At 42.8% G+C, this 70418-nt stretch overlaps 7 protein-coding genes across 9 annotated transcripts; 2 read left to right on the top strand and 5 right to left on the bottom strand.

Moving 5' to 3' along the window:
- Window positions 1-130: 130 nt before the first annotated feature.
- Window positions 131-3863, bottom strand: LOC147852894 (P-loop containing nucleoside triphosphate hydrolases superfamily protein). Its single transcript, XM_087333387.1, has 7 exons — window positions 3490-3863; window positions 2421-2567; window positions 2025-2099; window positions 1719-1909; window positions 1431-1599; window positions 729-1130; window positions 131-634 (listed from the first exon to the last, which is right to left on the bottom strand). The coding sequence occupies exons 1-7, from the start codon at window positions 3790-3792 to the stop codon at window positions 497-499; spliced, it is 1425 nt and encodes a 474-aa protein (XP_087189513.1). The 5' UTR covers window positions 3793-3863; the 3' UTR covers window positions 131-496.
- Window positions 3864-5685: 1822 nt separating this feature from the next.
- LOC147852893 (putative alkaline/neutral invertase F) lies at window positions 5686-10253 on the bottom strand. Its single transcript, XM_087333651.1, has 5 exons — window positions 9687-10253; window positions 8808-9577; window positions 7610-8041; window positions 6630-7188; window positions 5686-6267 (listed from the first exon to the last, which is right to left on the bottom strand). The coding sequence occupies exons 2-5, from the start codon at window positions 9462-9464 to the stop codon at window positions 5978-5980; spliced, it is 1938 nt and encodes a 645-aa protein (XP_087189777.1). The 5' UTR covers window positions 9465-9577; window positions 9687-10253; the 3' UTR covers window positions 5686-5977.
- Window positions 10254-15556: 5303 nt separating this feature from the next.
- On the top strand, window positions 15557-17810 carry LOC147852892 (linamarin synthase 2-like). Its single transcript, XM_087333652.1, has 2 exons — window positions 15557-16457; window positions 16638-17810. The coding sequence occupies exons 1-2, from the start codon at window positions 15812-15814 to the stop codon at window positions 17615-17617; spliced, it is 1626 nt and encodes a 541-aa protein (XP_087189778.1). The 5' UTR covers window positions 15557-15811; the 3' UTR covers window positions 17618-17810.
- Window positions 17811-20289: 2479 nt separating this feature from the next.
- LOC147852891 (pentatricopeptide repeat-containing protein At3g26782, mitochondrial-like) lies at window positions 20290-23711 on the bottom strand. The gene is made up of 2 exons (XM_087333390.1): window positions 21499-23711; window positions 20290-21432 (listed from the first exon to the last, which is right to left on the bottom strand). The coding sequence occupies exons 1-2, from the start codon at window positions 23522-23524 to the stop codon at window positions 21173-21175; spliced, it is 2286 nt and encodes a 761-aa protein (XP_087189516.1). The 5' UTR covers window positions 23525-23711; the 3' UTR covers window positions 20290-21172.
- An 857-nt stretch (window positions 23712-24568) lies between these two features.
- On the top strand, window positions 24569-26941 carry LOC147852890 (pentatricopeptide repeat-containing protein At5g27110-like). Its single transcript, XM_087333619.1, has one exon. It carries the CDS (start codon window positions 24611-24613, stop codon window positions 26663-26665), a length of 2055 nt encoding a protein of 684 aa, XP_087189745.1. The 5' UTR covers window positions 24569-24610; the 3' UTR covers window positions 26666-26941.
- Window positions 26942-27676: 735 nt separating this feature from the next.
- On the bottom strand, window positions 27677-29929 carry LOC147852889 (protein yippee-like). Of its 3 annotated transcripts, none has more exons than XM_087332781.1 (6): window positions 29837-29929; window positions 29081-29223; window positions 28713-28756; window positions 28513-28621; window positions 28154-28209; window positions 27677-28066 (listed from the first exon to the last, which is right to left on the bottom strand). In XM_087332781.1, the coding sequence occupies exons 2-6, from the start codon at window positions 29174-29176 to the stop codon at window positions 27982-27984; spliced, it is 390 nt and encodes a 129-aa protein (XP_087188907.1). In that variant the 5' UTR covers window positions 29177-29223; window positions 29837-29929; the 3' UTR covers window positions 27677-27981. The 3 variants fall into 3 exon arrangements, with proteins under 3 accessions (XP_087188907.1, XP_087188909.1, XP_087188908.1); XM_087332783.1 differs by having other exon boundaries at window positions 29878-29896; XM_087332782.1 differs by lacking the exon at window positions 29837-29929 and adding an exon at window positions 29586-29750.
- Window positions 29930-30894: 965 nt separating this feature from the next.
- FTSH12 (FTSH protease 12) lies at window positions 30895-40601 on the bottom strand. Its single transcript, XM_087333057.1, has 19 exons — window positions 40009-40601; window positions 38868-39043; window positions 37662-37915; window positions 37317-37576; window positions 37129-37206; window positions 36821-37048; window positions 36595-36735; window positions 35564-35734; window positions 35370-35482; window positions 35051-35267; window positions 34898-34969; window positions 34702-34821; window positions 34230-34346; window positions 33968-34144; window positions 32997-33116; window positions 32847-32921; window positions 31986-32093; window positions 31745-31828; window positions 30895-31484 (listed from the first exon to the last, which is right to left on the bottom strand). Exons 1-19 carry the CDS (start codon window positions 40522-40524, stop codon window positions 31410-31412), a joined length of 3102 nt encoding a protein of 1033 aa, XP_087189183.1. The 5' UTR covers window positions 40525-40601; the 3' UTR covers window positions 30895-31409.
- Between the last annotated feature and the right edge of the window lie 29817 nt (window positions 40602-70418).

Genomic DNA, 70418 nt, shown 5'->3' with positions numbered 1-70418 from the left:
AAGTTTGGGAAGGCAAGAAAGCCCTTCTTGATTTTCTTTTCTTGCTGTAGTTACACATGAAATTAGGGTTCAGTATCAACATTCCAGTAAATGGCTAAGGATGCTGGATACTTGTAGGTTTGCACAAGAGGATGTCAAGTTATTTATAGTAAAATTTGCAAATATGTTGTAACATTGTCTTATTACATTCCCAGCACATGGGCCAACATTCTTCCATATTCTTGCTTCTATAATTTAAGACTTGTTTAAGTTCACTTTCATTAGTACCTTAATGGAGTTATTTTAGCCGCAGACATCCTTTTTGCATAGGAGGGGTTGTCTCATATGAATACAATGTTTGAATGGTGGCTGTTTATTACATTATATCACTATTGCTTATCAACAATTATACAGCAGCACACAATATTGGGTACTGACTGAATTCATCAGCTATTGAAATAGATCTTACAGTGTTTCCGAACCATGGCAAATGATTTCCCTTTTCAACTTCTCAATCTTATTTAGGCTTCATTGTTACAATCAGACTTTTATCCTCAAATTTAGCGCCCGCAACCTTTCCACGCAAGGCTGTTGGCAACTGAATTACTCGTCTTTGATCTCCAACTTCAATCAGCAATGCTGAGCCGCCTCTCCACTGCAACACCAGTTAAAGAAAATACACCATTATCTCCTTCCTCATATTTATAAGAAATTAAATAGAAGGTTATTAATAACTTATGGGAACTTACTTGGGATAATTTGATCTCGGTCTTATCGAAACCCGGAAGGAGAAAAGCAACTTTTTTCTCTTGTATGTTGAATTCTACTGGTGATGGAATACCGCCTCCATGATCTTTCTCTAGAAGCAACTTTGTCTCATTAGTCATGGTGGAAATCAATGTGCTCCAGTTAACGTCTGGTTCAAGAGGAAAGAATGGCAGACTGCTGAGAATGAGAGGTGAAAACTTTTCTTTCACATAACTCATCTCTCTGGATGTAGTATCTGCATAGAAACCACCAGTCACTCTTATACCGGCTTGCATTGCGCAACCCCAATAACGCATCGCAGCTCTGATAGAAAGGTCGTTACACGGATCCATCACTAAATAGCAAGAAAACTGTTTCGGATCGGTGAATGTCTCCGAAATCCTCTGCAAACTCACATACAAAGAACACTAATTAGGTAAACAATCACATACAAAAACTGTGCATAGAAGCAACCAGAACTCAATAAAAATCGCACACAAAGAACCACAATTAAAAAACTGATCGTATTCAAAAAACCATATTCAATAAATGATCACATACAAGGAACCCTACATCAGTAAACAATCACGTATAAGGAGCAGTAGTTCAGAGAACAAACCACATACTAAGAACCATAATTCAGTAAAGAATAACACACAAAGGATCAAATAATGATGGTACATAAAGGAGAAAAGAAAAATCACCTCCAGAACTTTGTCGGCACCATCCCATAGTTCTGCAATACTCCTTCCACTGGTATCTGAACCACTTTCTTGCATCAGAGAGGTTTCTAAGAGGCGCAATATTGATGGAGCCGTGACCCTTCCAGTGTCTGTCTTTTCGGCTAAGTCTTTCACACGCTGCAAATACCATCTAAGATTCAAAATCAGAAATTTTAGATATGAATAATCAACCAAACTCAGAAATGTATGCATTCTCATATATAAGAGAAAAAAGGTTCCCCACTAATGTCTATCATGTGAAATTCCTACCTTGTCTTTTCTGCTGCCCCGAGAAGTCGAAGTGTTTCTTCACTACTTAAGCCATCATAGACAACCACATCATATACTTTCGTTTTCTTGCTTCTAAGACTTTCACCTGCAAACCCAATTAGTCTTTCCATTGCTCCAAGTGCCAGAATGCCATCCATACCAGGAAGGACACTAAGTTCCTCACCCACTACCTGCATCATTTCTTACATCATAATTATCCATAATTTAAGCTATTTCTATCTGAATTACAAAACAATTTTTACAATTTTACAACAAAAGGGAAACACATCTAGAATCAGTGACAACCTCCTCTAACGCTCCTTGGCTGAAATTCAGCTTAGCGTCTGCCTTCTTCAACTGCGTTAAGGGATCAAGGAGGAGCTGTGGAAATTTAAGAACTTAAGGTCAGCATCGGTATAAAGTGAGATGACAAAGAAACGGCAAAACATCCAAATTACCCGTGTTTTTTCTTTCCTTTTTCCCCAAATGTTCCTAATCTTTGTTATTCCCTTGAGATTATAAGTGCTATCTAAACAACAATATGGTCCTCAATTATATGTACGGTTTGACAAATCATATAGGCAATTCATCCTCTTCCTCTCTTTTGAGGGTTGGCCAAGGGCATTTGGGAAAATAAAGAAAAACACAGTGTATTCAAGAGATTTTCTCTAAATAAAATCAAGAGTAGATGAGCTTTTTAACCTTAGTTGATTCGAGCCGCAAAACATCTAGTGCTCCCTCACTGAATGTGGTGGGTGCATTTCCTATCTTGCAGCCCAACAGATAATCTGCAGAGGGATCTTGAGAGTGTAACACTAAACAAGTGTCCATCCCAGCCTTTGCATAATGCTGCATAATGATTAAAAAGACATATCTATATGTTAAAGTGTTCCATCATCATTCTGTCCTTATAATATGCAACATAAATTAAAAGTTAGGGTTCCTTGATCCTTGTTAACCTGCAAAATGCATATGCAATGAGCAATATTTCCTGAAGGGTACCCTGATGATGTGCTAATAGTTCTTTGGCATCAACCAATCCTTTTGCACAACATGCATCTGAGCTTTGATGCATTATGCATCAAATTTTAGGTTTTTATCAGCATCATGAATCCTTGTTAATATACAAGATGTATACGCAGTGAGCATCATTCAAAACAGCACCCTGATGTAAGGTGTTCCTTGGGCATCGACATCGCGCAATCCTTATTATGCAATAAGCATAATGCATCAAACGGCATATGCATGTTAGAATTTATTGACATCACGCCATCCATCTCAGCACACAAAATGCATTTGTGATACACAGATAGTAATTTGTCATGTATGCAAGAGGATTTCCAAAGCTCATAGCCTAACGTTGTCAACCTGTATCTCTTTTCTTATCATATGCACAGATTACTCTGATTGTCCCACACACAAGTAACTGGAAATAAGACAAGTATATATTTTGGATTGTACATTTCCTATACAATTTTGCATCATAATAACTTCGTATATCAAATGCCTATATAGATCTAGAAATGTCTACACTCTACACAATTATCCTCCCGTGGGAAGACAACAAGATGCTGCGAAAAATAAAAAGGAAACAGATACCTCATGCAAATTAGAAGTTTTATTCTTTTCTTCTGACCAAACAATCTTTTCAGATTGTAACAAGTATCATTGGTATCAGACTTAGTTATTCCTCGAATTTGTACAGTGATTCAAACAAGGCATCATTCAGTAAAAAGATTTGCAGAAGCATAAGGGAGAATGAGAAACAGACCTGAGCTGCAAGAAGAGAAGCGATGGTTTTTCCAGATCCTCCTTTGCCGAGGAAAGTGACTAATTTCGTCTTCCCTTTCCGCTCTTGCGACTTCTGTTGTTCAGAGACGATTCGGACCACATTGGATGGGCGTTGTTGTAGGTGGTTCCCGCAGGAGTGGGGAGGCGGAAGGAGATGATGATGATGATGATGCGATGGAGTTGAATAACAAGAAGAGGAAGAAAGAGAAGGCGAAGGTGAAGGTGAAGGAGGAGGAGGAGGAGCACTGAAGCAGAAACGAGGTTGGAGCTGCAGGGCGGCCATAGCCTAAGAAAGACTACAGCTTCCGCAGACTGATTTTGACCATCACCATTAATCTCTCTCTCTCTCTCTCTCTCTCTCTCTCTCTCTCTCTCTCTCTGTTTCTGTCTCTGTCTCTCTTATATACATACAGTCTTACAGACACATATATCCATTTACCACACACACACACACTCTCTCTCTCTCTCTCTCTCTCTCACACACACACACGCACACTCTCTCCCTCTCTCTCTCTCTCTTACACACACACACACATAGTCACTCACTCACTCTCTCACTCTCCCTCTCTCACACACATAGACTCTCACTCTCTCTCTCTCTCTCTCTCTCTCTCTCTCTCTCTCTCCTCACACACACACACACACAACACATTCAGATTCGGGCCCGGCCCCGGCCCCGGCATTGGCTTTGTGAATGAGCATCTGAGCCTCCACACTCGAGTGAGTGCTCTATCCGCGGCCATGGAACTCTCGCTGTAGAATTCTTTACTCGCCCTCGGCTCTCGGCACGCATCTGCGTTATCATGTCCCTTTTTTTTCATCCACCATCCGATCCTCGATTCTCGTCTCTCGGCTCGCATGCATTTCGATCTTCTTTTCTGTTGTTGTTGCCGCTTTTTTTCCCCCTTTCGTTTCCCCATGATGCGCCCTGGATGTGTGTCCGTTGGAACCTCCAAATATGTCTTTCACTCGTAGCCACCACCGTTTGCAAGCAAATGTTAATCCTTAAACTTCATTGACCTGGACTCTTTGTTGGGTAAACATTTGCTTCAGGAGAATAGAAAAAGGCCATTACTTGCCAAGCCAAGTTGGAGTCTTCATTTGATGGCAATGTCCCCTTTGTCGGTCCTTTTTCCACATATAGTTGCACTGTTGCACACATATTGCGGGATATGAGTATTGTTGTATGGAGCTTTAGTAAACCATGACAATCTTTACTATCACAATGCACCATCTTCTTCCATTTGTTGACTCATATGTCCATTACTAAATTGACCATTTGGGATGGCAATGGATCTTGGTGGGGAAGATGACATCCTACATTTATTGCTGAACCTTTGGTAGTATTTCTTTGCTTTATTCTTGAATGCTCTACAACAAACTAGGAGATCTGGAATAAGGTGTCCCCTAGAAAACACACACTAAATGCATAAATTTGACTTCATACATATTCTATGGATTTTTATTAAAAGAACTTAATGACAATGCTTAATTACATCATTTGACACTATTCAATACCTCAAGGATTCATCTAACACAACTTGATATGAGACAAGACACACAAAAATAAAACATGATGAGGCTAGAGTAAGGAAACAAGAACTTAGAACTCGAGGGCAAACATGCCTTGTGTTGTGAAGACCAAGGGGGTTGTAGAAACAATCATCATCCAAATTCTAGTATCCAACAACATTGAAGCCAAATTCCCCTAGTAATACATGTGCATAACAAATTTTGCAAAAGCTTAGTTACTTGAGTAATCTCAATAATAAAACAATCATCATCCAAATTCTAGCATCCAACAACATTGAAGCCAAATTCCCCTAGTAATACATGTGCATAACAAATTTTGCAAAAGCTTAGTTACTTGAGTAATCTCAATAATAAAACAATCATCATCCAAATTCTAGCATCCAACAACATTGAAGCCAAATTCCCCTAGTAATACATGTGCATAACAAATTTTGCAAAAGCTTAGTTACTTGAGTAATCTCACACGCACACAACAAGTTCAATACCATCCCAATAATAGTAGCATTGCATCCAATTTTCGTAATCACCTATAGAGTCACTTCAATGCTTCTACAATGTCACATTGTCCGTAAAACATACGCGGAAATTTGGGCACTTGTAAACTATAGTAAAGATGTGCTTGTTCAATTGTTAAAACATGAAATCATGACATATGTGACATCGCTCTTTGATTAAATGGGAAACAGATTTGTACAAGTATAAATGGGATTTTTTTCAACTAAACCAGAACTCAGATGAAACAATGTTCTTTGGCTATGTTGTACTTTGAAGAGCAAGATGTTGAGAGAGATCTATCTAAGAATGTCTTTCTTACCATAAAAAGGACACACGGGCTACAACACCTAGGACGGTAGTTTTCCTTTACATACCTATGATGTTGCGATGGCAATGATAAACTCTTATATGATGTTGTTGGTTGTGAGTATAGGTGTGATCTAGAATGATGTAGATCTAACGAGGGTGGGTTTTATCTTCTTGTCCTCCTCCAAAGCGATCATACCCAAGTGAGATGGATCTTCAAGCATCATCTTCGCCACAAGATAGCCGGCGATTGACCATGTTTGCATCTTGCGCGCTTGTTTTCCTATAAACCGGCCTTGTTTCCCATCATAGTACTCAGGCCAATGATCATTAGAAAGCCTTTGTTCTGCAATCTCAATCGCTCTTCTTGCCATCTGTGGTCTCCCGGTTTTTATGCAAGCTGCTGTGAACAACCAAAGAAGAACTACAAAAACACAACAAAGCCAAAATCCATCAGAAATTGTATTGTGAAAACAGAAAATTTAAAATTTTATAAAGAACTTTGGATTATGCATGCCACAAAAATCACTCCAGGAAAAATACATACATCTATCTTTTTATCTTTAGTAGTTAACCATCCAAAAGATAATGAGCAATAAGAAAAATCTCAAGAAAATCACCATCTACAATTTCACCCAAAAGAATTTGCTACATTTCAATAATCCTTGCAATAAAGGATGCTTATGACGCAACGATGAGAAGATAATTTTTACATCAGAATTTCATTCCACACCCCAAATACACACACACCCCGTTTAAAGATACATGATTTCATCGTAAATTCACCTGGCCATGAACCTCCATTATGATAGCTCCAACGTGTGTTTTTTGGATCACAACCCGTGATGATTCTCCATTCATGATTCTCTAATGCAGGATATGCAACCTTGAGAGGCATTTCTCCAACAAGATCTTGCCATCTTTCTTCAAATAGATCCATAATTGCAGCTTCCTGTGTTGGAGTAGCTAGAGATGACAAAATCGCTACGCAATTACCTAAACAAAACCACCTAAAGTCCATGCAAGCAGGACTGACATTTCCAATGAAATAACCACCTTCAGTAGGCATGAAATCGAAAACCCAATCTGGAATGGAATCAGGGATTACGTTGAACTTATTCACAGCAGTATGAGAGTATTCCTCTGTCTTGTATCTGTAAATATTGTTCAATTGTTCAAAATCAAGCCAATAGTACTCTCTCATGTGGAAACTCAATGCATGAAGGCGTTTGTCGATGCGTTCGATAAATTCTTTACCACCTGCCTCGGGTTTGAGAAGGACACGAGCACATCGAAGAGCTAGGAAAAAGAGGGTTTGTATCTCAACTGGGTAACCATAGATTCCCTACATATCATGAACATGGAAGTTCCTTACAACATTCCTCTTTGTCTCATGAAATCATAATATAAAAATTTGAGGATATATGCACATTTTATGCTTTGCTGCAAACAGCAAAGTCATCAGTTAGGTTTTCAGGATGCCTTTCATAAATATGAAAATTTTGCTTAAAATTGATGTGAAAAAACTAATGTCAGAAGATTCGAAATTTCTTTTTTACTCTTAAGAAATTTCTTAACTTCCATCGATAATCTCTTGATGTTTTTAGAAAGTCATAAGAGATTTAAAACTTCTAAAGAATAAGTCAAAAGACATCGGCACATTTTTAACACAGATTAGGAACTTCTAGAGGACTCTGAGATATTCTGAGCAAGATCTTCATGCCATGACAAAGACTTAAGGAGATAACAATGGTGATCAAACATACCATTCTCCGGTCAACCATACAACAACCATCTGCACATAGAAGAGTTGGAAATGTATCAAACCCCTCTGAGAGGCACAAGGATAGTATTAGCCGCATGCCACGTTGGAAATCAGGCATATCTGCTAGCGCATGATTGCCAGTGGATTTGGTGTAGGCTCGAAGAAGGATTATCCACCAAAAACCCGAGTCAACTGGGGCCACCCTACCAATAGCACTCTCTCCAAAATCAGCAACCATAGTATCAGTTTTACGATTCACGTCATGAAGAACTTTGAAACTGGCTGGCATGGCCCCATCACCAAGGGTAAAATTGTCGATTCTTTTTGTCAATGCTTGTAGCCTAAGGGTTTTGATCAGGAAATTCTTGACGATTTCTGGCTCTCCATTCATTAGGAATGCCAAAGCACTAGGAAAGAAATCCCGCACAAATACCTACAATAAGTGCAATTCAATTAGATGCACAAGTAAAATGCCCTATTAGAAGCTTGATTTCTTATGGTATAGGCTATGCCTCCTATATAGAGGGGCCCATCAATAGCAAACACAAATCACACATGTTACATCTGCCACTTCTAGCATCGGCAAAATTTTACAGATCAATGTTTGAAGAGAAACACAAGTTTGTTCAATATACAATTGCAATATTTGGAAACTTCTGTTACATTTTGAAATTTAAGTTACAATTAATACCTCCATATTTTGAGAAAACATGCTTTACAGTAAAAACCTTCACACCTGGCGATGTAATCTGTTAAAGACAATTTCAAGAAATTTAGATGAAGGTTTAATACCATTTAGGGGCAATGTTTTATTTGTTTTCGATAAGTTAGTGGCAATGCTTAAATTTGAAACCCATTTTGGGTTTCCAGAGGTATTTTCATTGAATGGATCCAAAAAATTTAAGAATTGCAACAAAGAAGCTCGTCTAAAAGAACTATCCTAGGTTGCGAAAACTGTATTCTATAAAAGATTTGAGGTTCCATAGTCAAAATTTAAACTTCTTACTTGCCAATTTGAATTAATCTGAGGGTCTATATTAGAATTTGGTAATATGCTTGAATATAAAATTTGAGGGTCTGTATTCCAATTTGAACATCATGATCGATTGCAGTCAAGAAGTTTCATGTGAATTAATCTATAGATCATAACAATATCAAAAAACAAAAGCACTAATGAAGTTTCAACAATGCAATTATACCTGATTATAGTTGAGTGAATCTTCGGTGGGGTCGAGTGCAGCTATGGTGCCAACAGGCATCCCTCGGAAGTAGACCAAAGACCTTTTGAGAGCCTCCCATGCATCAAACAACATGGGGTGAAGAAATGTTGTACCAGATCGTGGCGTACTTGCGATCGACCTATTGAAAGAAGGAGATGGCATTAATCCATTATGTTGAATATCCAAAACATCTGAAAATTTATTCCCTCTTGACCGAGACGATAATCCTCCAACATTGTTGGACTCATTAACAAGTGTCTTCTCTTCACAAGATCGGTGTGTACTGAATTGAGTCAATAGTCTTGGCTTTGTCACATTAATAGAAGACTCTACTGGCTGTTTATTTGAGTTTGGATCTGATGTCTGCCCATTTTGATCTTGTATGATACTACTGGAAGCATCATTAATGTTTGGAAATCCTTGCTGGAGAACATCGTCTTTGATAAACGCTTTATCTTCACACGATAATCCAGATGATGATGTGTTTAGATTCGGAAGACCACGTGGTTTTGAAGGCTCTATTAGATTTGGCTTCAAATTATATACATCTGGAAGCTCATTTTCTGAGCATATGTTGGTATATTCCATTAAAGAATCAGATTGCGCTTTACGAGTGAGAAGACCATTTGAATGCATTTTTTCGTCCTCGGATCGATTCAGGGGGCAATAAATTGTCAAAGGAAAACCTCGACCAAATAGATATTATGAAGAATTAGAGTACTCTCACCTTTAACTTGCAACTTGTTTTTCTGACAAAAAAATATTATGTTTCCCATCAATCAAACAAAGAAATTAAATCCTTTTAGAATTTTACGCTAATATATACAAGATAAAAATCTGTGGAATTCATCAGCATACAATTTCAGATATATCCATCTCTATTGAGAATGATTTCCAGCAAACAGAAAAATGGCAATATGTATATATCTTTATCAATGAAAAGAAAAATTATGAAACATTTTCTGCTGTAAAAGATCAAACCTCTTTCCATCAATGAAAGATAACAAGCAGTTAATGATGGGACATTTACATTTCAGCTGTTACGCATTAAGATGGAATGTATGCCCATCTTAATGTGAAAGAGGAAGCTGGAGGATTATCAATATATGAATCAATCCACCGATATTTATAAATAGAGGAAAATATAAGCAACCATCAACATGGTGAAAAAGAAAATCGATGCAGCAACATTGCAGCTATTGTAAATCAAGAAGGGGAAAAGTAAGCTGAGTACTTCCACCAACAGATTCACCTTAATGTTTTGAGTTATGTATTAACTAAGACTCTATCAAGCATTTCCATCGACAGTAAATCTATTATAATAGAGCTGAAAATCAGAAACATGCAGCACCTCAGGTATGATAAACATTGAGAGATTCCATCAGAAAACTAATAAGTAGAGGCGACATGTCGCAGAATAGGAAGAGATCAACTATTATTCCAATCGTATTAAAGAAGAGATAAAATTGACAAGAAAAAAGGGGGGGGGGGGAGGTGGGGAGAACGGTGTCCAATGTATTAATTACGACAAGAATACTCACAGAAGCGTTGGAGGAGGGAAAGAAACGGCCTCGTAAATTCTGAAAGGCTGAATCTGTTGAGTTGTGATTTCGACTGGTGTAGGATTTTTTTGCAGACTAAAGGATGAGAAAATCGGGGGCGGGGGAATGGCACTAAGTTAACTAGTTTAGTACCGAAAACTGAAGAAGACGATGACGGTCATGGCTATGGCTATGGCGGTGCGCTGCTCTGCTCTGTTCTGCATGCGTCTTCTCAATAACGCAGAAAAAAATTCCATTGTTATTTTTGTATTATATTTATTTACACATAGAAATACCCCTGCCTTCAACAAGATTTCCATGTAATTCCAAAAAGTACCCCTACCCTCCCTTTTCATACGAAATCCTCTTGCATGCTGCTTGTGCCTGAGGCGAGGTTTGTTGGTTCTCTCTTGACCTCTCGGGGGGTCATGGCGTGGGCCTTCAAAAACCCAAAGCTTGATCGGACGATAATACATGTCATATCATCTACCGGTTTTGTTTGTATATTGGATTGCACTCATCGAGGGGGACGAATATGAAATATTAGAGACCGTGACGATGACAGTGATATATCACCCTTTCTTGCACAATAACATGACTTGATGCAAACACATGTTTACAACGATAGAAATTTCCTTTCAAGATTTATTTGGTAGTGTCACTAGCTTGTCACACTTTTCTACTACATACTTCCCATTTCACTTTTAGAGTGTTCACAAGAATGGAGGTCAATTTCACTTTTCTATTGTCAAGGTTGGCTAACTTTTTTCTCAAGGTGTATATTTCACTTCTCGAACCTTGTGCCTAATAAACTACGGGAGAAGATTTAACTTTTGCAATTTGTTTTTCTTTGTAGTTGCATTCATGTTGTCTTCACGGTGGGTTTTATGCAAGGAGACATAGACCTTGGAGTTTCACCCTTTGACAATGAAAGGGCGCAAATACTAAAAAATTGCAATACTTGAAGGCTAGGGGAGTTGGAAGCTTACCCTTCCATTACTAGGTGACAACATGGGTTACATCTCTCAGTGGGTTGTTTCACTTGGTAATTGGAATTTGGCACTTTGTCAAAAAGGAGGCCAAACTCAAGATATGTCCACTTAGGCTAGGGGGTAGCAAGGGATTAAAGAGCCGAAGGGGAAAATGTGTTTCTACATTGATGGCCTACCCATCCTAAAGTGGTTCTCTTTCCTACTTTAGATATCAAAACAATTCATGTATGGGTCTTACACAATGATCTTGCAATAATTGTGATGGATGGAAATCTAAAGGACTTCTAACTCCCAAAATGCCCTTTCTTTCATTTACAACCCATGTCCTCTAATTATATTATTGGAAATACCTCTATTGATTATAGGAAATATGTGTCCCCTAATGAATGATTAACATGTGACACTTTTGTGGGATAATGTAATTTGAATGAATGGATCCAAAGGCTGAAAAGGGGGGGTTTCTATTTTTATTTTTCTTCCCTTTATTCCTCTTTGGATATGGCTTGCATGATGTTGTAAGAGTCCCCTGCTTGTGTAATGTTGGTGACAACTAATTTTGTGTCCTCAATCTCCTTGATGTGCTCAACTACATAATGTACATGATGTTGGTTGACTTGTTTGATTGCTATGGCTAGAGTGTTCATGCTTTGATGCTCGGTGATCCAACTTAGATGATAATGCCCTTTAAAGTTCAATGCACATGGGCCCCAAAGGTTTTGAGGAGTGTGCCTGCAAAGGCAACATAACCACCCTCAAATTCATCTTGGATCTTGCTTACTTCCTCCAAATTGTGGAAGTATGTGATTTTTCCAACCTATTAACCGTGGGTGGACTTAGGAAATGTAATTTCGCATGCTTGATACAACCTTTTTTATTTGTAATAAAAGAGAATTTGATGTGGTCTAAGTGTCTAAAATTTAGTGAGTAGGTGTATGTCCACAACTTCAATCCTCTAGGTCTTCCAATTAACAACAATAGAATCCACATTTGTGTAGATGCTCTTTTTTAAAAATATTCCAATATTGGCATGATCTAGCGAGGGACTTTTGCATGAAATTTGACCAAATATTCGGATGGGAGGTGATAGGACTAGGTTTTTAGGTTATGTGTGCGTGTTAGGTGGGGAGGGGGTGAGTGGATGTATAGAGACCAATCATTTGGTGTCTAGTGGAGCCTTTTTTGTGGTCGACAAAGATGGCCCAACTAGGATGATTGTACTAATGGAAGTATTTACGTGCAAACGGGGGTTCAATAAGCAAGAGTTGGAGCAATGTTAGGATGTGAATAATTGCTTGGAATTTAGGTCTAGGATGGAAATATACTTGTTGTGTTGCTAGGGAACATTTTTCTTCACACTAGATTGTTGTAGGATTAAGCACACCCCTTATAGGCTATTACTAATGAGAACACTGTATAGGTAATAATTCACCACCCACCTCTTACCACATGTCAACCCTTATCCAAACACCATTCTCGTATTGTCCCTCCATCAAGTACGCTCGTGACATCATTGAAATATACCCATGAGCTAATGCACAATCATTCCCCGTGCATGGATTAGCAAGAATATGATGTCAATGACAATAAGTGGTTAGCCAAAGAATGTGTTCGGTTGAGAAAAAAAAACTGTAGGTTTGATGTTGTGGTGTGTATGAACATAGAAAACATTGAAGCTCCTTAGTGCATTATGCTCCCATGAGAGATATTATTAATCACTCATTGTAATAAGGCACTAAAATATCTAGCTATGAGCCAATCCTCATATTATTTCACAAAAGTCACACTTAGGATACATGCTATAAAATGCTTGAAATCACATGATTAGAAATCCCCAACAATACTTATAGATTTAGGTTAAAGTTAACATTATGACATCACTATAATTGTGAAAAGTGCTAGTCCTCCTTATATGATTTGACGAAACTCGCCCTTATGTTACATGTTATAAAATGCTCAAATATCAAATGATTAAAAATTCCTCTAATCCCATCATTTTCTTTTTTCTATTCGCTTATGGCCTTCTAACGTGACCCCTAGACAATCGGGTTGTGTACCCTAGTAGGGAATCAATTTTATGTCTCAACAATAATAATACTAATAGATTTAGGTAAAGTTAACTTTATGACATCACTATAATTGTGACTCTGTGAGTGGCCTTGGAAATATATATCGTAATTGCTCATATTTGGTGTTGGTCCCTTGCCTTCAACAACTAATCGGCCGAGTTTATCTTATCAAGTTGGTGATTTCAATTATGTTTGATCTTTGACTATGAGTGTGTTTGTTGGCCAACCCTAATCATTTTCAAACCTAGTGTTTCCACATGTTGCCCTCATGTGATTCTTAATACAAGTCAGTGTTGCTAAGCGCATTTGAAATTTCTTTTCATAATCCACATATTCATTGCTTATCACTTGTATTTTCAATTCATGATCAACACAAGGGGCATATTGTTGAGGGGTACCATTACATAAAGTGTCTTTTAATTTATTGACAACAAATTATTTTTATGAAAGAAAGAAAATTTCCTAAATGATCCAAGGGGAAGTTTGCATTACGCCAAATGTGCACGTTTAATGTCGGAGCTACAACTAGGGGTATCATTGTATAAAGTGACTTTTTATTTATTAGCAACAAACTATTTCTAACAAAAGAAAGAAAACCTTTATACTTCGGAAAGAGAATTTTATAAAAGGTCAAATGTACTTATTTAATGTAGAAGGTGCAAAAAAAATCGGTTCAAGGAAACTTGTAGCCAACCATCGAAGGATTGGTTGTGACTCGTGAGACAATCCACCAAAATGATGGCAGGATAAGAAAGTGAAAGCGTTAGTTCAATGCCTCTCTTATTTATGAAGAATTGAAACTATCATTGTTATATGGCACAAGTCATGGAATTAATAGGAAGTTGACTCATATGAGTGCAAGTTGCTAGAGGATGAAGAACCACACCACATCTTCAATCCACATTGGTGGGAATCTTTGAGTTTAGAATACAATGGTCTTAGTCACGAGATGATGACCACTTGCTTCATTTATGTTAATTATATTCTAAATATATTGCTTTAACCGTTTTTGTTGTGAACACCCTCTCAATATGTTAACCAATATACCCTTTGATGTCGACGAAAAGAATTTAGCTAGAGATGGTTACATGGGGGGGGGGGGGGGGGGAATAGTGAATTCCTAATAACCAATTCTGAATAAAGGAATATATTGAATATATCTTGATTCTTAACCATGCATATGCTCTTGCCCTTTTTTGAATGTCTTTCGTAGGGAATCTAAACAAACTTTCAGTCTCCACACATGCATTACCACTAGGTTATCAATTGCATTACTTGACATGTCTATTTCCAACTTTATATCAATATGGAAAGATACGTTGTAGACGTAATATGTGACTCGACATCCCCCTTTTCAAGGAGCTCAATAGAATAATGTACCACACATAACCACTTACAATCTTTACCCAAAATGTTTACTCTACTTTTGGTAGTAAGTGTCCTGACAATGTGAAGGGTTATTTGATGGAATGGGCACTCCTCCGTAAATGTATTTATTGCAATGGGTACTTAGAGGACACGAACTTTGAAGCATGTACATTTCCCAAAATGAGGTGCTTCTTTTGTGCACCCTAACCATGACTTGCTTTCTAAAGTTTGATGTTTCGTTGCTTTGCTTTGACAAGATGCTCAGACATCAAAACCCAAGCCAATGCATGTTTCACACTTGAGTATATCTCGCCACCGTCTAGAGCTTGTTTCAAAGCATTAAAGTGGCTCAAAGCCATATTTGGTTGTTGCAAAGGGAGAGAGAAAAACAGATAGAACCACTTGCTTGGGGTGTGGGGCCTTCGGGTTCTAGGGTCGCGGTTCGTCCAATGTTTGCAGTTTAAGAGTAAACTATCGGGATTTCATTCACGCATATGTTGTTTGTGCGGGCCCATTCGTTCCTGTGGGTTTCTTTTTCTTTTTCTTACGGTCCTTTGCTGATCACGTCCATGGAAAAAAATAAAAACAGGACAACATCTTTCAAAACTCTCGAGGAATATTGTCCATCCATCCACGTATGCGCATACGTATATGCTATGACTCATGAGGATGAAGATGTGGAGGGAGAGGCCCATTAATGTATATGTACATACATACATACATACATATATATATAGATTTGGGTGTCCAAGAGGAAGAGAGAGCCCCCCAAGTGGCCTCATCCCAAGTGGCCTGATTGCCAGGTCTTCTTCTTCTTCTTCTTCCAAGTCTTCTTCCTCTTCCTTCCCAAGTCGTGGCCTCCTTCCCAAGTCTTCTTCTTCTTCTTCTTCTTCCTCCTCCTCTTTCTTCTTCTTCTTCTCCAGCAAAACAAAACAGTCATCACACACATAAACACAAATCACGTGCACAACAACACCCCCCCACTCCCTCCCTTTCCAATCCAATTAGCAGCCACCATGTCTGATCTTTCCCCTGTAATCGGTGGCGGCGGAGGGAGCGAATCGGCGGGCTCCGGTCATCCATCCTCGCCTTCCGATAATCCTCCTCCTCCCCGCCAGCCATTGCATTTGGTGATGATACCCTTCCAGGCTCAAGGACACATCAATCCTATGGTAAGTCTAGCCCATGCCCTGGTCTCGCACCACGGCGTGGATGCCGTCTCTATCTTCGCCAATCGCCAACAATACCTGCGGCTGGCCACGGGCTTGGGCTTAGGTGGAAAGGACATCGAAAGCAGCACCACATATAGTCTCTATGATGGGCGGCTCCGCTTCGTGTGGGTCGACGATGGCCGATGGGTGGACAAGGCGGTCCGGCACGACTTCAACTTCATGGGATCCGATGTCATGCAGGCTGTCCAAGATTCCCTTGTGAGAATGGAGGGGGCCATCCGAGAGGCCATCCCGAAGCTGAGCCCGCCCGCCACGGCCGTCATTTCCAGCACTTGCAGCGATTGGGTCCACCGGATGGCACGCGATCTCCGCCTCCCGAGCGTGCTCTTCTGGACTCAGATGGCCGCCGTCTTCTCCATCTTCCGGCACACGAGGACCGCCCTCGTAGCCCGCGGTTTCTTCCCTTATGACCGCCCGCCCAAACCCCAAGGTAAAATACCATCCTCCATCCCAACACACACTCTATCCATGTCTCAAGTTTAACTCATGTGTCAAGTTTAAGTCGTGTCTCAAGTTTGAGTCATGTCTCTAAGTTTAACTCATGTCTCAACACTCAAGTTTTAATGGAAACCCCCAATGTCGGGTTCCCGTCTTTGTTTTGTCTCTTTAGATAGCCTAACCGGAGACGACCATGACAACGTTGTTGACACCTTTTCAGACCTCCCCGGTCTACCCCCCATGGAACGCACTAGCTTCCCGACCATGCTACGAGTAGACGATGTCTCCGACACCTTCTTATCCTTCATGTTACACCAATTCGATGTGTTGCACGAATACACCGCCATCCTCATCAACTCTTATGTAGAGCTCGAAAAGGAAACGTGGGAAGCGTTGCGGCTAGACATAGAACCACGTGTCCCCCTCTCTTTTGTCGGCCCCAGTTGTCCGTATAATTTGCTTCTCGATGGGGACCCAAGTTCAAAGGATGGTGTTCGTGTAGAAGGATCTAGTTTGACCCGAAAGAACTTTGATTGCATCGAATGGCTCAACAAAATGCCCCCTCGCTCCGTCTTATACATCTCTTTCGGAAGTGTCTTTATTCCTCCACTTGAAGACCTTCTTGCCATCTCCACTGCCATCTTAGATTCGAAGCAACCTTTCCTTTGGGTTGTTAGAGAGTGTGTGTCTGCACCTTCCTTATCAGATATCGTGCCTGACAATTTTGTTCAAGACACAATGAACTACGGTCTTATTGTCCCTTGGGCACCTCAATTGCATGTATTGTCACATCCTTCTATAGGTGCCTTTCTTAGCCATTGTGGTTGGAACTCTACACTAGAAAGTATTAGCCTAGGAATCCCCATTATTCCTTACCCAGTTCTCATGGATCAAGTTACAAATGCTAAATTTGTGGTGGACATATGGAAGATTGGAATACGAATTAAAAGCCAAAGCGACATGATCAAGAAAAACAAGTTAGAGGTTAATGACATGAAGTATGCCCTAAAGGTTCTTTTCCATGAAGAAGAAGGTCGACAAATGAGAAAACGAGCTGAAAGCCTTAGAGATGCTGCAAGGAAAGCAATACAAGTTGGTGGCACATCACATGATGATATAGAAAAGTTTATACAAGTTGTTCGAAGCACTTAGTATTAATAATGTAGGTCAAATGATAATTTTTGTAATGGTGATATGCAACATAGTCTTATTTAATAGTGTTTGGACAATATAATTTTTAGCAATATGGCTTGTTACCTCATATGTGTTTTCTTGAAGGATATTAATTTGTCCTTTAGTGCCAATCACACAAGGGTTTCTGAGATTTGATTTCTTTGCCCCCTCATACCCAAGTATCAATTATTTCAACATTTGACAAAATTATTGATCACAGATTCACAAGCATTAAATAATCTCACGACACATCAACAACCAATGTATTGTAATTTCAGTATATAGCTAATCCACCCACAAGTAATGGAGAGGTTTGAATCTTGTGGGTGTTGGGAGTTCCTAATGTGGAAGGTTGAAGGATGACTAAATTTAAAAGCTAGTAGGTGTAAAAAGTTTTATAAAAGTCGACGGAGGTTTAAAATCTTTTGCCACTGGCCCATTGTCAGGAGTAGTGAGAGTAGTTGGCCTAAAGTGGTTAATGCATTTTGAGGCTATACGAAATCTCTTTACTCAAGATTCTAGGAACCACTTTTGCTTATGATAATCTGCACACTACTTTTACATAGTAGGGCAACATGAGAATATTTTTAATATTTTTGGACAATTTCTAAAGAACCGCACATGGCATATGGTTGTCCAAGAATATTCTACGAAGTTATAGAGAAGTTCAAGATTATTCATGAGTTTTGTTCTCATAAAACTTTAATGTGTATATTTTATGTGAACTAATTATATTGGGCTACATATTCTGGTGTAATAGCTAGAATTAAAAATCAGCAACAATTTGGTTTGAACCGAACCGAACCGCGAAACCGCGGCTTGACGATTAAAACGGTTTAGTTCAGTTTGGTTAAAACTGTTTGTTGGTTTTTAAATATTTTAAAAAAGTTAAAATTGTTCTTGTAAACAACCTTTTCATTTTTAAGCCCGATTCTCACCTTTTAGGAAAAATCTTTTGAATTTTGATCCCTAAGTTGAAAATCGAAACCGAACTACAAACCGGGGTTTTAGTGGTTTGATGGTTATACTGTTTGAATTTTTACCGAACGGTTCGGTTAATGGTTTCATGGTTAGGTTTCAAAATTGTTAACCGGTTCAGTTTGGACACTCACGAACCGAACCGAACCATTGCCGGTTGTTAGCTAGAATGTATTAATAAGAGTGTGGGGAAATATATTTATACTTATTGTGATCACCTTAAGGCAATGGTATTGTTTTCAGTCCTTGGCTTATGGAAAGATTTATAATGCAAACGAAGTTTTAGGTATTCTGCTCCAACAATGATATTACTAGAGGAAAGATTTTACCCTACTTCTAGTACCTCTTCCCCTCATGAGGGACATATAAGAGTATAAAAGTGGACTCAAAACGTCAAAGACAACTTTGTAAATGATTTGTTCATTGTTTATAGAAAAATTTCACTTGCTACATGAGACAATGTTGTTCTCATCATCCATTACTATGAATTAGGTATTTGTAAAAGACCTAATTGATCCACTCCAATAACGATATTACTCGAGGAAAGACTTTACACCACTTATAGTACCTCTTCCCCTCATGAGGAAATAGATAGAGTATAAAAGTGGACTGAAAAGGCCAACGACTACTTTGTAAATTATTTGGTCATTGTTTACAGAAAAATTTCATTTGCTACAAAAGACAATGTTGTTTTCATCATCCACTCCTATGAATTCAAATAGAGCCAAAACCTCAAGTCTCCAATTTTTTTGTTAGTCATTCATTTCCATTAATTTGTCTTAATTTGCTTTTAGGCTGGGAACCACAATATGAAGGACAATAACATAGGATCTAGTTTCCTTCAAGAGAAATTTGATTGCATTAAATGTCTTGGTACAATACATTGTTGAACCATTCTATATTAAAATAGAGAAACATGAGTCGATGTTTCATTTGTCCACATTGGAATTACGAAAGAACATGATGAGTCGATGTTTTACTCATTCACATTGGAAAGTACCCTCCATGGCTTGAAATGGAGAGCAACCCAACATGGACCTAAGTTTGAAAAATATTGAGTTTACATAGGCAAGCTAATTCTTGGTACTACGGGGCAGTTGGTTGATGTCGAAGATCAAAGTTCGGACAACCATTGCAACCAAGAGGGCGATTACTTGCCATCACACTTGTTCAAACATGTGCCAAAACACATTGAAAATTGAAGTTGAAGGGGCCATTAATCAATAATGAAAGAATTGAAGAATTAACTTGTGTCAATACTTATTTCTAATATTTCAAATAATAAAAAAATATGGCCTACTAATGAACTTGTTCTTAATGGTTAACATGTCATATTTTAATCACGTGGTTTTGGGTGTCACATAAATGGTGGGACATGTCATAATACCAAATGAATATTTTAATTAGAGGCAAATTTAGCAAATTAATCTTTCATATAATTATCTTAATTGGGAAGATACTTAACCAAACACATAATTAGCAAACTCAATTTCTTAACTATGTGTACTAATTAGGACACTATCTCACTTGGCAAATAGAGAGCAATTAATAAATTAAATCTTAATAACCTCATAGATTTGTTTTTAGTATAAGATAACAGGAATATAGTTAATTTTACATATATACATACACGTGTGTGTGTGTGTAGTAGGTAATTCTTTAAATGCAGGCAATGAAAATAGATATTGCACTGACATTAAGTTACAATATACAAGTGTTGATCACATGTTGAGAGCACACCATGGAGAATGGCAAACTCAGGAGTTTCCTTAGTTGAATGTTTGCTATATATACATCATCATTGCTTTTCATTGATGACAATGGTGCGTGTATACATGATTTTCGGCATGTCTTGGATTGGTGGTAAGAATAATTTGCTGTTTGTGCATATGCATATAAACAGCTCTAATATGATTTGTATAAAAATCTCAGTAAACAGAAAATATGATTTGTTTGCAGAATTTTACCGAGATTGCGCAAATTTTACATTGCCGAGAATAGAGCATTTCTCATCATTGATGCCAGTTGCAATAATATAATCACAAAAAGATCTTGAAGCATTCCATGGAATCACAAAGTCCATATCCATAATGACCGCAATATGAAGGTTATAAGAGACATCTCTCGCCAACTTGCTCTATATGTAATGCACGTATTTCTTTCCAAGTAAAGCAACCACTGAAGCCTGTACGATACATATACCTTCACCTTGTTCTGCAGTTAAGGAATGAATCTCTTCCCAAACAACCATTCATGGGACTTTGATGTACACATACATCTCTTCACTTTCTTATCAATTTCAGTGACAATTATCTTCTTAAACAGAAATTCCTGCAACATATGATGGCCTCGATAAACTCTTTAAAAATGATTTGTTATGATAACCTGGTCATCCACATCGAAAGAAAGAAAGCTCTCCTCAAGCATGGCCTTTGGCAAGATATTCATGCTTGCAATGAATGATCATTACACATTATATGTGTGACATTGCAGGATGTATAGTGTGAGCAGACGAACAGAGTGAGAGACACTCATCCCTCACATTGAAACAACAAGTTACCAATAATCACCACATGAGCAAACACCTCCCTTCATAAGATGGAGGCAAACTGCATCCCTCAAAACAATCTCTCTATCAAATTTTTGTGAGATGAATTTGATTTGAGTGTGACTCTGCGAACAAATTCTTGAGTTTTTGGTGACAAATATACGTGTTTTCGAAGATGTGTTTAGCATACCAAAAGCTACAGCAACGTTTTCACTATGATATCCACTGTCCAAGGCATCTGGTACCTTATCTCCTCCATTTTCTATACCTTCTTTTTCACTATGATATCCACTGTCCAAGGCATCTGGTACCTTATCTCCTCTATTTTCTATACCTTCTTGAGCCATCATCTTGTTAAGGCTTGCAAGCTTTAAATATACCTCATCTTTCTGTGGATGTGTTTGATCATTTGCAAGGAAGGTATGTATTAGGCTATTTACCTCAATGGAACTACAATCCAATGTCTCCTGGATTGCTTCATTGTCTCTCATCAATTTTTGAATGTTCAGAGCATCTGCATCCCTATTATCTGCCAAATACATTTGACACAACATCTGATATGGAGTAGGATTTTGTGGTACAAGTCGGAAAAGATGCTTTGCGACTCTTTCACCTCGCTTTATGTCAACATGGTTCCTACAAGCAGCAAGCAGTGTCAACCATGTGGCTATATTAGGTTCTATAGGCATTTTACCAATTAAATTAACTGCATCACTAAGCTTTTTTGCCCTACCGAGCATGTAGATCATGCAATTATAATGTTCTATGGCAGGGAAAATTCCATTGTCCCGAACCATTGATTCAAAATACCCATAACCTTCATCTATTAGCCCAGCCTTGCCGCATGCAGAGAGAAGACTAATATAAGTGTCTTTGTTGGGTGAAATCCCCGCAGCCTGCAATTCCTGAAAGATTGATATTGAATCTATCCCATTGCCAATATGGGCATGTGCTGCTAGAAGAGCATTCCAGAAACTAACATGATGCTTGGGCAATTTCTGAAACAAATCAATAGCGTCAGCCAAAAGACCACATTGCCCATACATGTCGATGATAGAAGCACTCACAAGATTATCCAAATCCAATATAAAATCAGATATAGCTAGATGTATTTTCTTACCTCTTTCTATTGCTCCAAAAGTTGCACATATGGAAAAAATGCTTACATAGGTTGTCTCGTCAGGTTTTATCTCTTTAAGCCTCATCTCATCAAACAAATCAAGTGCATGGTTCACAAACCCATTCTCTGCATAAGCAACAATCATTGCATTCCATGAAACAACATCTTTCAATGGAATATTTACAAAAACTTTTATTGCATCATCCACATTCTTACACTTTCCATACATATTGATGAGGGCATTTCCTACTATAGCATCTTTTTCAAACAAGCTTCCACGAATAAAAGAATGCATTTCTTTGCCCTCTCTATCCTTCACCTGGTTTGCACAAGCTTCAAGTATGCTAGTGATGATGAACAGATCAGGCATTATGCCATCTCTATACATAGCCACATAGCGTTCTAATGCTTCTTTGATATCTCCCACATGGAGATAAGCATCAATAATAGCAGTCCAGGCGACCACATCTCTCTTATGCATTCTATCAAATGCGTTTTGAGCATCAATAGGGAAGCCACATTTTCCATAAAGATTGATTAATGCAGTTCCTAATACACATTCAAATTCAGAATGATCCAGTATAACACGAGCATGAAGTTTTTTTCCTTCTATTAAAGCCATACTACTAGAACATGCAGAAATCAAGGTTGAAAAGATAAACATGTCAGGGAGCATAGCTTCTCTATGCATTTTGTGGAATAACTGCAACGATTCTTTTCCCAAACCATATCTAGAACAAGCTTTGATCATGAAATTCCATGAAAACAAATCATGTTTTCGTTGCATTCCAAAGATTTTTCGAGCCTCCCTCATCAATCCACATTCACAAAACATTTGCAAAACAAGGTTGGAAAGAAACTGATCTGATTCGTGCCCATTTCTCACCATATTGTCATAGATTTTCGTTCCTTCTACGATTGATTTATTACCCCCACAGAATCTCAAAAGGGAAGGATACGCAGATCGAGACAAAGGAAAATTTGAGCTGATATGATTAGGTTCTGAGATTCCCGTAGATCCAGATGTTCCAGAATTTCGAACAGGATCTCCATCTCTGGATCTTTGCGATGCGTTTCTACTGTGTAACTTCTGTTGCACGATTTGATCGGAGACGGTGTCGAACGGCGCGGTGGTGGAAACCTCATGATTCAGCTCAAAAGAAGGAACGGATGGAGAGAACCACCGCAGCGGTATGGAAGGAATGCAGGAGGGTGAAGGAGATAAAGGCCGGAGGGACATTTTGCGTCAGAGAATCCTGTGTTTGCTAGGTGTGATAAGGAACTCGGAGGACGAGCAGGTTTCCATAGCCCAAACAAACCGGAGGAGAGAATCATGAAACAGAGAAGAGAGGCAGGCAGGCAGGCAGGGGAAAGCTCTGTTTCCCATCTCTTCATCATGTGGAAGGAAGGGGTTTATGTGCCATTGGGCCTCTCTTCTTTTCTTCAACTTCTTCTTCTTCTTCTTCTTCTTCTTCTTCATATGGAAGGAAGGAAGGAAGGAAGGGGGGTTTATGTGCCATTGGGCTTTTTTCCTAAACCCTAAACCTTAAACCCTAAATCCTAAACCCTAAAAGCCATTTCTCGATGGGATGGGCTTGAAGATGGCTTTTGCCGAAATCTTACCATCATCTGTTGGGGTTTTCCAATCATGATGATGTTCGAAGATCTCCAATCCAAAACCTAAGTACTCATTCACACATGCTTAGATTTTGTGGGAAGTGAGCTATGTATGCAATTGATTGGTATTAAAGCTTATGGGTCACCTTTTTTAAAAGCATGTCCGCAAGTATTGTTTGAAATGGTATCATCATGTGTGCTGATAACATGCCTCTGAAAAGTTGATCAGCGAGAGATATCTGGGATGTGGTTCGACATGATATCATGATGTATATTGATCAAATGCCTCTGAACATTGATCATCAACAAGAGATCTTTGGAATGTTGTTGTTTGATAAAAGATCATGACTAGTCCTATGAACCATTGAAACGAATGAACCAAAACTGTCCTCCGAGAGTGGCAAAACCTGTACCCGGGTTTTGTATGTGGTTTACAAATGTCTCTTGACTGAGGTTTTATCCGAAGATTGTGATCTTCCGAGACCACTCTTGAGGCAGTAGAGACTTGGGATTTAAATGCGTCTAGAGTGGTAAACCAATACCATGATGTTTGCTATCGATGAAACATTGGTCGACGCAAGATCACGCCCACCAAGAGTTAAATGCTCCGAGATAGTGTGCTAACATTGGCTGTCCTAAGTGATAAATCCCTAAACCCTAAACCCTAAACCTTAGAACACATAAGATGGGACATTGGGCTTTTTGACAAATGATTGGAAAAGGAGAAGGGAAGGGTGCAGGCTCATCATATGCAACCCTTCTTCTTCAGCTCCTTGCTTGTGATCAAAGCAGCACAAGTGCTGTGTTCCTGGAAGCAACCCTGTTGCATCATGAGATAGTATGCAAAGGCCTTTCCCATAAGACCCTCCTCCTCAACCTCCTCATCAGAATCTATGGCTCTTGTGGATCCCCCTCCACTTCCCTTTCCCTCTTCTCACACCTCCCAAACCCTAATCATCACTCATGGAACTTCATCATCTCGGCGATCTCCGAATACCATCCCAACGCCTCCATCCAACTCTTCCATGACATGGAGAACAGAGCATGCCTACTCCCAAACAAATTCATTTATGCTAGCATCATTTCTGCATGTGCATTCAAACATCCACAACCGGATGGTGGCTCTGCCCATTCCCCCTATTTGGGTCGAACTCAACCCCGAATTGGCAGCACCCTTCCCCTTGTGAAATGCCTCCATGTCCGGGTAAATTCCCTCGGGCTCAATGAAGACGTTGCCGTCGGTACAGCTCTTGTGAACACGTATGCGAAACACGTCCGCATCGAGGATGCCTGTTTCACATTCGGACAAATCTTGTGCCCCAACACACACTCATGGACAGCCATCATCTCTGCTATTGCAAACCACGGTGATGCCGAAGAGGCCGTCCGCATGCTCATGAGGATGCACGAAGAAGGCTTGATCCCCAACAAGGTAAGTTTTCTCAGCTCTCTACATGTTTGTGATAATGAGATGTTCCTATGTTATGCGAAACCAGTTCATGTTGCTATTCTTGAGAATGGGTTCGAATCTGACCGAAACATCGCGACGTCCCTTATCAATATGTATGCCAAATGTGGGAAACTTAATGAAGCTAGGGCTATTTTTGGAGGAATTTCTAGGTTAGATGAGCAAGCTTGGAATGCCATGATTTCGGCCCATGTTCTCTATGGACATGCCCAAGAAGTTATATATCTTTACAGTCAAATGCTTTTACAAGGTTTGTTGCCCAACAATTTCATCATTGCAAGTACCCTCTCGGCATGTGCCAACCCAACTTACCTATGCGAAGGTAAAAGAATTCATGCGTTCATCATAGGAAGCAAGTTGGAGTATGACCCTGTGGTGCGAAATACCCTTGTGAACATGTATGGAAAGTGTGGTGATCTTGAGCTGGCGCAATTTTTGTTTGAAGAATTTCGAGACCCTGATAAATTTCTATGGACTTCAATGATTGTTTTGCTTTGTGAGTATGGAGAAGGACAAGATGCCCTCCAATACTTTGCTCGAATGCAAGGCCATGTGAAGCCAGATAAGGTTATGTTCTCAAGCATTTTATCGGCATGTGCGAATGAAGCAACATTGAACCAAGGCAAAGTCATACATTCTCACATTATCGAAGAGGGAGTCAAGGTAGATCTTGCAGTCGGTAATGCTTTGCTTAACATGTATAGCAAGTGTGGAAACCTCCGAGATGCTGAGAATGTGTTCGTGCAAATGGGCTGTAAGGATACAGTCTCATGGAATACAATGATTTCAGCCTATTCTCATCATGGAGATAGTAAAGCTAGCATTGCGCTTTTCAATGCAATGAAAGAGACAAGTGTATGCCCTCCAAATGAGGTTACGTTTGTTATCATTCTATCTGCTTGTAGTCATGCCGGTATGGTCGAGGAAGGATCTGTCTATTTTATGTCCATGACTCTAGATCATAAAATAGAGCCTTTTGAAGAGCATTACAATTGCATGATTGATCTCTTTGGTAGAGCTGGGCAACTAGAAGATGCTGAGGACCTCATTGCTAAGATGCCCATGGAAGCAAGTGTTGTTTCTTGGATGACCTTGTTGTCCGCATGTAAATCTGAAATGGATCTAAGCAGAGGAATAGAATATGCAAACAAATTATTTCAGCTTGAGCCTGACAGTTCTGCCCCATATTTCATGCTTGCAGATTTGTATTATAGAGTTGGCATGGAAGATGAAGCAACCAAGATTCTACACACTTTGAACACTAAATGTATTGATCAAGTATCACTTGAATGGTAACATATGTGATCTTTGCATTTGAAGGACTAGCACTCATCCTTGGGGGAATAGAAGGTCATTGGCCTCATTCCTTTAAGAGTACTTTTCCAGCTTTATAGCTTTCAGCAAGGAGCAATGTGCAGTTTGATAAATGTGCAGTTTGATATCTCATACTAGGTGTTGGATGAATGAAGTATTCTGTAGATTGGATGCCTATAAACCGTGTAGAGTAAGAGAAATTAACTCTGTATATTCCTAGATGATTAAAAGCTTAATGCATTCTTTCATCCAACTTGATTAAAAGGAATGGGTTTAACTTAATATCATTTGCATTGCCACATGCTTTAAATAAGTGTCTCTTGTCTAGTGATTTTGCATGTTATGAAGAGACAAAAAGTCTCGTAAGATTGTGTCCAGTGTAGGGGATTGGGTCCACCTCTATAATAACCTCTTTCAAAGCATGCAGTACATCTTATGTGACAGAATCCAAAATGTTCTGTTATAGCCCGAGGTGGGAAGGTGAGCAGCTGACTGTTCTTTTGAGGGTAATTACTGATTCAAATTAATAAGAAGTTATGGTCTGAACCACATTAATTCATAAATACCCTTGTACAGAACCATGTGAAATGCAAAATGTCAATTTACAAAGAAGGAATGACATCCAACCTACTTTACATGATACATACTATAATTGCTCACAAGAAGATTAGTTTTACATCATATGAATTAGGACTCATAAAACCAATTGAGAGGATTAGGACACACATGACAAGCATGAGGAATTACCTCTTGTGACTCTACATTGGCATTTATTGGTAAGAGAGATTCACTATTTACGGAATACACAAATGTTTAATAAGTTATAACATTCTGAAAGGCAAATATTTAAGTGTTAGGTTCTTCTGAAAGTTAGCAATAAAACATTACTATTCTAGAATCCATCATGTTCAAGACATTAGATGCTTGACATTGTTAAACCATCAATAATTGAGCTCGAACCTGTTTACTTCATTGATTCGAACTAAAAATAAATAATCTTGTGCAATACCTTCATTTCAATACTATCTTTGAAAATTGAAGGCTCTACAAACAGCCCAATATTGGATAGAAATTAGTAGTTCATTATGAAGTTAAAAACTTAATATTTTGCCATGAATAGGTCAAATGTTGAAGAGCATCTCTCTTCCATAGAGGGATATGATTATTTATTAGTCCTTTGCAAGAAATCTTGCATTGGAATTTCTTTGTGGTGTAAATTTTAATTGAATGTCTATTAACATGTATGTACATTTCGTTGAAGATTCTTGTTTTAAGTTTATATTTTTGTTTTGAAATAGCTACCGAAATTCTGTTATTGGGACACTGATAATTGGAGCACTTTCCAGGTATAAGTCCGCACAACCACCACCTATTATCTTTGCTCTGGAAAAAGAGAAGATATTGACAGTATATTTAATCACATCATTATGCATTTCAATTGAATCATAAACCAATTGATATTCCACATACCTTTCTAGTATGGATTTCCCTTCTTTATATGTCTCCGTCTCCTCACGTGCCGTCTCCTGCTCATCACACCATATGTGACCAGAAGTGTCAGAAAGACAGGAGAATAATTAATGGAGAGGGCACAGGATTTCGACTCCCAACTTATGGATTACATGGCTTCTAGGATTTGACGCTTAAAACATATTCTTCTTTACATGGCATTTACATCCCTGGTCTACTTGTTTCTAGTGAAATTTCAATGCAAGTTGGATAAGCATCAACACATCATTAGATATTCATATTGCCTCTTTGGACTTAGTTTGTATTGAAACATCACACCCTAGAATAGTGAATACAAATAATAGATGTTGCACACTTACATATTTCCATCCAACTACTTGTTGGCAACAGTTGCAAAGAATGTCCACAACAATATATAATCCCGTTTGCATCATCCTTTCTTCTAAAGGGCCTTCATATACATTAACCCTGCAACATGCCCACACATGCCAGCTCCACACTATGCATGAAGTAATAATCAATTTGTTACAAGATTTTATTGCTTCTTGGAAGAACATACACTTCGTTGAATAGGTAACCCTTCCCATTCTTGCAGTAGAAGTCCTGGAAATAAGTAGAATTATTGGGTCAGCTTGAGATGCAGTTGAAGATGATTAAGACAACAAATGCAATGAATGTTCAAGGTTTAAAGGGGAATTTATATCGAAATGCCAGCTTAGTTTACCATCAGACTCTTATGTTTTAATTAATTAACCATGCCGACTCACATGTTTTAAGAAATTAACCGTGTTTATTAGGTTTGGTATGTAATCATGAGTATGATCCTACAGCATCCACTTATAACTTCTAAAAATGACTGCCTTATTTGCATATTTTAAGACATTTGAGCTCCTGATATGATTAGCCGAAATCTCAAAGACATCACACCTTTGAGAGGAGCTGATGAATGCTTGCAAGATGGGTCTTGCAAATGCGACAACTGTACACCCTTCCATCCAATTGTACCAAAAATAGTTTTCCCATGTCTCACAAGGCCCAATCACCGCAGAATCTTTCTTGTTTATTCTTCTCTGCAGTCCACACACATCACAAATTTAGCTCTGTATCCACTCCAAATTCATGCTTAGAATTAAACCACTTTAACAAATCACAACAGTAGTCCCGATGCATTCATTCATAAATGAGACTCATGATCCCGACCAAGGTTTGATAAAATTGATCTATTTTGACACCTCAAAAGTTATCTCCATAGCCTTCCACACCTCATCGATGAAACACTCAAGAAATCAAAATTTGATGAGACATAAAACCATCTTCTATAAAGGCATTCTAAAACCTAAGCCAGTGTTTAATAAGGCATGGCTACAACTCTGTGAAACAAAAATCTCCTGTCTTAAGCCCAGCAGGCTAGGGGGATCATATGATTGGTTACCTAATTTCGAAGTTGGGGCCTTTTCTGGAACTTTTGGCAATTGGGTTTCTCTTATCGTCTATTGTGCTTCTTATTTCTTCATTATTCTTTCTTTCTTCTTGAAGGGGGGAAGGTAAGGTCCTCAGACAGAGAGGGGAGGGGGGGGGAGGAAGCATGCGTGATAGATATCAGAGGCTGAAAGAAAGGGTGGGTTGCTGAGAAATACAAAAGTGAAAGAAAAAATGTAAAAAGAAAAGGCAAAAGCTGCTTACACATAAATTATTTTGAGACAGAGAGTTTTGGCTTTCCTTACATCGACTGTGTCTTCTGCATCACACTTATCTGCTTCTCTCTTTCTCTCTCTCTCTGTGCATTGTGCATATGTATCTGTATATACTTAGTGCATTCTCCTGTTTGATTCACACATCATGGTGTCGTGTCTGGAATCTGGTCTGGTATTCAATGTTGCGTGCTAAAGGTGTTTGACTACGAGGATCACTTTTCCCCTAGAGTCTGGTCTTTATTGCTATCCGTGTGCCCTGGCCTGCATAAACACCCGATCAGAACAATATGTAGTCTCGTCAATGCAAACCAATTTTTCAATGCAGACCCGTCACTCCAAATTGGGGAAAAAAATCTTTGATTCTTCCCATCTTTTTAATTGTCGTCTATATGATCTGACAAAGATTTGTTTGTCTTGCCCATGATTCTATATTATGGCATCACACTCCTTTCACACATTTTTTCCTAGTTAATTCCTTTGCCAAAACAAAAAATACAGAAAAACAAAACTATGTTGCCCAAACCAATCTCCTGGTTTTTGATCAATCCTTTCTTACCTAGTAGATTCCTTTACTAATGCACATTGCTCCAACCACTCTTTGATCGATCTTCTTTATTACAGTTTTCCTTTTACAAGAGCAATGCCATATCCATTTTCTTCTTTTCTTGTATGCAGCATAGCAAATCATACAATTAGTTAGAAAGGAGACCACTGCCACTTGTAACAAGCCTATTTCATACCTTTTCACAGCAATGGAACTCTTAAAAAATGTATTCCATGATGCAAAAATTTGTGTTTACCTTAAACTTTCTTTCTCTCTCATTGCATTGTGTGATTGCTGGGTATATGGCATGCCACAAATTGGAGAATCAGAGGTGCAAATACATGTGTTTGAATAATCCAATTTTGTCATTTAACATAAATTTTGTAAGGAACCATAAGGTAGACATTACATCATTGTAGATATCATTGTAGACATGACACAATAAAACAGCAAATGTGGTTGGATACAATGCAAAATTAACATCATACATGACACAAACGAGGTTAAGGAATGCTTTGATCTATTATTAAGTTTGAAGATCGGAATAGATATGGGTGATGGTTGAGGGAAAAGCAATATGTGAGGATATGGTTGAATATCCTATTCTGAACTACAGCAAACTAAAAGGTAAGAAAAATGGAAGCAATTACATGGTACTTACTGAGGGCACATATAATATTTTAATAATATGCGCCTATGACAAATAACGTTAATGTATTACATATACATGGAAACCTCTCTTTGACCAACTCTAGAAATTGTAGTCTTTTTCATCTAGATGGGTATGTATAGTAAGTATTACACGTTGCTTCCTCCCATCTCGACATGGGTTTCATCATGAAGCTGAAGAATGCTTCAGCTGTGCCTCTTTAACTCAATCACAACCAAACTGTTACCTCTTTGTCATTGATTTTCATGTTCAATATATAAGAATGCTGCTGATCAGAGCTAGTGTAAACAACTGATATTAAGAAAAATGGTACGTTTCATCAGCTAGATTGTATGAAGCCTCCCTTTCTTAGCATCGATGTAATGGAGCTTGCCATATGTCTAACTCCTCATATCGACCAACGTTTTTAGGGTGACCATCCATCTATACCAAATACATAAATTCGGATATTTAGTTACAAATAAATAAATAACAAAATACCTGGTAATGTTGCAAAATACCCCCTACTTTTCAGAAAATACCAGAATACCTCTTATGTTGCAGAAAATATTGTATTACAGAGGTGCATTATGGTAAATTTGTGAGAGCTTAGGAGTATTCAGTGAAATACTCAGCAAGGTGGGGTCATTCCATATGTTAATTAAAGAGGAAAAAAGAATTTAATTGGGTTATGGTGTATTTACCTTTGTAACAGTCTCTGTAACCTCATCACTCAAATAATCTGGTATCATTACAGGATTCATCGACCTTATTAGATCAGAAATTTCCTGTTAGCATCAAACGAGGTACAACACCAATTAATATAAATGATAGTTGCATTATGCAAAATAAAAATCAGTATGAACTAGGAAATTAAGTTGTGAGGCTGCATTATAAAGTAGGGATTCATCAAAATTGTCTGCTTGAAATCGATGTGACTAGTACCAGTCCACTCATCTTTGTTCGCTTGAACAGCTCTTCTGATAACACGTCGAGAATGTGACGATTCACGGATAACCCTCTCATTGCTTCCTCCTCTGTTTCATCTGCATACTGTAACAATAGGTAGCATTGAAACTAAATCACTCTTGGCCACCAGAAAGACTAAACAGTAAAGTTGCAGTTCTTTTAGAGAACTGTGAATATTTGGAAAGCATCATTATTTGAGAATATAAAAATTCTAATACTAACAAGCTTCTTTACCCCAATTTACACAAATCCATGTTTTTTAATTCCTATAATGCCTCAAAATGATCATAATATATCCATTTTATACTTCGATACCTATGAAATATTCATTTGACTCAAACATATGATTTACTTTCTCATCCTTCTCTAAATTAATGTGTTGAAATGGAAATTACTACAATCTCCTTCCCCTCTGTTAGATATATGGACCAATTTTTATCATTTATGGTATCTGGCACTCCGTGTTGAGGAAGCATTTGTGTACAACCTTGTTATTTTTATACCTTGTTTCTTTCTCCTTCTCTAAAAAAGGTGTTGAAAATGAAAATTACTACCATCTCCTCACTATGTGGAATCCCCTCTGTTAGATATAAACACCAACTTTTATCATTTACAGCATCTGGCTGTCATTCAAGTTCAGGAGACATTATTTATATCTTGAGTATTCTAAAATTCTACAGTCCCATTTATACAATTTAATGGATATTTTATAATGTCATTAAAGAGCACCAATAACATTTCTGAAAAAAAAACCTTGTCTTGCAGAAAGTTGGAGAATTGTCTTCATCAAGAATTCTGTTTGTAAAAACAAGTTGATAAAAAGAATTTTTTCCATACCCTAGTAACCTCCCGAGTGAACATCTCTGAAAGTTCCATTGTCATATTTGCAATTCTATTACCAGGTCTGCTCCACTGCGCACAAAACAGGAAATGTTGCATTGAAAAGATTGTGAAGGAAAGTGCAAAATGAGACAGGAACATCCTTACATTATTTGGGATAAGATCAACTTGATCTGCAGGAACTGGAGGATCAAATTTATCTTTCCAAAGCATTGGGTAGAGACCTAGCCTTGGACTGGCATGACTAATGGCAATTTCTCTCGCAATCTGCACAAAGAAAAACCTCAGTGTATGCTTTATACATCATTAATGAGTTTTATGAGATTAAAAATTACAGTTAAGTTAGCTAAGCAAAAACAATTAATTTCTAAATAACTTAAGTTTAGTCAGTTTGGGAGAATATGAGCTAACAAAGAAAAGAACTTTAATGTCATTTGAATGTTTCAAGATGTGTCAAACGACATGTTTGACTGATGTGGCAACCCCCTATGCCTGATTGTACGTGTATACATGAAATCTGATATAAATGATCATTATATATCAAGATTCACAGTTTTTAGTGACATCATTTTTATGATTTCTAGGTAACAAACATCTTGTAACAGGTCCCTGTGTTAGAATCTCAGAGAGGCAAGCAACAGCATTTTCCATATAAAGAAAGTTCATTGGTACACTATTTTCTAATCACACATCATTGAATGCTTACAATGATCACAACCATGTCCGACATTTGCATAAAAAAGGTCACATAATCATCATGAACGTGATGCAATTTGCATACAGAATGAGAAAGGTTGCACAAGCATTGGGTTTGAAGGCCTCATTCTGAATGTGCATTGCGTAGTGATCATGACTATGTAGTACATTTGCATAAAAAAGGGCACATAATCATCATGATCATGATGTATTTTGCATACAGAATAAGCAAGGCCTCATTCCGAAGGACGAAATCTATGACAATCTCATGGGCCAATTTTGGTCTGAGATGAGATTAATATTTCTTTCTTTCTTTTTTTCTCCACCTGCTTCTGTCCATGATCAAAATCTTTCTTTATTTATTTATTGCATACAGAATGGATTTAATGAGACTTGTTAAACTTTGAAACCTAATTGATGACCTTGGAAATTTTCATCAAATCATCTTGTCCACCATCAGTTATATCATCACCAAAAACAAGTCTCTCTGCACAACGACCACCATGTGCAACCACCATGTGCATCTTTAGATAGCCCACTGTGGTGTAACCGCTTGAAAGGGTTTCTTCTCGAGGATAAAATAAAGACAATGCTGACTCCTGTGATAGCAAAAAATGTGTTCAAGGTTATGTTGATTTGTAAATATGTTTGCAAATACTGCTACCAAAATTTTGATTTTATCACCTTCCCCCCAGGGAGCAAGTGAGTAAGTGCATGCCAATCATAGCGGGGAAATAGGTGTGCTAAAAGAACATGTCCAGCTTCATGAACAGCTAGCAAACGTTTAGTCTCTGGAGAAACCTGCAAGATAAGGAAATATAAGCTCCTCATACAAACATCATCTTCTCTTTCGTTATACGTTTTGCCCCTTTTGTTCCACTTGAGCATTTCAACCAGTGAAAGTTTTAATTGGTCAAGTTGTGCATTAGGTTAAGGTTCATAGAAAGTGTTCTGATAGCATGGCACATACTGTGTGGACTCCTCAAATTTAAAATATAGAAAAATAATAGTATAAGCCGCTAATGTTTATCTAAAGTAATGGATCAAAGTATCATCATCAAACAAAGAATACTAAAACGTAATGTAATGCCATAGATACAGGATAAATGTTTCTGCCATTAATCTGAAAAAGCAAGAAAATACACTAGCAACAAACCTTCTCTTCTGCACGGGCTTGTTCTTCATCTGTCATAGACATCCCCAATCCTTCAAACAGTTGTTTGTCAAGCACATCAATAAAGTCCTGCTGGAAAATCTCCACCCTCCCTTTTCGGACCTTTAAAGGTTTTTTTACCCATCTCAGAATATGGAATCAATTAGATAACCCAAGCATCAGCATAAAATTTCTTTACCGCCATGATGCCAGCTTCATTAATTAAATTTCTTATATCAGCTCCAGAATATCCCACAGTCCTGAAAACAAGCTATACATTGGGAAGAAATATCAGTTGTAACTTTACTAACGCAAGAGAAGCAAAGCAATCTTTTGTAACATGCAAGCAAACCTGTCCAAAGTTCACATCTTTAGAAAGTCGTCTGCCTGCACTATGAACAGAAAATATCCCTAAACGTCCCTGCTCTCCAGGAAGGCCTATGTGAATCTCTCTGTCAATACGTCCTGGGCGCACAAAACTATCATGCAATTCTTCAGGTCGATTGGTGGCACAGATAAGAACAACTGCTTGCCTTTTGGAGAACCTATCCATGTCTGTATCCTCTGGCCTACAATTAAAAGAATAAATTATTTCTTTACCCCACTTCATGTGTACGTATTAAGAGCAATACGCTGTTCAAAAAATAGATCTAATATAAGAAGGTATGTACAAGCCATCTAGCTCTGATAGGAGCTGATCAAAAGTTGCTCTTCGTTCAGGATCATCATTAACACCTTTCCCAGCTAATGCATCAATCTCATCAATAAATATGAAAGATGGGGCCTGAAAGTATAGAAGGCATTCAGCAAAGACAAAAAAACATGTGCATCATAAAGAAGGAAGTTTAACAAATGAACTGTATACATTAGCTCGGGCTGTGAAAAAAATGTTGAAAACTTTTTCAGGACCATCTCCTGAGCTTGATTCTACAAACTCTGCCCCCGAAGCAAACACAAACGGCAATCCACTTTCTCTCGCTATTGCCCTTGCAAGGAGGGTTTTACCAGTTCCTGGTGGGCCACTGATGAGTATACCCTAACCAAATAATTAAGTCATTCATCTTTTAGCAGTCATCAAATTTAGATGAATTGGTACCATTTCGAACGTTAAACAGGAATCGGTACCATTTTGACGCAGTAAAAAATTGGTGAATCGGTACCATTATGAACGTTAAACAGGAAGAGACGCATGATACGTATGTGAATGGAAGAAATATTCCATCATTGCATTAAGGTTCAGTCGGTCAACAGTGATATATCTCTTGGTGCCTACTCTTGTACTACTTACTATCGTATTAGTATACACTTTTTATATCAGAAGCTCTCTACTGGTTTCTGGCCACGTTAGAATGTTCTAATTTGATCTGGCATAAGCCTGATTTGTTGTATATACAGTCAGAATTCTTTGAGACATTATGAATGTATAATGCAAGTGTAAAGAATTAACTTTGGGCACCAGTCCTAGATGACACACAACTTGGCTAAAACATTAGAAAAAATAATTGCCATTAAGACTCCAGAATATTCAGATCTTCAGAATAAAAGAGGGTTCTTCAACTAAAACACCTAATATAGGGCAACATCAAGAACCTAGTCTAACAAAGAGGAAGGAAACCCTCATATTCTACAAAAGGTGCGGGAGGCCAATACAGAAGCCTTATTTGATGAGTAACATATACTCTGATTTTGGCTTGCCTTGGGTTAATTTATTTCATGTCCCTAAGGTGGCATAACCAACAAACTAGGAACCCATGAAATTCCATTTCAATTTACTTTGTTTTTAATGTTTGAATTCATTTATGATTGTCAGCCTATCATTTTGATCTAATGTGTCGACAATCACTATTATCATGCACAATTGAAATGCATGATAAAATGGGGAATTTGCCAACTTACCCTTGGAAGACGTATTCCTCTATCATAGTATCTCATTGGTTCACGCATATATCCCATGATTTCTTCCAAAGTTCTCCACACATTCTCTCCTATCACAACATCTTTATACTCTGACTTTGCTTTTTGGGCAGCATCCTCAGGCTACAAACCAAATTTCCAGCTAATATCACGTATTGTGAAAGAAATGATTAAGACTTTAGGCATTCATCAGAAACACAATTATTACCAAGATAAGATGTTTCCGGTCCATCTTCAACAGGTCAATTATCTTTTCAGCGGTCTCTTCCAATAGACTAAGTGATAGATTTCTGATACGGAGAAGAATAATCAAACTAGGAGCAAGAATGAGAAATGCTCTTGCATAGTAAGACCATTCACTTTGGATTATCATATCTAATTTTACATCGGAGTTCTTCAACAGATCGAACAAATATGGATCAACTGGTATATCAACCTACATCATCAAATCAACAAGATAAACAACAAATTTTAAGAGAGTCAATGAGATATTGCAGAGGAGGATGTGATACATACAATGTAGTCTGCAGGAAAACCTTCTTTCATTCTTACATAAAGCTTTGTTGTATCTTCAGAGTATACTGCAGACTCAACCTGTTAGGAATGCATGTAATAAGGACCTTATATTGCAAACTAAGCCAAATATTTCCTAATTTGAAAACCAATTTTACCCTGAAATAGAGGATTCAAGTAAACTATTATACCTCTCCTCTCTCCACCTTGGAGAGGAAGAACATATATGGTAATTTTGGCCGATACTGCCACCACTTTCTTGACACAAGATATGCTGTTGATGGCACTGAGGCTACCTGTTTCTTCTTTCTCTTTAACAGGTTTTCCCTAGCTTTATCTAGGTTAACAGGGATGACAAACTTGCTTTTCTCTGCTAAAAGCTGATCTTTTAGCTCTTCACTTTCCAATATTTTATCCCATTCAATAAGTCTTTCCTGCCAGGACATCTTTGCTGCAAGACATACTCTGTTATGATAAAAAAAAACTTTACCTGTTTATAATACACTTTAGAGAATCAAACTTTATTGATAGCTTACATCTGCCCACTTCCATTTGCAAATCAATCTCTGATGCTTTATTTTTCAATTCCTCTATTTGTTCTTCTGCAAGATTGGGATTTTCATTGAGCAACTCATTCGTGTTAGGATGAGAATCTAAATCTGCACTCTCATCCCAAGGGTTTTCACCAACATACGACAAATCCTGGTGCAATGCACCATCTGGTCCTCGAATATAACGCTGCATTCTAAATCCATATGGCATTTTTCGCCGCCAAATTCCCTTCTGTAACCTGCAAGCCTTTCAACGTCAGGAATACAGCATCTACATTATTTTTTAAGTTAAAATAAGAAAGTGATGTATCTTTCTTGAGAATTGGACAAGAAAGACAAAAAGTGGTCAACTTGAGAGCATTCCCTTAAGTTTCAATGAGCATGCAACATCAGCTGTTGCATGTTTTCTAGATGTCAAATTGGCAGTTCCTGAATAAACCCAGAGAGAGAAATATGAAGATCTGGTTTGAAACGATCAATAATGATCAACCTCTTCATGAAATTCAACAATCAATAATAAAGATCTGATTTGAAACATTTTTTAAGAGAAAATATGGGTATAAAATCACTGCATCTAGCATTCTCCCTGATGACACACTGCACAACAGAGGCCCTACAATACTTTTCGATTCCAGGGCAAATGCGGCTGCATGAGTGCATGAATGACAAGGAGAAGAATATAACAAATAAACAAATGTCAAACTAAATATTGGTGAGTGAATCTACACTAAATGTGGTTCCCATCCCAATGTGTGCATATTTAGAGGCTAAGGCTTAAATTGGTTCACAACCACAGTACCACAACCAGAGGTAACCATGTTCTCATGAAGGGTGTCTCAGATCATAACTACTGAATGTCCCTGCCCACACAAGGTGTCATCCTATATAATGATAAGAAAACAATCACAACTTGAGAATATCATTTTACATAGTATCTGCTTTCTTGTATTTTTAGCAGTGGTAACATTGTTTATGCTAACCAATGTGTTATATCTGTTCAATGATATTTTATATTTGAGATTCCTTGGCCAGGCTAGTGGCGCGAGGATACTCCCAAATTGAAGGGTTCGATGTACAAGAAACATTTGCCCAGAAATTTGGTTGCAATACTTGTAGCGTAATGCTTTTAGAGCTTTTCATTAATAGATAGGTATTTCGTTAGTAATCATATACGAACAAAAATGTACTTACGTTCTAACATTCTCTATGGTGGGTTCAGGAATGACAGTCTCCATGTATGAATTGGCCATTTCCTTAGTCATCCGTGGTCTAGATGAAATATTATAAAGAGATCGAAAAGTTGCTGCAACCACAAGTATAAACACTGCACATACTGCGAACCGTTCAGCATCCCATGATTTTATGTCCTGATAATACACAGAAATCTTTTATCATCAATTACAATTGGCACACGACTAAATTCATATTCTTCATATATATGCCCCTTTTTGCAACTCTCACAAACACTATAAATTCAGATGTGGATCTGTGATTTAAGAACCAGATAATACACCAATAATGAACCCCAGATAAATATTGCCGGTTCAACCATTTTCCGTTATTTAAATATGTTTTCAACGATTCATGAGCCTATGTTAAATCACGCAACTACAAACTGTTGTTCTCCATATACGCCAAAGATACAAGGGTAGAAACATGCAGGTTTCATGGTTAGCTCTTCTCACATACCCAAAAATCCTTTAGTGAAGCCATTTGTGTATCTTACTACTTCTAATCCATAAGTTGTCACAGTCTTTTGGCATGATAAAGAATAGACCTGGCTTTTGAGTTTCGTTCTGATGATTGATTAAATCTTAATGTTCACCAAATTTCACATATTAATTTCATTCATTTTTCATATCAATGAAATATTTAAATTGAGTTCAGTCTTCGTCCATGATACTTTTGATTCCATTGGTTACGTTCTACCTCTATGGATGATGGTAAAGTCTATCCATCTATTTGGCAAATGATTTTCATTTAGTTATGATTAACAATGAGCTTGGATAATAATAAAAAAGACCCGTTTCTCTAGCATTCATGGATATCGCATTATGACTACTTCCGGTATGTACCTTCTGTATCATAGTGAAATTACTTTAAAAATATATACATATATACATTATATATCGCATACATCAGCAATGCAAAGAATTAAGAAATCACTTCATGTATGCACTTTTCAAATAACTATGAAATTCTTTAGCAGAAGTGAATATTTTTTTGAGATATTAAATTAATTCTCAAATATACACCTTCCACAGCATTATGAAAACACTTCTCGGGAATGTATCTTTTTGTGGAAATATAGAATTACTTCTCCAGTATGTACCTTCCATAACTCAATGCGGTTCCAAGCTGAGAAACTTTGCCAAAATTGTCTCCTGGTTACCTCATTCGTTAAATCCTCTGTTTTCTTCTTTGCTTGATGTACAAAGTGACTGACTTCAAGTCTTTTCCTCTCAAAATATTCGACGAGAGAAAGATAAATCTCGTTCAAATCAATACCTATTTCATTGCGAATCTCTTCTCGAAATTCCTCAGAGAAGTGAGAAGTACCCAGCACAATCGCATGTTTGAGAGAAGATAAGCTATATTTACTGCCAGAATTATTTTCATTGTTGCGAAAGGGAGTTCCTTGGCCTGCATTCTCTTGTTTCATTGCCCTAACTTGAAAAGAAGAAGAAGAAGAAGAAGAAGAAGAAGAAGAAGAAGTTCTGGAAAGAGAACCATGCCTCTGTTTCAGTCTGGTCCTTTTCTGTCTCTTGGGGATTCCATGGATGGAATTAGGGGGAGAGAAGAAGGATGTGAAGGATGGGCAGGGTTGGTTGAGCGCCACAGCTTCCATGGATGGTCACCTCTTCTCTGGGACAGAGACAAGAGACTGAGACAGGAACAGAGAGGATTGGGGGTGAAGGTTATATATACATATGTATATATGTATAATGTATGTATTATAGAAAACAAGTCTTTCTTGTTTTGTTTGTGAGGGGAATTGTGGGGTTTTAGCTTTTGGGCTACTTGGGACAACAAAGTTTCTCGCCACACACGGATGGGCGGGGGACACGATGGATTAACGAACAAAAACTTTCTTTCAGTTGTACATATTATCTATCTTTGCTCGAGTTGAAGGTGTGACCCAATGACACTCACCCTTTCGTTCCGACAAGTTCGGACATGAGTCCGCGTTAGGTGCCTTGCTCAATGGAATGCATCTCTCCAGATTCAGGCCACTCCCTAAGTTTCCATCTTGTTTCATCACCTAGGTGTTTTTTTCCAATGAGTATGTCTTTGTCACCTAGATGCTCTCTCACTAACTAAGTCTCTCTCAATATCACACCCATTTGGTCTCAACAAAGGATTCGACTGCTAGAATAGGGTTAACCAACACACTTAATGGCTTTAATCAAATAAAAACAATAAAGGCAAAATGCAAAGCAATAAAAACAGACAAGGTTACCAACAGATTGTGTATCAGTCCTTGATCACAACAAATTTACAATGTACTTTTAACCCTAACCAATAATTAGAGTGATTGGGAGGTTGAGAGAGTATGAGCTCAAGAAAGATAAAGAATGAATGAAGTGATACGAAAAACGGTGTCATGGGGAATTTTGGCTACAAGGAGAAAAGGGGTCGGAGAGTGTGGGAACGAGGGTGTGCACAGATGCACACAAAATAGTCTTTATGTACAAATGTGTGTAAATAACATAGCATTAGTTGAGTGTTGAGGAATACTAGGTAGAAGGGATTTTGTAGGCACTTTATGGTCACAAGAATAGAGGAATAAAAGTGAGTGTTTGATTGGAGGAGATCGAGGAGAGAATCGGGGATTGAAAGTGGTTGTCTTAACATCTTGATGTAAAGGTCTCTCCCTAAACTATAACAAGAGGGAGAGAAGACTGAGAAGGGATCGACGATTTTGGGAGGTCGAAGTGTTGTTGGTTTGAGAGCTGAACATTCGGTCGAAGTGTATTCATCCTATGCTATGGAGTTCCTTGCTTGCATAGGAAGCTTGTGTGCTCCCGACCATAGGTCCATTGATATCAGTGTATGCGTGGGTGTGAGTGTAGAGAGTTTGAAGCTCTTTTGTCGGCCGAGTTCGGTTGTATTCTTTTCCTTCTTCTTTTTTTCTTTGTTAAATCGTTAATCATCGTTGAGTCTCTCTTTGTGCCCAACATCCCTGAGTCATCTCTCTTCTATTTCTGATTGCGTGTGGATATCCGGGTGCTTGAACTCGTAAGCTCTTCAATTGCTACCCGAAACCGGTCAAACACAATATTTGCCATTGAGCCCGTGCGATTGCCGTTCGGCATCCTGGTGTCGAATACGGGTCTCTAATGGATGTATTCACATTTGTCCCTTTTGTACACACTAGGTTTAGGCTATTTATGTAAATAGCGAGAAGGGCAATTGCCCTAAGTTAGTCAATATATAAACTGACTTTGTAACCTAGTTTGGTGGTTGAGAAAATATAGTTCATCTTGTGCCCAACGTCTCTCTCTCGCGTGCGTTCTAAGTGACTCATTGTTCTCTGTCTCTGTTGCCGTCAATCTACCTTGATTGTATTTGTTTATGATTTTCTCTTAAGAAGAATGTTGATATGTTCCGCACTAGATGACTAGTATCAGAGCTTGGCGTTCTCGATTCTGTTGTCGCCGTCTACTTTGTCTCCATCAACAACTCTTCCATTGTACACCGTGAAGACCTCAACTGGCAACTCTCGACAAGATCATATTTGATGAAGAGAGACAACTAAAGGTCTGCACCCTATTGCTCGAAATCACTCTCGAAGTCAGTCAGCTGCACTTTGACATTGTGATTGTCGCTATTCGGAGTGAGACCCTTCTCTTGATCAAATCACACTTGCGCTTCATTCGATTAGGCAAAAATTGAATAGGCCATCTGACGCCATTCATTCACTCACCGTAATCACTCGAAGCGAAATCGGCTCCAAGGAACAACCCCAATTCGTGTTTCGTTCGATTGAATGACATTCGGGAGGACCAGTCGCCTCCGTCCCTCTCATCGTTGCTATCACCCGAAACAAGATCGACCTAGGTAATCGACACAAAAAAAACTTTGATCGGTATTTCGAAATCGGCAAAACTCGGATCCAATTCGACTAGTTGATAAACAGTAGTCACTCAGGGATCGAATCTCGCAACATTCGAAATACTATCGGCTAATTGGCACGTTCGTGTTCAATTCGGCAAAGTCAATTGATTGTAACCACCTCGGACAGAATCCACCAACAAGTCAAAATCAATTAACCTTGTGTTCGAATCCGACTAGAACAATTCGGGTGAGCCAATTGGCTGCACCCAACCACCGTTCGTAGTCGACCCCGAATAGAGTTCACCCTACCGACACACATGGCATCAATATCCAGCTCTTTAGAGGTGAGTCTGAGGAAATTCGACAGATCGAACATCAACTTCTGGAAGGAGCAGATGCAAGACTACCTGATAGTCAAGGGGGGTTTGGGTTTAGGGTGAGGAGTACGAGGTTGACCGGATCCTCGACTCCCACTTGCATCATCGAAAACTTCAATACTTGGTCTTATGGAAAGGTTACCCTCTTTCGGACGCCACATGGGAACCAATTACACATGTACAAAATGCGCCGGAGGCAATTCACGCTTTTCATCAAAGATTCCCTCATAAACCGGTCGGGGGTGTAAGGAGGCAGCCTTAGAGGGAGGATAATGTCATAGACATATGTCACAGAGGAAGGTAGGGATTGAACCCAAGACCTCATAGTCTCTATTGGGCAACCCTACCAATTGAGCTACCTTGTACCAAATCCACTTTATGTAGTGTAGATTGAACATTAGAAGTTTCTAGCTTGCACATATTCTCATGCATTCTCTATTGCATGCATTCTCCATTGCATGCATCCTCATGCATCCTCTATTTCTAGTTAGCTTACATAGCCCTACCTTATTGTATAAATACTCAGGTGCACCTTGATTCTAATCAAGGTGAACAACACCAATTATGGATTGTATAAGTTGAGTTCTTGTTCTTTTCCTCTCTCTTGTGTTCTAGTCTTGGCTCCTCTTTGCTCTATTATACTTGTCCGTGACAGTAGCTGCTACGAAGATATATCTAATTTGATGCCTTTATAACCTTTGGATGAAAGAATCCGATTCGGTCCAGGCACAACTCAACGAGTACGAAAGCTTAAGTTCCCAAATTGTGGCTTAAGGGATGACTATCGAGGATGAACTAAGAGCAATGCTGCTTATGAGTAGTCTGCCCCCTTTGTGGGAAACTTTTGTTACAACTGTGTGCAATGCGTCGACTGTTGCTGTTAAGTACTCCTCAGTCACGAGTGCAATTCTGACTAAAGCAGCTTGAACAAAATTGTTTGCTAAAGATTTCGCAAAAGACACTTACGTAGTACAAGGTTCGATTGACCGATCGAATAGTCAAGGAAGAGGTTCTTCACGGCAGCCGAACAACCAGCGAACTCGGAGCAAGTCCCGGGATAATCGAGTTTGCAATTATTGCTAGAAACCCAGACACATCAAAGCCGATTGCCACGCACTCAAAGCCAAAAATGATAAGGCTCAGTGAGCTGATCAAAAGAGTGGCCGTCATGAGGAGGTCAATTATGTCGGCTCTTCGGCTAAAATACTGTCGAATGACCCAACCATCTTGTTCATTGAAAAATCAGTTGAATCAGAAGTTCTGCTTACGATGGAAGAGTCAAGCACTTGCCTCTTGGACTCGGGCGCTTCATATCACGTGATCCCTCATCGATCCCAATTTCGGCAATACTCAACCGGATATTCCGACTCAGTCCGAGTCTGAAATTCGCAACATTATGCAATAATTGGAATCGGCACCATAGAGCACAACCTTCTAGGTGGCTCTACATTGGTACTACACAATGTCTGACACATACCTAAACTCTCAAGACCTTTGACCTCAGTCGGACAATTGGACAAAGACGCCATCCATGCCAGCTTCTCATCAGTAGGGTGGACACTCCACAAGGGGAACCTCCTACTTGCTCAAGGACTGAAAGTACATTTGTTGTACCCGTTATACGACACACTCAGAGAGGGTGGCTTGTTTCTGGTTGACATTCCCGTGTCATCACTATGGCATGGACAACTCAGTCACCTCAACAAGGTCGGCATCACACCCCATAGCTCGGAGCAGAACGAAGTTTCCGAGAGGATGAATCAGACAATTCAAGAAAGGATAGTTTCCATGCTCCAACACTCCGGACCGTCGGATGGCTTCTGGGCAGAGGCCCTACTTACGACAATACAGATTATCGATATGTCGCTGAGTAGGCCTCTAGGACTTATGGATCGGTAGTAAAGAGAATTACGACAAGTTGAGAGGATCTTCAGGTGTGAGGCATACGCCCTCATACCGAAAGATGATAGCTACAAACTTGCACCAAGGTCCAGGAAATGCATTTTCCTAGGCTATGGACTAGATGGCGAAATCGGATACCAACTCTAGGACTCTGAGCACAGACAAATTGTTCAAAGTTTAGACATAGTGTTCAATTAGTCGGCTATGCATAAGACAACCGAAAGGCCTATTGAAGTGCGAAGGGTAAATTTTTCCGAAGTGTCAACCCTTCATGAAGGCCCAACCCATAACACGAGATCAACTTCACGGGTAGCCGAATCCTCAAGCCCAAACTTGACAACGTTCGACTCGGAACCGCTGAATAGTTCAGCTCTAGATCATCTCACCCCAACACCTGATGCGACAAGTCCAATAATACCTCGAAGATCCAGTGACTAACACAACCTCCAGAGAGGTACTCTACTGAAATTTTCTTTACAGATGTTAGCGAACCAACGTCATACGAAGAAGCATCTGCATCTGCCGATTCGGTCACATGGCATTTGGGGATGGAGTCTGAAATGACCTCCATTCGAGTGAACAAGACCTGGAACTTGGTCGAACTACCAAAAAATTGACGTGCCTTTCCGTGCAAGTGGGTTTATAGAATTAAAGAGACGTCTGATTCGGCAACCCCGAAATTCAAGGCTAGATTAGTAGCGAAGGGTTTTTGACAGGAATACGACGTCGACTTCAATGAAAATTTTTCACCAGTGGTGAAAATAATAATCCTCCGCTTTATGATTGGTGTCGTGGTAGCTGAGAATTTGGAGTTGATTCAGCTAAATGTCAAAACGACATTCCTCCATGGTGACCTAGAGGAGGAAATTTTTATGGAGCAGCTGAAAGGCTTTACAGTACTCGGCCAAGAACATCTAGTATGCTGACTCAAGAAGAGTCTTTATGGCTTGAAACAGGCATTGCGACATTGGTATAAGAAGTTCGACGACTTCATCTAGTCGGTCAGTTTCTCTAAGAGCGATGAAGACCACTATCTCTTTACGAAAACAATTCGAGATGGGTCACCCATCTTCCTCATCATCTACGTGGACGATATGCTACTCTCTGATCAGCATGCCGGAGAGCTTGTGGAACTTGTTCGGCAACTACGGTTGAAGTTTGCCATGAAGAACCTCGGTCCAGCAAGACACATTCTCGGCATGAAGATTAGTCGGAATCAAATTGCAGACAATTGTTTCTGTCCCGATCCGACTATATTAGACGTGTCCTCGAACGCTTCAACATGCAATTGGCAAAATATGCTTCAACCCCACTCCCCATTAGCCTTCGGTTGTCTCAACGAGACTACCCGACATTCGGTTCAGAGGGGGAAACTATGAAGTCGGTACCATATGCACCGGCAATCCGCTCCTTGATGCACGTGATGGTTGCGACACGGCCTGACATTGCTGACGTCGTAGGAGTCGTCAGCAGATTCATGCACAACCCCGACCCATCCCACTGGAATGCACTAAAGCATGTGTTCAGATATCTGGTGGGCACAAAAGGCCTTGGCATTCTATTTGGCCCGAATGACACATCAAGCGTAGTTTGTTATACCAACTTTGACTTTGGCGGCTATGTGGACAATCAAAAATCAACAACCAGATATTGCTTCAAATTCGGCAATGGAGCAATCTCGTGGAAATCAAAACTTCGGGAGTGCATTGCTACATCAACAACCGAGGCCGAATATGTAGCCGCGTCAGACGCGACGAAAGAAGCTTTATGGCTCAGTCGGCTAGCATGCACGTTTTGACAAGTCGAATCCGATTCGGCTCCAATGGTCTATAGCGACAGTCAAGGCATTGTTGCTTTGTCGAAAAATCTGGTTCATCACAATGCCTCGAAACACATCGACATTTGATATCACTTCGTTCGGGACTACGTCATTTCAAGGAAAATTGGCCTCGAGAAGATACCTACAACCGATAATGTCGCAGATGGGATGACCAAGTGTCTTCCAGCAGATCGATTTCGATCCCTTTGGCACTAGATGGGCGTAACGAAGAATTAGTCTAATTAAGTCAGACACTTAGGATGTTTTTCGAACAATCAACTTCAACAGTTTGAAGTTCGGTCACTTTCTTCGACTTCAGCCGATTAGGCCTTCTATTTTTCGGAGTTTTCCAACTTGAACGAAAAATTGGTTTGTTCAAAAACTTTGTACTAATCTATATTGTGCACTTATTTCCATACTATAGATTTCGGATGTATACGCCCATTATGAGGTATTGTCGAATACGGATCTCTAATGGACGTTGTCGTAGTGTAATTCGCACACTACATGAAATTTGCATTTTTTGTCCCTCTGGATGGGACAAGGAGGACCCGGTTAGGAGAACCGGTGAGAATCGGATGAAGGAAGGACCGGCATTGGAGGAACCGGCAAGGAGGAACTGGTGTCGTGGAGAAAACCGTCCCTAGGAGAAATCAGTGGATGATATACGTGAACCGGCCCTTACACACGGGCACATGTTTTGATAGATTTATATACATAGTTAAGTACAGGCCCATAGATTGACATATTCGCATTCGTGGGGATTCCCATTCGAATGCAAACGAATATGAATACGAATGGGTAGTCAAGTATTCGTTTTACCCCCTCCCCCCCCCAAAAAAAAACGTTTTTTAAAAAAAAAATTCCTAAGATAAAAAAAAGGAACTTAACAATAAATAGGTATAATAAAAGAGGGACTTTGGGGACTTGACACTACTAAATTTTTATAATAAATGTATAGTTGTTTTATTTTTAATAAATAAATAAATAAAATAAAATAAAGGCTCATTAATCTCTCACTTTTATTTCCTCAAAACTTATGGATATTTTTATCTTGACATTAAAAATGGTACTCCAAACTAATCATATCTTCAAAGTTCATACTAATCATATTTGTATAATAAATATAAAAATATTCGTTAAAAAAAATTTAATTAATTAAAATAAGTTTCATAAACTCTCTTGACACTATAATCTATTAATGAATAATTGTTTTTTTTTGGGGAAATACATTTATTTAAATAAATAAATAATTTTTTATATTTATTTTACAAAACGAATGGTTTTTTAATATTCTTGGGGCCATTTTGTATTCTCGAATATTGAGAATATTGCGCATGGAGAATATCACGAATATCACGCATGTGTCAATCTATGTACAGGCCGGAGAGGTAACTATCCTAGGTAGCACTAGTTCATTAAGTAGGGAATCGAGGAGAATAACAGGAAGAGGAAAGGGGCTTGAGTAGGGATCGCATGCTGAGAGGAAGAAGTGCTATCGGACTGGGAGCCAAGCTCTCTCCTCCACCATCGTTGTCGCATCTGTAAGGATTTGGGTTAGGTTGGTTGCTTCTGCTGTGTGAAAGCCTGCGTGCTTCTGGTAGAGGCTCCACCACGTATTTTAGGGCGTGCGTTTGTCTGTGTCTAGTTGATCACCGACTTGCTAGTTGTAACATTGAAAGTTGTAATCTATATTGTTATTGGATTCAATTCTTTCATTTTTTGTCTCTCTGTGTTTCTACGAGTCTCTCTCTTTCTCTCCCTCTCATGCTCCTCGGTTCAAGGCCCCCGCAGTCCTGCCTTATTTCCTACGCGTGAGCGTAACAACACGACATTAATTTGGTGAACCCGGTGTGAATTAAGGCGGCAAAGGAATAAAAAATGAGGGGATCAGAGCTCGCCGAAGCCATGGCGGCAGTAGATTGGATAGTAAGTGCTCGCGAGGGCATGGGCACCCTCGACAGCGCCATCGAAGCAATTGTCGGCACAATAGGCCGGTTCAATGGGAAGGATGCCACAAGTTATTTGGTGGCCTACAGGGCCGAGATGGTGATGAGGGACATCCTGGAAGAAAGGCGTCTAGCTGGGTTCCCTCGGGTAGCGACACCGGGCATCCACGCAGAGGTGCTCGAGGTGTAGGCTGGATGCCGGACCTGGGGAGAATTTGAAGCGCAGCTCCTCGAGCGGTATGGGTTTGATGACACGCTTCGGTTATCGAAGCGGGATTTCATGGTTTGGGTAGAGAATCCAGGAAAGGGGAGGAATGCGTCGGTGCTCTTCCGGGAGTTCGAGGAACGCTTCGCACGACTTTCGGCGCTAGACAGGACCATACTGGACACGAGCCATGTCCTTTTATTCGTCAAAGCTGTGGATGTGAGGGATCAGGAGCAAGTGGGTCTCTTGCTAGAGACGGACGATGGGCTAACAACCGACTGGGCCGTGGTAAAGGGGGTCTGCGGCCGTTTCGACAAACGGACGACAAGGGCTCGTTGGGGACAGGAGGGGTTTTGGCGAGAAACCTCGAGGGACCCCCGCTGGCGCGCAAGGAGGAAACCCGGGGTTGGCTTGAGACAGGCTCGTCCAACGTGGTCAAGGGGCCGTTTGGCGGAGCGACTCTGGAGGAGCTGACGCAGATGGTACGAGACCTCCAGATTGCACTAGCAAGGAGGGACGACGGCGAGTAGCCTCACGACCGAAGCCCTCTGAACGGGCATCGGTGCTTGTGGTGTGACGCGGTTGGTCACGTTCGGAAGGATTGCGTGGACTTCGCAGAAGCAATAAAGGCTAATGTGGTATTCCTATGGAACGGGAGGGTGCATGCTAAAGAGACCTGGAGAGCCCTGGAGCTGAATATCGAACGGGGAGGGATGAAGAGACTGATGGAAGAAGCGGCGACGCGCCATGCGGAGACCATCCACTACTCGGCGTCGGTAGGAATCCGGGTCGGGAGTGATGAAGGCCGGAAGACGAAAGACTCCGGGTTTTGGCCGGTGGTACTAGAAGGCCTCACCGGCGTACGGTTGGGAAGGGAGGAAGTGGACCGTGCGGAAAGACGGGTTCAGGAGGTCACCGGGTGGACCGATCCGGTCGAAGAAAAAAACCGGCTTTGTGGAAGCCGTGTGCCAGAACTACGAAGTTCTGGTAGAAGACAAGCATGCGGGAAAGGTTGAAGGGGCCAGATCTTCGCAACGGTACAAGACTCGATTCGGGCTGAGGCAGAATGACGTCAGTGCTGCCGGCACACTGGATAAAGCAAAGAAAGTCGGCTACCGGTTGAGCACTGACATAGAAAGAACGACGGACCTACGGAAGGTCCTTGAGGAACAAATCCTCGACAACAAGGTAGAGCTGTCGCTAAGATAAGTGCTCGGGATCGCCAAGAAAGAATTCCATGACTCCATCGTGGACTTGGTGATGCGAAAAAGACTTTCGACAGAGCCGGAGCCGGAGAGGCTGGTGGAGGTGCGAACGACGCACCTAGAAGACATGGCCATGGAAGACGAGTTGGCGGAAAGCCACTATTCAAAGCTGCACTGGGCAAGAGCCACTACAGAGACCCCGGTTAGGATCGGGGACGTCTAGGAGTCGGTGGTAGCATTAGTAGACCACGGCTTGGAAATCAACCTGATGTCTATGGACTTCTACAAGAAAGGCAAGTGGCCGATCAACACCAAGCACGAGTGGAAAATACGAGCGGCGACGTGTGCCATGGAGGAGCTACATGGGGCTTGGCCGAATGTGAGGGTGAAAATCAGTGATGTCGAGATCGACCAACACTTCTTCGTGCAGGAGACATCCTCGCATCCGGTGATACTCGGAGAACCGTACATTATGGCAGCACGTATGGAGACGAAAGTGCTGGATAACGGTTTGGCGTACACACGCGTGAAGAGCCAAGATGGACCACACTCCGTCCAATTCCTGACCATGCGACCGAACCATGACCGCAATCGCGAGACCCTCGGCGGCGAAAGCAGAGGGGATAGTCTGGACACCTCAGAGGATCCCCACACATGTACCATAGGTTAGAAGTTTTGGCTCTCCGATAGTGGAGGTTGTACGATAGCCGACATCATTGGCTGGGAGAAGAAACGGGTGGAGGAACGACTCAGGATACGTGGAGTCCTTGCCCTCGATGAGGAAATTAGCGGCGTCGTGGAGGCGGTCTCTTTCGACGACACCCTCAGGGAAATTGGGAAGGTGATCAATGAAGGCCTCAGTGAAAACCGGATGATTCCGGTTAACTCGGTGGAAATGTACAGAGTCATTACTGACTTCAGGGAAAGGCTCAAGTTGGATTGGACGGCATGCGGGCATACGAGGTACAAGACTGTGGACCGGAAGGTGAGGCCAGTCGCAGCACCCTTGCCGGAGGGTAGCGGGTTATGGATGAAAGGGGTCACATCAGACCCAAGTCTACGGGATTTGGCCGGCATAGGACACCGGTTCACCAACACAACGCTACGGGAGCTCAAGGTTGGTGGGGTTGGCTTTCTACAGCCGGCGGAGGAGGAACGGTTTCGGAGAATGGCCTTCGTATTCTCGCTGGGAGAGACTGGGTGTGTGGACCCGACGATCGTTGAGCCAATGGTTATTTTTACGATACCACATGTGTCGTGGAATCTCAAACCTATTCTAGTACACAGAACAGAGCTCACATCCCGAAGATGATGGAGCTGCTAAAGCAGAAGGTGGAGATGAGCATCCTGGAACCGTCGAGTGCCCCATACTCAAATCGGTGGTTTATTGTGCCTAAGAAGAACGGCACGTTGCGCTTCATTCAGGACCTGGAGCCAGTCAATAAAGTGACCATTCAGAATGCAGGAGTCGGACCGACGATCGACGAGTTTGTAGAGGCCTTCGATGGGAGGTCGATCTATTCGGTCGGGGATCTATACTCAGGGTACGACTAGTTCCAACTAGTCGAGGAGAGCAGGGATGTCACGACGATGCGGACACCTCTCGGATTAGTGCGGATGTGTACCCTACCGCAAGGAGGGACAAACTCAGTGGCACACATGGTGAATGCGATGAACAAGGTGTTGAGGGACTGCATCTTGGACATCACCATGCCGTTTCTGGACGATATACCGATAAAGGGGTGCCCGGTGGAGGATAAGGATGAAATGATTGGGCCGAACGGATGCTGAAGATTCGTGGCGCACCACATTGATGACTGCGAGAAGGTGTTGCAAAGGCTAGGGGTGCGCGGCTCACCCTCTCCGGAGAGAAGTTGGCTTTCGGGCAGCCAGAGATCCTTGTGGTCGGTCACCTGTGCGGGCCTTACGGCCGGAAACCGTCTTCGGCAAAGGTAGAGGCCATCTCCGCGATGAAGGAGGAATGCAAGTCGGTTACAGAGGTGCAGAGGTTCCTGGGGGCATGCGCATTCTATCACATTTGGATCCCGCACCACACATGTCGTGGAACCGCTCTATGGATTGCTTAAAAAAGGGCGAAAATTCGAATGGAGTGATGAACATACAGAATTGATCCGGAGATTAAAAGAGGCGCTTACTGCGGCACCAGCTCTTCGAAAGGCGATCTACGACAAGAGGGTCCCCGTCTACGTAACTGTAGACACAAGCGCGAACTGTGGGGTATCGTTTCGACAGTCAAGGCCGACAAGGACTATCTAATCGGGACGGAAGTAATAATCGAAACGGAATTCCTACCAATTCTCGGTATGGTTTCTGGATGTGCGACTCCGAACCTGGCAATGCTTAGGTGGATCGCATACATTAAGTCTCTAAATCCGGAGATACGACACATCTCTGGTAAGGACAACACCATGGCTGATATGCTTTCAAGAGCACAGTTCGACGACGAAGACGACATGGTTTTGGAGAACGAAGAAGTTGGTGAGGACTTCTTCGAGTCGGCTCACATATCGGCAAAGGTTGGAGCACTCTGGTGCTTAACGAGTTCAACGAGAGTAGGTATGATGGGGAGTGGCTCCAGATTGGTGGGTTCTTGAAGATGATGATGTCGGGAGCGGCATGGACGAGGGATGAGGCTAACTGGATCCGGAAGAAAGCATACCGGTTCTTCATGTGAGACGGAAGCATATGGAAGCACCCGAAGAAGCGAGACAGAGTCCCACTCTGGGTGGTGGCAAGGAAGGAAGAGCAGGAAGCATTGCTAATGGTGTATCACGAGAGTCCTTGGGCCGGGCACCGGGGGACATGGGCCATGATCGAGAAGCTGAAGGAGAAGTACTGGTGGCGGGGACTATACCAGGACGTGCATCGGTTCGTAACAACTTGCGAAAGCTGTCAGATGCATTCCATAGTCCGACATTGGGATGAGCTGCATCCGACTTACCCGCCGACCGTCCACTTCAAGTGGATGGTGGATCTAGTGACAATGCCGATGGGGATAGGGCAGATGCAGTACTTGGTGCTGGCATGAGAAGTCTTGACGAACCAAGTAGAGGGCCGCGCACTGCAGAATAAGACGACTACAACGGTGTGCCGATTCCTGATTGAGGAGGTGGTGTGCCGGTATGGGTGTGTAGGGAAGATCGTGGTAGATTGAGGGGAGTTGGACACGCAGGAAGCTGAAGAGCTATTCGACCGGCTAGGGGTCAAGCTCTCCCTCACTACGGCATACAACCCGGAGGCAAACGGGAAGGTGGAATGCGAACACGGGCCCATCGTAAAGGCGTTGGTACGGGCCTGCGGAGGCCAAGTCGGGAATTGGCCCCGGCTCCTACCCTACACATTGTGGGCAGACCGAACTACGCACAGTTTAGTAACTAGGTTCATGCCGGCGGAGCTAATGTACGGGCAAAAGCCGATCATGCTGATGGAACGAACGATGTCCTCATGGGCCGCGGTGGCTGGAGAGATGAGATGAGCCAGGAGGAGCTGTTAGCGGCGTGAATCCAACAGCTCGAGCGAAGACCGGAGGATGTAGAACGGGCGACGACAAAGCTGTGAGCGGCAAGGACAAAGAACAAGGGCGATTCGACTGGATTCACCAACTACGACCAAAGAAAATTGAGGAAGGCGATTGGGTTTTGGTCTACGACAGCAGCCTTAACAACCAACACAAGGCGATACGGAAGTTTGCGAGGAGGTGGTTCGGGCCTTACGTGGTGACAAGCGCCAACGACAATGGCAGCTACCACCTCACAGAACTCGATGGAACGAGGATAGTTGTGCCGGTGGCCGGGAAGAGGATCAAGGCGTTCAAGAAGCAGCACGAGGACGAACTGGACCCACAGGGCATGGATGGCGGTGACGACCGGTTAGGGGCAAGTGACGAACCGGAGAACGAAAGATAATCGCGAGCCGGTCCTCTCCAGTGAAAGTCTATTCTAGCGCATACCGGAGGATGCGCGGTTAGGTGGGGGCGGATGTCGTGGAGAAAACCGTCCCTAGGAGAAATTAGTGGATGATATGCGTGAGCCGGCCCTTACACACGGGCACATGTTTTGATAGATTTATATACATAGTTAAGTACAGGCCGGAGAGGTAAGTATCCTAGGTAGCACTAGTTCATTAAGTAGGGAATTGACGAGAATAACAGGAATTTAACGGTCTGTAAACGACTCTCTCCTTGTGCTATAAAGGGAGAGGAAAGGGGCTTGAGTAGGGATCACATGCTAAGAGGATAGAGTGCTGTCAGACTGGGAACCGAGCTCTCTCCTCCACCATCGTTGTTGCTTCTGTAAGGATTTGGGTTAGGTTGGCTGCTTCTGCTGCGTGAAAGCCCGCGTGCTTCCGGTAGAGGCTCCACCACGTATTTCAGGGCGTGTGTTTGTCTGTGTCTAGTTTATCACCGGCTTGCTGGTTGTAACATTGAAAGTTGTAATCTATATTGTTATTGGATTCGATTCTTTCATTTTCTTTCTCTCTGTGTTTCTACGAGCCTCTCTCTTTCTCTCCCTCTCACGCTCCTCAGTTCAGGGCCCCCGCGGTCCCGCCTTATTTCCTACGCATGAGTGTAACAACACGACACCGGTAAGGAGGACTCGGTAAGAGCCGGATCAAGCAGAACTGGCAAGAGTCTCTCACCGGATGAAGAGGCAAATTTGTAAATAGAAGAAAAGATTGTTACGTGCATAGGGCAAGATTCGAACCCTATACCTTCACGTAGACAAACCTCAATCTTACCATTGTACTAACTTATCCTAAGTGTTTTAGATATAGATTTAATACGTATAATACCTTCGGTGCGGGATTTTGGAAGGACTGCAAGTGACATCCGTCAACCGGGTGGGGACCGATTGGCTTCAAGGGAGTATCCACGGGATACGGCAGTAAAATCCAATGTGGGAGGCATTTGAAGAGGCGCTAAAGACCACGTTCGCCATCAAGGACTCCTCCAAAGCAACGAGGAGGGGATTCGAAGATTGGGTGGAAACACTGGATAAGGGGATGAAGGTCCTCGATGTGTTTTCGTCATTCGAAAGTCAGTTCGGGAGGTTGTCTACGAGAGATCAAGCTATCCTCGCACCGGACAAAGTGATCATGTTCCTACGAGCCATGGACATTCGGGACTGGAAAGATCTTGGAGTGCTTTTGGAGGACACGACCACTGAGAGTAGCCTCACCGAAACATGGGAAAGCGTGCGGGATATCGTCGCGCGATACACGAAGAGGGGGTGATGGCTTGCTAGCGAAGAAAAGAGGGTTTCAGAACCGATTCCGAAACCGAGATCTGGATTGGAAGACCATCAACTGAGGGCTCGGGAGACGACGATCGAGAAGGGAATCGATGCAACCACAGTGGACCAGTTGCTGAAAGAAATGGAGAATCTGAAAATCGCAATGGTAAAGAAGTCGGATGACCATCCCACAAGCTCCAAGTATATGGACTGTCAATGCATATGGTGCTATAGCACCGAACATGATCTGAGGGATTGCGACAAGCACAAGGAGGCGTTATGACGGGATCTTATCTACTACGAGGGAAATCGGATCCATTCGATGGACTCTCGGAAGCCACTCCGACCGAACTTCTAGAAATGCGGCATGAAGAAGGTCCTTGAGGAGGAAATAGCGGTGAAAAGCGATTATGCGACAACTGCGGGAATACGTGTCAGGGAGTCATTGGAAGCAAAGGCATCTTTTTGGCTGGAAGTGCTAGGAAACCCTGAGAAAACCGATTCCAATGATATCCGAAGCACCGCGGAAGGCATCCAAGAAGCTACGAGATGGGAGTGTTCCATTGATAAGAATAGTGTACACGCTCTATGTCAATTGCATGAGGTGTATGTAGACGAGAAACGACGGCGCACGGATGATGCGGCTGGACCATCAAAGACACCAGAAAGCTGGAACTCTGGAGGGAAGGGGAAAGAAAAGACGATTCCGGCATTCAAACTCGCCTCGGACATCGAACAATAAACGCACTTGAAAAAAGTGTTCGAGGAGAGAATCCTCAATTGCCGGGTGGAATTTTCTGTTCGGGAATTACTCGGAATAGCGAAGAAGGAGTTCCATGATCTTCTTGTGAATCTCGTGAAGAGAAAAAGACAAAGTATGGAGGAGAACGCACCAACGGTAATTGCGAACATGGTTTTAATGAATGACACCAAAGTGCAGGACGAAATTCCGAACTCCCGCTACACAAGGCCACATTGGGCACGTGCAACTACGGAGACTCCGGTCCGAATTGGCAACATCAAAGAGCCCATGCTAGAATTGATTGATCACGGATCGGAGATCAATTTGATGTCCAAGGAGTTCTACCGGAAGGGGAAGTGGCCTATAAACACTAACCATGGATGGAAGATCTGGGCAGCCACTAAAACAACGGAAGATCTATTTGCGGCTTGTTTGGATGTGACGGTGAAGATCGGGGATGTCGAGATCGACCAAAATTTCTTCATACAAGAAGAGGTCTCACATTCCGTGATCCTCGGGCAACCCTTTATCACGGATGGAGACAAAGGTGCTCGATTGTGGTGCGGCTTTTGCACGAATTCGGGGCTAAAGCGGAGGGAAATCCATCCAATTCCTAATTGTGTCGGCAAATCATGAAAGGAACAAGAGAGAGCTCTTGTTCCAAACAAGGATGGATTTTTAGAGTGGACTGTTGTGAAGTGGGGAAGTGATAGTCCGAGAAGCCCTAATACCCCACATAGGAAGAAAACTCTCGGAGCAAAACAAGTATGAATCGGTCCGGATGGGGCATCTACGTACACAGTCGTAACCGGAGGAAAGAAGAAGGAATACCAAAAAGTAGAGGACAAGTTGCGGTCGGCATCAATAATAAAAGAAGACGAAGAAATCGTGGGGGTAGTCGAAGAAGTGTTCTATGGGAGCACACTACAATGGCTTGAAGAGCTTGTGGAGGATAAAAGCCAAGGAGACCGAGTAGTCCCAGTGGAATCGGTCGAGATGTACGAGATCATTGCGAAAATGGGGTCGGATGCGCTCCGCAAAGAAGAAGCAATGGTAAGTATGAAATACAAAATCGTGGAGAAGAAAGTGAAACCGGCCGTGGGACCATTACCCACCGACAGTGAACAAAAGAGGAAAGAAGTCTCGACAGATCTGACACTTCGGAAGTCCGTGGATATCGGACATGCCTTCACGAATGAGACCCGGAAGAAACTTCGTATTGGTGGAGGTGGTTTCCTTTCCATTTCGTGGGATGTTGGAACAACATGGGAAAGCATTTGCATTCACATCGAAGGAGATAGGGTGCGTTGATCCGAAGATAGTGGAGCCGATGGTGATCTTCACGATTGACCATGTGCCGTGGAACCTGAAACCGATTCCGGTGCCGTAGGCGCATATTCCCAAAATCATTGACTTGCTCAAGGAGAAGGTGGCAATGGGGATTCTAGAACCATCAAACGCTCCGTACTCAAATCAATGGTTTACGGTTCCGAAGAAGAATGGGTCACTCCGATTTATCCAAGACTTGCCACCAATGAACAAGGTCATGATCTAGAACTCTGGAGTCGGTTCGATAGTGGACGAATTTGCGGAAGCATTTGCCGGTCGTGCAATATACTCCATCGGAGACCTATACTTGGGGTATGACCAATTCCAACTAGTCGTGGAGAGCCGAGACATCACTACCATGCGGACACCGATAGGATTAGTCTGAATGTGCACACTACCACAAGGAGCGATAAACTCGGTTGCACATATGATGAACATGATGAACAAGGTGCTTCGAGATTGCATTCCGGAGATAACGATGCCGTTTCTAGATGACATTCCAATGAAAGGATGCGCGGTAGAAGAAAAAGATGAAACTATGGATGATCGGGGATGCCGAAAGTTCGTAGTCGACCATATTCGTGATTGCGAGAAAGTGCTTCGAAAGTTAGAAGATGTGCACCTAACACTTTCCGGGGAGAAATTGGCATTCGGGCAAGAAGAGATATTGGTAGTCGGACATCTATGTGAGCCCTACGGCCGAAGACCGTCACCGACCAAGATCGATGTGATTCAAGCCATGAAAGAAGTATGCGAGTCATAATCCGAAGTCCGAAGGTTTCTTGGAGCTTGTGCATTTTACCACATATGGATTCCGCACTATGCACATATTGCGAACCCACTCTATCACTTATTGCGGAAGGGGAAGAAGTTCGAATGGAAACCGGAACACACCAAAGCCATGAAGAAGTTCAAGAAAACACTATGGAGGGCTGAAGCACTTAAGAAGCCGAGCTATGAGCGACCGATCATAGTAACGGTTGATACAAGTCCAACCGTGATCGGTGCTAGTAAACAGGTCCCTCCGGATGGGAAGTGAGAAGAACCATGTTGATGAGAAACTCGGCCGAGGCCGAAAACGGAAATCCCGGAGATAGCCAACATAGAAGGCTAAACTTGTAAATAGTCGAAAGGTTACATTAGTATATAAGTACTTCGACAATCATTTTAGATAAGTGCGCTATTGTAAAGTTACTGTAGACGGGGTTGTTGCCTCTGTAACTGTGAGAGTGAACGAGTGTGAGTGGAAGCGTGTGAGCTCCATAGCCACCTGTTGGCGAAGCAGGATCTCGAGGTCGTTGCCTCTAAGATCTTTGATTGTATTCATTTCTCTCATAGTGTTCTGTTTCGGAGTTTGTGGACTCCACGTGGTTTTTTTCCCAGTTCGGGTTTCCACGTTAAAATCTGTGTCATTCTCAGTTTCTATATTTTGTTTTTCCTTTCCATTAGATTGAATATTATTCTACACACGTACAACCGGTTGTGGCCGGCAACAATTATTCCTTTCAAATTGGTATCAGAGCGAGCAACACTGAAAATGGAAGGAGGCGGGAGCGGCTTCCCAGGTATGATGTTTCTAAATTCACAGAACTATGCAAACTGGAAGATTAAGATGGAAGACCTTCTCATTGTAAAAGACCTGTACGAGCCAATCGACAAATCAGAAATACCAAAGGGGGTATTGGAGTCGGATTGGAAACTTCTGAATAGGAAAGCCGTGGCCACTATCCTACAATGTGTCGACGTAAGTGTCCTTCAGCACGTGGCGAACGACACGAATGCCCATGAGATGTGGCAGAAGTTGTCGGGTCTTTATGAGAGGAAGAATGCGCTCAACAGAACCTCATTGATGAGGAAAATAGTAAACCTGAAATACAGAGACGGCGAGAGCATGGTTGAACACGTAAGCACATTCATGGGGTACGTAAATCAACTTGCAACGATCAAGTTCCCCTTGGATGATGCAATGCATGCAATCATGCTGATGTGTACGTTGCCGGAAAGCTGGGAGAACTTGGTGGTTACTCTCAACACCTCCTGCCAAGAAGAGAACTTGTCTTTGCAGATGGTGAAAACAAGCATCCTGAACGAGGAGGCGCGTCGGAAGGACAAGGAACCGATCCCCGGCTCAAAAGCGCTCCTTTCCAAATCGGAACGTGGAAGACAAAGGAACCGGAGTCCTCAGAACCGGGAAAAATCGGGGACACGGTCAAAGTCAAGAGGGAGGCCTACTTGCTTCTACTGTGGGAAGCTGGGGCACTTCCAGAAGAACTGTCGGCATTTCCGGAAAGACAAGGAAATTGACAGTACCGATTCGAAGAAGTCATCGGACCGAAATGGTTCGGATCGGCGAGGGCAGGACTGAAAAGGAACGACGACAATCGTGGCAAACGAAGAGGAGCTAATGCTTATCACCAAGGAGAGTGAGTTGAACCTTGCCGGCGACGAGATGACCTAGGTGGTCGATTCCGGAGCGTCGTTCCACCTGACCACGGATAGAAAATGCTTCTCATCCTACTCGGCCGGTGACCATGGTCGTGTTCGGATGGGGAATGAAGGTACATGCCGAATTGTCGGCATAGGAGATGTGTGGTTGACGACATCAACCGGATGCAAGATGCTGCTGAAGGATGTTCGACATGTTCCGGAGGTTCGATTGAACCTAATATCAGTCGGTCGGCTAGATGATGAAGGCTACACGGGTAGCATCCGGAACGGTGTTATGAAGTTCAGCAAAGGGAGCCTGATTGTGGCTCGGGCCCGGAAAGTCAATACTCTGTACCTGATGAATGCCTGGTTATGTCCGGAGGAAGTGAACGTGGCATCCGACACTGCCGGTGAGCTGTGGCATAAGAGACTGTGTCACATGAGCGAGAAAGGGATGAAGAGGCTTGCAGACGACAACCTCATTCCAGTGAAGAACGTGCACTTGGAGAAGTGCACTGATTGTCTGGCCGGTAAACAAAACCGGACCTCCTTCCGATCGAGGCCATCGATGAGACGTAATGCACCATTGGAGTTAGTGCATACTGATGTGTGTCAAGTGGACACGAAGTCACCACACCGTTGAAGACGAAGGATTAGGTGCTATCCGTCTTCAAAGAGCTCCACGCGAGAGTGGAAAGAGAAACCAGCTGGAAGCTGAAGGCGGTTCGAGCAGATAACGGAGGAGAATACCGGGGGCAGTTCGAGGAGTACTGTCGCTTGAAGGGAATCCGGCTCGAATTTATCATGCCGAAGACGCCGGAACTAAACGGGCTGGCCGAGAGGATGAAGCGGACCATAATGGAGAGGGTCCGGAGTATGCTGGCGCATGCAAAATTACCCAAGACATTTTGGACTGAGGCACTATCGACGACGACATATGTGATAAACAGATCACCCTCAGTACCCTTGGACGGAGACATGCCGCAGAGAGTCTGGACCGGTAAGGAAGTGTCCTACCGGCATCTGAAGGTATTCGGGTGTCTTGCGTACATGCGTGTAGCTAAGGACCGGAGAGGAAAGTTAGATCCGAAGACCCGGCCATGCATATTCCTCGGTTACGACGACGATGAGTTCGGCTACCGAGTGTGGGACCCGGTCAACTAGAAAGTATTCCGGAGTCGAGATATTATCTTCATGGAGGACAAGACACTCTCCGACTGGGAGTCCGAGAAGAAGATAATGAACTTCGAGTCGACCGGTAAGGAAAAATTTCGATTTGATGAAATGCAGTTCCAACCAGTAAGAAGCCGATTAGCACTGGATGAACCGGCCGGTGACGGTGAGGAGACAAAACCGGCCGAAGAAGAAGGAATACGTGAAACCGAAATCGGACAAGACCCTGAATCGGATTTGGATGAAGAGCATATGGAGGAGCCGGTTACCGAAGCCCAAGGACACAGATATCCTCTTAGAGAGAGAAGCCCCCCCCGGAGATTTCCGGATCCAGAGCACATGTTGCTAACCGATGAGGGGGAGCCAGAAAGCTTCGAGGAAGCTAAAAGTAATGCCCATAGCCACAAATGGTTAAGTGCCATGCACGATGAGATGGATTCCCTGCATGAGAACCATATGTACGAGTTGGTGGAGTTGCCGAAAGGAAAGTGGGCACTCCGAAACAAGTGGGTGTACAAGTTGAAACCAGGAGATGCCGGCAACCCCCCGAGATACAAAGCCAGGATCGTGGAGAAGGGGTTTCAGCTGAAGAAGGGCGTGGACTTCGACGAGATATTTGCCCCGGTAGTAAAGATGACTTCCATTCGGATGGTGCTCAGTATAGCGGCAAGCATGGACCTCGAGGTAGAGCAGCTGGACGTGAAGATGACATTCCTTCACGGTGACCTCGAAGAGGAGATCTACATGCAGCAACCGGAAGGATTCGTGGAGAAAGGGAAGGAGCACCTGGTTTGCCGGTTGAAGAAGAGCATGTACGGATTGAAGCAGGCTCCCCGACAATGGTACCGGAAGTTCGACTCCTTCATGACCGGACAAGGGTATCACAAAACGCAAACCGATCATTGCGTGTTTGTGAAGAAGTTCGAAGGAGGCGACTTCCTGATACTCCTTCTGTACGTGGACGACATGTTGATCGTCGGACGGGACCAAGCCAAAATACGGATGCTGAAGAAGGCTCTCAATCGAACTTTCTCAATGAAAGACTTGGGCCCGACAAGATAGATACTGGGGATGCACATCATTCGGGACCGGTCAAAGAAGCAATTGTGGTTGTCACAGGAGAAATACGTGACAAAGGTGCTTCAGCGGTTCAACATGTTAGAAGCGAAACCAGTCGGATCGACACTCCCGGCAAACTGCAGATTATCCGGTAAGCAAAGCCCGAAGACGAAAGTAGAGAAGGCAGATATAATAAAGTTCCATATATGCCTCTGCCGTCAGGAGCTTAATGTACGCAATGGTGTGTACTCGACTGGATATTGGATATGCAGTCGGAGTGGTGAGCCGGTTTATGAGCAATCTGGCAAGGAGCACTGGAACGCGGTTAAATGGATACTCCGGTACTTGAAGGGCACTTTGAATATGTGTCTTCGATTCGGCTCCGGTAAGCCTCAACTTGACGGTTTTACCGATTCGGATATGTCGGCTGATGTGGATACCAACCGGTCTACATCCGGGTATGTAATGACATATGCAGGGGGAGCTGTTTCGTGGCAGTTGAGGCTGCAGAAGACGGTTGCGTTGTCAACCACGGAGGCGAAGTACATGGCGGCTATTGAAGCCGACAAGGAAATATTATGGATGAAGGACTTCATCGGAGAGCTCGGTATACGGCAAGATGAATACCGGCTCTATTGCGACAGTCAAAGTGCCATCCACCTTGCTAAGAACGCAGCGTACCATTCCAGGACAAAGCACATCCAACGTAGGTATCACTGGATCCGGGAGACAGTAGAAGATCGAGAGTTCGCGTGACGAAGATCCACACGACCGAGAACGGGTCAGATATGCTGACCAAAGTACTGATACCCGACAAGCTGGATGCATGTCGGAAGCGGATCAGACTAGTAAGACACCCCATGCCGGAGTGAAGGGGGAGTTTGTTAGGAAATAGGTTCCTCCGGATGGGAAGTGAGAAGAACCATGTTGATGAGAAACTCGGCTGAGGCCGAAACCGGAAATCCCGGAGATAGCCAACACAGAAGGCTAAACTTGTAAATAGTCGAAAGGTTACATTAGTACATAAGTACTTAGGGCAATCATGTTAGATAAGTGTGCTATTGTAAAGTTACTGTAGACGGGGTTGTTGCCTCTGTAACTGTAAGAGTGAACGAGTGTGAGTGGAAGTGTGTGAGCTCCATAGCCGCCTGTTGGCGAAGCAGGATCTCGAGGTCGTTGCCTCTAAGATCTTTGATTGTATTCATTTCTCTCATAGTGTTCTGTTTCGGAGTTTGTGGACTCCACGTGGTTTTTTCCCCAGTTCGGGTTTCCACGTTAAAATCTATGTCATTCTCAGTTTTTGTATTCTGTTTTTCCTTTCCATTAGATTGAATATTATTCCGCACACGTACAACCGGTTGTGGCCGGCAACGATTATTCCTTTCAATCGGATGGGTCATCAATCAAGCCGACTCGGATGGTTTGTGATATCCGATCTAATTCGGAGCAAAGGTTTTCAACGAAAGGCAACATGGATATGCACAAGTCAAAATAGAATTATGGGGAGTCGTGTCGGCAATCATATCGGATCGAGATTATTTGATCGGAGCTGAAGTAGTGATCGAAACAGATTGTCTTCCGATACTTGGGATGATGCGGTGTTGCACAATACCGGATGTGGCTATGCTAAGATGGATTGCATATGTTAAGTTGCTTAACCCGGATGTACGACACATCTCCGGAAAAGACAACGCGGTAGTGGATATGCTATCAAGGGATCGGTTTGGAGACGACATAGCTGAATTCGATAATGAAGAAGTTGGGGACAAGGCCGTCAATGCGGAAGTGCAAGCAACATTCGTGATGAAGAAGAACCTGTGTATGCACGAGCAAGATAGACACATAGGGAGAGAGAGAGAAAGAGAGGCACAAAGTAAAGGACATATTCCAATAGCAATAGTTACAAATGACAACCAACCTTTACTAAAGGTTACAAAGTCACTTTATATAGTGACTATCCTAGGGCACCTGCCCTTTATGCTATGTACAGAAATAGCACAAACTTGGGCTGTCCAAAGGGATAGTGTGAATACGGCCATTATACACTCGTATTTGACACTCCCCCGTAATGGGCATATACATGGGTTATCTAGAGAATTACAGGTATATATATACAAGGTTTATCAGACATATCGGTTTTGTCAGAGTCGGCAATATCCGAAGATAGAGGACCGAACCGGTCGGGTCGGAAGAGCTGAAGCCGATCCTCAGAGAACCGATGTCGGTGGTCCAAAACCATCCTGTGTTGTGTGTCCGACTTTAATCAGACCTATTTTCCGTTACGCCCATCTAGTGCCGAAGGGACCGGAAACGATCCGCCGAAAGACACTTGGTCATTCCATCTGCGACATTATCGGTTGTGGATATCTTCTCGAGACCGTTTTCCCTGAAATGACGCAATCCCCAATGAAGTGATATTGAACGTCGATATGCTTAGAGGCGTTGTGGTGAACCGGAGTTTTTGACAAAGCAACAACACCGTGACTGTCACTGTAGACAACTGGAGCCGAGTCGGAGTCGACCTGTCGAAACGTGTGCGCCAACCGACCGAGCCATAAAGCTTCTTTTGCCGCGTCGGACGCAGCTACATATTCCGCTTCGGTCGTTGAGGTGGCTATGCACTCTTGAAGTTTTGACTTCCATGAGATTGCTCCATCGCCGAATTTGAAACAATATCCGGTTGTTGATTTCCGATTGTCCACACAGCCAACGAAGTCCGAGTTGGTGTAACCGACTACGCCTGAGGTTGAGTTCGGACCGAAGAGAATGTTGTGGTCTTTTGTGCCAGCTAGATATCTGAACACATGCTTGACTGCGTTCTAGTGCGATCGGCTGGGGTTGTGCATGAATCTGCTGACGACTCATACGGCGTGAGAAATATCAGGCCGTGTCACGACCATCGCGTACATAAGGGAGCCGATTGGCGGTGCATACGGTATCGACTTCATATCTTCCCTCTCCAGACCGAATGTCGGGCAATCTCGCTGAGATAGCCGAAGGTTGATGGGGAGCGGGATTGAAGCAGACTTGGCCAAGTGCATGTTGAAGCGTTCCAGGACACGTCCAATGTAGTCGGTTTGAGACAAGAAAAGTTGTCGGGTATCGCGATGCTGACTAATCTTCATACCGAGTATGTCTCGTGCCGGACCGAGGTCCTTCATGGAAAACTTCAACCGCAATTGCCAAACGAGTTTGGCGAGCTCTCCGGCATGCCAACCGTAGAGTAGCATGTCGTCCACGTAGATGATGAGGAAGACGGGAGACCCGTCTTGAGCTGTTTTGGTGAAGAGATAGTGGTCCTCATCGCTCTTTGAGAAGCCGAATGATTGGATGAAGTCGTCGAACGTCTTGTACCATTGTCGGGGTGCCTATTTCAGGCCGTAGAGACTCTTCTTGAGTCGGCAGACTAGATGTTCCTGGCCGGATGCCACAAAGCCTTTCGACTACTTCATATAGATTTCCTCTTGTAGGTCACCGTGGAGGAATGCCGTTTTTACATCTAGTTGAATCAGCTCCAAGTGGTCGGCGGCCACGATGCCGAGCATGAAACGAAGGGTCTTCATTTTCACCACTAGTGAAGAGATTTCATCGAAGTCGACGCCATATTCTTGTCGAAATACCTTTGCAACTAATCTGGCCTTGTACTTTAGGGTGGTCGAGTCGGACGTCTCTTTTAGTCGATAGACGCACTTACACGGAAGAGCACGTCGATTCTTCGGTAATTCGACCAAGTCCCAAGTCTTGTTTGCCTGAATGGAGTGCATTTCCGACTCCATCGCCAGATGCCATGTGGCTAAATCGGCAGACGCCGATGCTTCTTCGTAAAACGTCGGTTCGCCGACGTCGATAAAGAAAATTCCGGGAGAGTACCTCTCTAGAGGTTGCAATAGTCTCTCGGATCTGCGAGGTATGACTGGACTAGTCGCATCGGGTGTCAATGTCAGATGGTCGGGAGCCGAGCCATTCGGCTCTGCCGAATCGGTGGATTCGGTGCAAGAGTTGTCGGTTACCCGTGAAACCGATCTCGTGTAGTGGGTTGGGTCGTCATGAAGGGTTGGCACTTCGGAAAATATTACCCTTCGGACTTCAATAGGCCTTTCGGTTGTTTTATGCATAGCCGACTCGTTGAACACTACGTCCGAACTTCGGACGATTTGTCTGTACTCAGGGTCCCAGAGTTGGTATCCGATCTCGCCGTTGGGTCCATATCCAAGAAAAACACATTTCCTTGACCTTGGTTCGAGTTTCCGGCGGTTGTCTTTCGGTATGAGAGCATACGCCTCGCAACCAAAGATCCTGAGTTTGTCATAATTCGGCTTACTCCCGGTCCATATTTCTTGAGGTATTTGAAGTCCTAGAGGTCTACTTGGCGACATATTGATTATGTGTACTGCCATAAGTAGAGCCTCCGCCCAGAGGCCATCCGACAGTCCGGAGTGTTGGAGCATGGATACTACGCTATTGTGAAGAATTTCGGCCAGAGGCGGAAACCGGGAAACATTGGCTACATCGGCGGGGTGCAGCGTGTGTACGCACCCATGTACATTTAGTGTGAATAACGAGGGCACCTTTATGGCGCCGAAGAGTAGTCAAGTCGGGACAGACGGTCCCATGTAAGTCGGGGTTTATCCCACATTGTAACGCATCCCTGTCCTTGTTCTATAAAAGGAAGGGAACGCCCTTTGTGAAAGGGTTGCCCATTTTGCATTAGAGGGTATACCATTAGGTTTAGAGTTAGTTTCTTCTTCTTCTCCTCCCCCTTCGTGTTCGCTTAGGGTTTGCTTCAGCTCATCTCCTGCGCAAGACCCCGCTCAGCGCGACGAGCCCGTGAGCTCCCCGACCGGCGGCTTGGCAGCTGACGACTACTGTAACCTACCTCGGTCCGGCTCGACGCCGGGAATGTATTCTTCCTTATATATATATATATATATATATATGTTTGCGTCTGTCTGTGTATATTCGAGTCTTCGTTGGTGTCGGGTGCTTCCCCCTTTTTGCATTTCCTCTACTTAAGGGTGTGGGTCGGGTTGGCCTGTGTGTGTGTGAGTGTGTGTGCGTGAGTCGGTGTTAAACGCTCTCTCTCTCTCTCTCTCTCTCTCTCTCTCTCTCTCTCTCTCTCTCTATTCGGTTGCTTCCGGTGTGCTTCTGGGATGCCTCGGAGACGGTGAAGCGCGACTTCCTACGCTCCATCACTCCCTAGTCCAAGACCCCCGTGGTCCCGCCTTTCTCCACGCATGCGCGTAACAACGCGACATCTTTGGTGAACCCGACGTGAAAGGCGGCAAGGGAGGATGGAGTCGGAAGACGACGACCTTGCGGAGATGGTGGCCGAAGTGGTGTTGGAGTCGGCACGAGTGGTGATGAGGCGAGAAGCAGCGCAACAAGCGGCTGAGCGAGTGGTCGAAAGAGTCGGCCGTTTCGACGGGGACAAAGTCCCATCTTACTTGGAAGCCTACAACACGGAAATGGAGCGTGGCGCAGACAAGGCGTTAAGGCTGGATTTCTTGTGTCGGGTCGTGGCTGTCCGGATGCATGCAGAAATAAAGGAGCTCTGTGAGGCTCATAGTTCGTGGGAGGCCTTCGAAGAGGCGCTCCTGAAGGCATACGAAGGACGGCGGAAGAGCCGGGGACGGCACGACTTCGACCAGTGGGTAGCAACGGCAAAGACCCACCGGGCGTTCCGAGAGTTCGAGCGACGGCTTGCTCGGCTCCCGGAGCGGGAACAAGGTTTGGTGGGGGCGGACAAAGTCCTTTTGCTCGTCAGGTCGATCGACCGAGCGGAACGGGAAGCCATCGGGATTGAGCTCGAAGACGATGATGGAGCGAACGGGCTTACAAAGGACTAGTTGAAGGTCGGAATGGTGTGCCAACGGCTAGACAACGAGCGAGCCGAGAAGGCTAAGAGGACGGTACGCGACGGCGTGCCATCACAGTGGGAAGAGGCCGAACGGCAAAGAGAGTCGGCAAGGGTTAGCATTGGGGCCATGATTGCGGAGGCGTACGTAGCTCTCGAGGCGATGCTCGAGGAAGAGGAAAGACGGAGGCTGCAAGCCGAGACTGAGAAGACGGACTTGCCCCACGCGACGGCGGAAGATCGGTACGACGGTACCACGGGAGAGGGTGCGGAACGAAACGCCCTCTCGACTTGCGGAGAAAGAACGGCCAAGGACGAGGCCGAGATACAGATCGCGGAACCGGAACGTTGGGACCAGCGGTTTCGGGCGTGTCAGGCCGAGATCTCCGTCATTGGAGAAGCAAGCCCAGACGGGGCTTGCGCGATCGGTAAGAAGATGACCGCCGACCACGAAGAGTCGGTGGCTACGGACAAGGGCGTAAAACGGACGGGCGATTCTTTGTGTCTTCCCACACTTGCTCCCGAGACGATGGCAGTCGGGCCTAAGTGCCCACGTGAGTCCCAAGCGGAGGAAGGCGGCGGCGAAAGGCCAAGAATCACCGGCGAGATGATACGGGGAAGGAGCGGACGAAAGACCACGGACCCGATTTCGGAGAACTCAGCATTCGGGCCCGTATGCCCATATAAGACCGAGGAGATGGATGGCGGTACCGAGGAGTCCTGGCACGATGCCAGCGAAGACGGATGGGAAACGACCTGCGAGGAGGCTGAGGAAGGAAGCGGCACGAGAAGATCAGCATTCCGATTCGGATGGAGCAGAATCCGGTCGTGGATCGTTCAATCGAGGCCGGATTCGGCATAAAGGTGCCGATATGGGCGAGGGTGCGGGACGAGCCGCCCTCTTTTACATGGGGTGAAAGACCGACCGGGCGAAGGTCAAGAGTTGGAAGGAGAACGAAGACCGGGCCTACAGAGATCCTTACACCGATTCGGCTGCCGGCCGCCGGCCCGAGTGCCGGCGTAAGTCCTATACGAGAGGACGGTGGCGACAGGAGAACGGGACCCGGCAATCCGGAGAAGGACGAACGGACCCGGACGAGAACCGGGCAGAGCGGACTCCAGGATGACCATTCCGGGAGGGAGGAAGAGAGCTGGCCTACGAAGAGGCCGAGGAGACGGTACGTCGGTACCACAGGAGAGGGTGCGGAACAAAACACCCTCTCAGCATGCGGAAAAGGACGACCCGGGACAGGGTCGGGAAGACAAATCGGCGGCCCACGGAGGATCCTTCACACCGGTTCTAGAGAATTCGGCAATTGGCAACGCGGTCGACATAAGACCAAGATACTGACGGTGGTGGCGAGGTGACGAAGGCAAAAGGGCTACGGATGGGCGGCCTACGGAGGATCCTTCACACCGGTTCTAGAGACTTCGGCAGTCGGCAACGCGGTCAACATAAGACCAAGATACTGACGGTGGCGGCGAGGTGACGAAGGCAAAAGGGTTACGGATAGGCGGCCTACGGAGGATCCTTCACACCGGTTCTAGAGACTTCGGCAGCCGGCAACGTGGTCGACGTAAGACCAAGATACTGACGGTGGCGGCGAGGTGACGAAGGCAAGGGCTATGGATGGGCGGTCTACGGAGGATCCTTCACACCGGTTCTGGAGACTTCGGTAGTCGGCAACGTGGTTGACGTAAGACCAAGATACTGATGGTGGCGGCGAGGTGACGAAGGCAAGGGCGTAAGGAAGTCCGGTCCTACGGGATCCCCACACTTAACCAGAGACTCCGGCAGTTCGGCCAATGTGGCAACATGAGACCGAGAGAGAAGGTTGGTGGCGGCGGGAAACGGGACCCGACTACGCGGAAGACACGAGGAGAGTCCAGGAGGGACTCAAACAAAAGACACCCGAATTTCGGCAAGCATAGAATTGGAGTCCGGTCCTATGGGACCCTCACACCGATCCGGAGACTTCGGCAATCGGCAACGCGGTCGACGTAAGACCAAGATACTGACGGTGGCGGCAGGGAATGGGACCCGACGACACGAGGTTTCGGAAGGAGCCGGTAGGGGCAAACACGGGGAGGTGTGTCAGGCCGGAAAGGCACACCTGGGACAGAACAAGAGTCTCGCAAGTGGCCATCGCGGGCTGGATCGAAGCGTGACTACGAGACGGTGTTCGGCGCGGGTGGGGCCGAACGAAGTAAGCGGAAGACGGCACAAGGGAGGTGCCGGGAACGAGGTGACAAGGGCCTAGTGGACTACACAGGGTTGGAGTCAGGGGATGGCAAGAGAGGCCGGAGGAGGATCCTCCACACTCACTTCGTAGATCTCGGTAGCTCCGTCGAAGTAGCGAAGGCTGACACGGCAAGCCGGGATGACAAGCT

The sequence above is a fragment of the Azolla caroliniana genome, unplaced genomic scaffold, assembly GCF_043228905.1.
Source record: "Azolla caroliniana isolate FFs.n. ecotype wild unplaced genomic scaffold, voAzoCaro1.0.p SCAF_17, whole genome shotgun sequence".
Classification (NCBI taxonomy): domain Eukaryota; kingdom Viridiplantae; phylum Streptophyta; class Polypodiopsida; order Salviniales; family Salviniaceae; genus Azolla; species Azolla caroliniana.
The sequence above is the reverse complement of the archived record's forward strand: the minus strand, read 5'-3'. Positions and strand labels throughout refer to the sequence as shown.

Coding starts and splice junctions, on each gene's coding strand:
- LOC147852894 (XM_087333387.1), bottom strand. CDS start 3,792: ATGGCCGCCCTGCAGCTCCAACCTCGTTTCTGCTTCAGTGCTCCTCCT. Junction 1,600..1,718: donor GGGGCAGCAGAAAAGACAAG/GTAGGAATTTCA, acceptor TTTGAATCTTAG/ATGGTATTTGCAGCGTGTGA. Junction 635..728: donor CCGAGATCAAATTATCCCAA/GTAAGTTCCCAT, acceptor CTGGTGTTGCAG/TGGAGAGGCGGCTCAGCATT.
- LOC147852893 (XM_087333651.1), bottom strand. CDS start 9,464: ATGCATTCAAATGGTCTTCTCACTCGTAAAGCGCAATCTGATTCTTTA. Junction 8,042..8,807: donor ATTCACTCAACTATAATCAG/GTATAATTGCAT, acceptor CACTTATTGTAG/GTATTTGTGCGGGATTTCTT. Junction 7,189..7,609: donor GTATGGTTGACCGGAGAATG/GTATGTTTGATC, acceptor CATGATATGTAG/GGAATCTATGGTTACCCAGT.
- LOC147852892 (XM_087333652.1), top strand. CDS start 15,812: ATGTCTGATCTTTCCCCTGTAATCGGTGGCGGCGGAGGGAGCGAATCG. Junction 16,458..16,637: donor CCGCCCGCCCAAACCCCAAG/GTAAAATACCAT, acceptor TTGTCTCTTTAG/ATAGCCTAACCGGAGACGAC.
- LOC147852891 (XM_087333390.1), bottom strand. CDS start 23,524: ATGTCCCTCCGGCCTTTATCTCCTTCACCCTCCTGCATTCCTTCCATA. Junction 21,433..21,498: donor CAAGATGATGGCTCAAGAAG/GTATAGAAAATA, acceptor GTGAAAAAGAAG/GTATAGAAAATGGAGGAGAT.
- LOC147852890 (XM_087333619.1), top strand. CDS start 24,611: ATGATTGGAAAAGGAGAAGGGAAGGGTGCAGGCTCATCATATGCAACC.
- LOC147852889 (XM_087332781.1), bottom strand. CDS start 29,176: ATGGGAAAACTATTTTTGGTACAATTGGATGGAAGGGTGTACAGTTGT. Junction 28,757..29,080: donor TTCATCAGCTCCTCTCAAAG/GTGTGATGTCTT, acceptor ACTTATTTCCAG/GACTTCTACTGCAAGAATGG. Junction 28,067..28,153: donor GGGAAATCCATACTAGAAAG/GTATGTGGAATA, acceptor CTCTTTTTCCAG/AGCAAAGATAATAGGTGGTG.
- FTSH12 (XM_087333057.1), bottom strand. CDS start 40,524: ATGGAAGCTGTGGCGCTCAACCAACCCTGCCCATCCTTCACATCCTTC. Junction 37,916..38,867: donor ACCATAGAGAATGTTAGAAC/GTAAGTACATTT, acceptor AAAGGCTTGCAG/GTTACAGAAGGGAATTTGGC. Junction 32,094..32,846: donor TCACTCGGGAGGTTACTAGG/GTATGGAAAAAA, acceptor CTATTGTTACAG/TATGCAGATGAAACAGAGGA.